The sequence below is a fragment of the Dermacentor andersoni genome, chromosome 8 (assembly GCF_023375885.2).
Source record: "Dermacentor andersoni chromosome 8, qqDerAnde1_hic_scaffold, whole genome shotgun sequence".
NCBI lineage: Eukaryota > Metazoa > Arthropoda > Arachnida > Ixodida > Ixodidae > Dermacentor > Dermacentor andersoni.
The window spans coordinates 21,042,080-21,096,871 of NC_092821.1; the positions used below are offsets into that span (position 1 = coordinate 21,042,080).

Sequence of the window (54,792 nt, forward strand, 5' to 3'; positions counted from 1 at the left end):
CCTCACGCAAAAGAGGCCCACATAGAAGGTCCGTGCGGCGTGCTACGAAGCTACGAGTGGCGCACTTGTGTTGAAAATGAGACGCGGAAGACCGAGTGGGCGACGACGGCGATAAAAATTCGATTGGTTCCGGCAACTCTGCCGCTCCTTGGATAGGTTCGGAGTTAGAAAAGTTCTGGGATGCTGCGACATGCTTCCGAGCGCACTTTTTTCTGGACGAGAACCATGCACGTAGTAGAAATCTTTAGTTTATGGCGACGCAAGCGGTTTGCGTACGCAAGAACTAGGGGCGACGGTACCACGCATGCGCAGACCGCTACGTCTACTTGCGTCCTAGGGTTGTTTGGGCGGCCGAAAACATCGCTGCCCCTAAGAGGTCACGTTACCCACAAGACCCTCGCGGTGTACGAGAACTTACGAGGAGCGAGACCAGCTGAGACAAGCCGTCCATCCCGTCAAACAGACGGAGAACATGGCAGAGCCGCCGAGGACGTGCGCCCGTGTGCCTTTCACGGTAAAGAAGCTGGTCGCAGAGTACACTGGCACGCTGTCGCCGCAACGGCGGCATGTGAAAATTTGCAGGAGGCTCTAAATAAACAAAGCACAGGTCGCAAAGGATTATGCTGCACGAGACGCCTAATTAAAGTTTACCAAACGTATGTTTGGATTGCTTTGGCCGGCCTCAGTCGTAACGCACGCGCGTAGATAGTCTTATGAATCTTTTGCCTAGTGTCGACAGAGATCGTTTGTATATATATTACCTGCTTTTAATAAACATATCTAATGTACTTTACTTCATATGCTTGATTTCACATTTTAAAAAAATGATAACGCAGCAACGATCAGACGGTGATGGCGCTGGGAGCGCATGCGACCTCAATGCGGCTTGCGTTTGGGGCCGCTAACATATAGCGTGTTTCTGGTTGCGCACTCAAACGCAAACGCACCCAAGCGCTGGGGCCCCAACACCTTGCGTCCCCTAAACTAACACTCTAGTCTATGCGTTTGTGCTGCGATTGCAGTTGTTTGTCCAGCAAGCCTTCATTGCAATTGCCAAGGAATGTGGATTACGGTCATGCCGGGATATGCCTAATAAGTGCTGCGTGCCCAATTGCTGGAGCAATTACAAATCGGGGCCGAAAAATCATGCGTTCATGTTTACGCAAGATCAATGACAGAATATTGGGTGCCAATGCTAAGGCAAAGGAGATAAAAGGGGGATTTCTGCGGAATAAGGCAGCCGTTTTGTAAATAGTTTCATGAATGCTTTTATCTCCATTGCTAAACTCATCTGAAGTGTTGTAAATATGTGGACTGCCGTACTGTATGTAATAATGCCTCGAAAGCGAAATTATTCGTTTAGAGCCTAATGTAGACTGGAATAAATACATGTATCCCGAGTGTGAAGAAGGGCACACCAGTGAAGTTCTCATGGGATATGTGTTATATAGTGCAGTGCTAACATTTTGTTGAAGAACTTTTGTGGTCGCATGAATGACAAACTCTTTGACGCCGACGATAAATCAAGGCAAAAAAGCTACTCTGAAGAAAAGGGCAGCATTGTGACTTCTCAATATAAGCCATGCTCCCTGTCATCATTTACCTGAAATTCGTTCTCACGCCTAAGGTTGAAGCATTTCATATTTTATGGACGGGCTTTTTAATAATGCAGCTCGTAAATAGATTTGCGTAAATAAAATAATCCTAGAAGAACCGCTGTTCTCTGCGGGCCTTCTGCTCAACTATGCCTAAAAAACTAACTGAGCTCTGGTTAACGTTGCCCATAAGGGCGCGATCCCTTCATTCAACCCGTATCCCCGAGAACGCCGCCGGCCCCTTCTCCGTGACGTCACTCGCCGAGCGCTCAGGCTTTCTCTCGTCAAGGTGGTGTTGATTGTACGCTCGCCGTTCACCTTTTCGCCGCCGCCACTCCCTTTCTCCCATGATTTACACGGGCCTGTCCATCTACTGGAGCTGGCAACCGATGAATTGTCGTCGCCGTAGATCATTTGACACAATATTGTAAGGTAGGTTGAAAACGGACACTTGCAAAATAGACGCTTCTCTGTAATAGCGGGTCAGAAGAAGAACGTGCAGCTTACGCGCTTCGTCGTCTTTCATGGCCCCGACCATTGCGTGCGCCGTCCCGCGGTGCGGAAGCCCCACATCCTTGTGTCAATTGCCGCCAATGCGAAAAGCCACCGTCTCGGTGGCGTCAAAAAGTTCTTTCAGCGACTACAAGAAATGGAGCTCCTCAGGTGTATCTCGGCGTTCACGTACGCGCATAGTAGGGTTTCATGCGCGCTATGTGAACAACTTCATTACGAGGACGACGACAGAAGCGAACCAGGGTCAGAACTGAAGGGGACGACTTCGTAGGTCACGTCATTGAGGCGGCGTGTAACCTTGTAAAGACCAAAATACCGGCGGAGCAACTTTTCCGAGAATCCATAGCGAGGGATGGGCGTCCAGACCCATACGCAGGCGCCGGTATTGTAATGGACGTGGCGTCGACCCTGGTTGTATCGAAGGGTGTCGGTATGCTGTTGGCTCCGGGTACGATGCCGAGCAAGCTGGCGTGCTTCTTCGGCTCTTTGTACGAACTCTTCCACGTGTTCGCTGGTCGGGCTATTATCAGCCAGACGTAGCATGGTGTCAGGTGTTGAAGTGACGTGGCGCCCGTATACAAGTTCGAACGGCGTAAACTGTTTAGTCTCCTGTACAGCAGTGTTATACGCAAAGGTCACATAGGGTAAAATCTCGTCCGAAATCTTGTGCTCTACGTCGACGTACATGGAGACCATATCAGCCAGCGTTCTGTTCAGACGTTCTGTCAATCCATTTGTTTTAGGGTGATACGCAGTGCTCTTGCGGTGAAAGCTATGCGTCAGCTGGAGAACGTTCTGCATAAGTTCGGCTGTAAACGCTGTACCGTGGTCGGCGATGAGAAGAGGCGGTGAGCCATGTCGTAGGACGGTGTGACATACAAAGAACTTGGCCACTTCGTACGAGTTTGCTTGCGGAATAGCTTCGGTTTCAGCGTACCGGGTTAAGTAGTCGGTTGCGACGACTATCCATCTGTTGCGCGAAGAGGTCACTGGGAATGGCCCAAGTAGATCTATTCCTACTAGTTGGAACGGTGCTTGAGGAGGGTCCACAGGGTGGAGAAAGCCAGCCAGTTTAACTGGTGGTTTCTTGCGGCGCTGACAATCGCGGCAGCTTTTCACGTACCGTTGCACAGAAGAAAGAAGCCGGGGCCAGTAATGCTTCTGTCGCATCCTTGCTAATGTCTTAGCGAATCCCAGGTGTCCCGCGCATGGCTCATCATGGCAGGCTTGCAAAATGTCTTGGCACAGCGGCGACGGCACGACAAGGAGGTACGTATCTGGACCGCTTCCGCAGTTTTTCCTGTAAAGGACGTTGTTGTGCAAATAGTACGATGATAAGCCGCGCACGAGCGAGCGGGTTAAAACACTTTCAACTCCTTGAAGGTGCTCGATCAGCGGCAGCAGCTCAGGGCCAGCGCACTGGTGCTTAGCCATCTTTATGGCGTCGATAACGCCGACAAATGGCAAATCATAGTCAGGGTCTGATGTCGTCTAGGGAGTGATGCGCGTGACAAACAGTCAGCATCGCAGCGCTTCCTTCCAGATCGGTAGACAACTATAATGTGGTACTCTTGCAAGCGCAGGCTCCAACGGGCTAGTCTGTCTAAAGAATCCTTGAGGTTGGCAAGGCAGCACAGGGCGGGGTGATCGCTGACAGCCTTAAAGGGTATACCGTAGAAGTACGGTCAGAATTTACTTATTGCCAACACAACCGCTAAGCATTCTTTTTCAGTGGTTGAGTAGTTTTCAGCCTTGGTGATACTGCAGCTTGAATAAGCAATGGTGCGTTCCGCACCAGCCTTTTACTGCACAAGAACTGCGCCGAGACCCGCATTGCTGCGTCAGTATGAATTTCAGTGCCAGTGTCATTGTGGAAATGAGCAAGTATTGGGGACGCTTGTAAACGCTTGCGCAATTCATTGAAGGACTGCTGCTGCGCGTCCGCCCAAATGAAAGGCACATCGCCGCGTGTAAGCCGTGTCAGAGGCTCAGCGATTCAAGAGAATCCCTCGATAAAGCGCCTATAATATGCGCAGAAACCAAGAAAGCCTTGGACAGCCTTCATGTCTGTGGGTGGTGAAAACTCGGCGACGGCAGCTAACTTGTGGGGGTCTGGTCGGACGCCTTTAGAAGCAATGACATGGCTAAGAAATTTTAGCTCTTGGAACCCGAAGTAGCATTTTTCAGGCTTGATGGTGAGGCTGGCAGTACGAATCGCAGCGAGGACACTCTCGAGTCATCCGACATGTTCGTCAAACGTGCGCGAGAACACCACGACGTTGTCCAAGTATACGAGGCAGGTTTGCCATTTGAGTTCAGCAAGCACAGTATCCATCATCCGCTGAAAGGTGGCAGGTGCGGAACAGAGACCTAAGGGGAGAACTTTGAACTCATAAAGCCCGTGAGGTGTCACAAACGCCGTTTTTGCACGATCCTGTTCATCAACTTTGATTTGCCAATACCCTGATTTAAGATCTAATGAAGAAAAAAAACTTGGCATGTTGTAGACGATCCAATGCGTGTCGATGCGTGGCAATGGATAAACATCTCGCTTGGTGACACGGTTGAACTTTCTGTAATCAACACAGAACTGTGGTGTGTTGTCTTTCTTTCTGACTAAAACTACAGCGGAGGCCCACGGGTCTGTGGGCTGCATGACGTCGTCTTGGAGAGTCTCTTTCACCTGATGCTTGATCGCTTCCCTTTCCACTGGAGACTCTGTAAGGATGCTGACGAAGTGGACGTGCGGACTAGTCCGTAATACTGCGGTGCTTCGTGATGGACGTGCGCCGTACTTTGGATGACGTTGAAAAACAGTCCGCAAATTCATTCACGAGACTCAGTAGGTGGTCTTTCTCATGGTCTGGCAGAGCAGCGTTAACGTGAATCTGTCCTTTTAGGCTGGGTAACTCAGATTGCTGAGGCGATGCGATTTCCAATGTGGCAATGTCAGTGACATCAATGATTTCGCGAAGAAAGGCGATTGTTCTTCCTCGCGGTACATGCCGATGCTCGTTGCTAAAGTGTTTTAGCAAAACGACTGAATATTTGCTTCGCATCTGAAGAAGCCCTCTGGCTACGCAAATGTGGCGCTCAAGCAGCAGGGGGATGTTTGCCCCAGCAATTCCTTCGGCGTCGTGCTCCATGTCGCATCGGACAAGGGTAAACACGCTGCTCCTGGGTGGCAACGTGACGTGATTGTCAGCTACGCGAAGCGAGAGTTCACGGTGGTTGTCATTGCTGTTCGCTATGGCATGCATGGTAAGGAAGCTGACTATAGACTCTTGCAGGTCGATGGTAGCACCGTTCGCCTGAAGGAAATCCATGCCGAGTATAAGGTCCTTTGAACATTCAGGAAGAAGGACGAAGTCGCCGATTTACGTGAAGCCCTGAAGCCTTTGCCTTTCTGGTGGCAAAGAATACGCAGTCATTAGTGGGCAATTGTAAGATTTTCTCGCTACATCCAGCGCCATCAAAGAAATCGTACCAATTGAGCTGGAACGCGGGGTACAAGCGCACCTCAACGGAGCGGTGTGGTCGAAACATCAGCTGCCGCAGTAGCACGTCAGGAATTTCATGATGGGAGAGTGCATCGCCACAGTGCCGTGTCACCCTCGCTGTCGCTGTTGCAAGCCTGTGTTATACGCGCTTTCCTTGTCCATGCAAACTGACGTTCACGTTCTGACTGCGCCTCGGTATGGCCCCATGAAAATCCGGCAAGCGTTTCAACGTGGTCGCCTGGCCGCGAGATGTTCATAACTCGAAGAACGCTCAACAGCCTTCAATTGCACATTGGGCCACCCAAATATGTGAAGTTGGCTCATGCCTAAACTTCAAGTTGTCCCGCCCCCCAAATTTAAATAGGTCCTCGCCCAATTTTCAAGTTGGTCCAACACACCATTTCAATTTTGCCTACCCTCAAGTTTCAAGTTGGCCCACCCCCAAATTTAATTTGGCCCATGTCTAACTTTGAAGTTGGGCTACCCCCAAAATTTAAGCTCGCCCACCCACAAACTTCGTTGGCCAACTTGCAAATTTCAAGTTGGCCTATCCCCAATTTGGAACTGGCCGCACCCAAATTTCGGTTGGCCCACCTCCAAACTTAAAGTGAGCTAGATCCCAAATTTTAAGTTCACCGACCCCCAAATTTCAGTTGGCCCATACATATAACCTTCCCCATGCATTTTCTGAGGAGCCCTTAATTGTGTCTATGTGTATACTCTATTTTATTTTGTTGTTTCAAATTGTTACTTATCGCTTAAAAGTTCCCAATCACATACATTTACACTATCATAACGATTAAATGTCTTAAATTTATAAATTACGCATTTTCTGAAGATTCAAGATATTACACTTTTTCGCGTGACAGGGCTGCGGAGCTCGCCAAAATTGCTTACAAATTAAAGTTTGTGCAATTTACCTCCTCTGAACGTTTTTTTCAAACATCGTCATTCGTGCGAGCGATGTGCTTTTAATTATACTTTCTGATGTTGGTTGATCTGTGTTCAAAACTGTCACATTCGCAGCTTTCGATGTGGCCACCCAGGGCGTCTCATCTGGGCAAGGAGTCCAGGAACAGGGACGCTCCATCTTTGGGATGCCCGCACGCAATTTCAGCCTCTACACCATCCTGATTGTCACCTTCGTGGCGGCCCTCATTTACATCTACGTACTGTTTCGATCGGACCAGGCTCGGCCACTGATAGCCAAGAAACTCGGCAGGTTTGCCAACGACACTATTTCCGGTGTCGAATGACGGAAGCATTGTTACTGAAATGGATGAAGTGATTTGTTGCACTTGTCTGATCTCGCCTGCCTTGTCCTAATTTGACCTAATTTCAGTATTACGTTTACTGAGTGCTCACGCAACGAGATTTCATTGTAAAACATTTTACCACTGTCTTTAATTGTATAGGAATGTAAGACCATATACATATTTAAAAATAATTTTAAAAAGTTTTTGATTTATTTGCTTTTATTTCTGTGCGTCTTTTTCTTGTTCATGCTTAATGTGTATCATAGTGTTTTTGATACTTTTTCTAGGTTGGCACCATAGCTTATGTTCGCGTATATTGCTTACAGATTTTAGATTTTTTGTAATTGATGTGGCTTTTTATTTGAATACATCTGCCTGTTTATTTTTCTGCTTCTGCCAGCTATTCGCGTGTAGTTCGGGTTTGATGCACATACTCAAACAGAAGCCACTTTTTAATTGTTCTTATTTTTCATATATTTGTTTGTATGTCCACTTGTTCTAATATATTGGTTCTACTTTAATTTGACCAGTATGCTATTATCGTGAGCTTGGTTTATTTTGCTGCCACATAGTCATTCCTCTCACCACCTAGTCTTGACTGGAGGTACCAATACAGTTTTTTACTATGTGAGCTTCTTTTGTATTTCGTATCAATAAAATCTTGTAACTGCATTGAAACAATAAACTTGTAACCTTGTGACTATATTTGTGTTTGCATCACTAGCGATACTTTTCTTGATTTTCTATCGTGAACGCAGCATTTTCGTTCGCTATAATTTGCTCTGAAACACGTGGTATTATTTTGAGGTGGAGGAATTAATTTGTGTCGGCAAGCATATTTCCACTTTTAGCAGCTGCAGAAGTTTGGTGTCTAAACGAGTGAAGATATCTTTTAGCAGTAGCTCACAGAGATTGCATAGATCAAGAACACCAAGCTGAACACTCTGAAGAACGCCTGCATAAAAACGAAGTGTGCATAGTGGGGACCAGCGGAACTTGTTGCCAGCTAATATTTTGGCAGCTCTTAGACGGCAGTTAGGTATGGTGTCACGGCCGGGTCTAGAGTGAAATAACAATGATGGCTAATGGCGTTTTATTGTGCTATGACAGCGGAATGCCAAGCGCACCGAGTGAAATAACGCCGTGTTAAATACCCCCGCGTAGCCCTCAAGTGACACTCAGAAAAGATGGATAGGCGGATGAATAGGAATGCGATAAGCTGACATAAGGAAAAGTGTCGAGTACTTTTGATACGACTGCAGTTAATGTCTCAAGACTGCATTTGGTGCGTCCATCAGTCCGTCATTTCCATCATGCCGATGACGACGGCTGTAGCAGTCATCATTGTGAAGTCGCCATCAGGCCTTCTCCTCACCAATAACTTCATCTCTTCGGGAAGAAAAAGCACCTACGTAATGCGAGTGGATGTCACTACGTAAGTCTTTGTTGTTGCTGTGATACCCAGTGGTCCATGTTGGCGTCAAAGCCTTTCATTGAAGAGCGACACAAACCCAGTGGCCTCAGTTGCGAATACCCAGTTGCACTACCCATTGGATCATCGATGGCCTTCAGATGTCCAGCAGATATCCAAAACGGGACGTTCGAATGTCCCTAAGACACGTCTAAGAAGCCTGTGGATCATTCTTGGTAGTCCATGTGATCGTGCCATGCACGAGAATTGGCTTTCATAGAAACGTCCCACGAACGTCATGATGGGAGATATTCGGATGTCCAAGAGAAATTTAAATATGGATTATTTTTATCGCATACTCCCGAGTACGTCCTAGGGACATTTTTGTCAGGATGTAGTACGCCCCTAGGACATGTTGTGTTACCAATCGTCCAAAGTATGTTTGTGGGACATTTGGTTGTGGATTTAGGATATCCACAGGGTGTCCATATTCATCATGAATTAGCATAATTGGGACGGTTCTCAGAATAAGCCCTGGTAGCGCACGAAGCCTGCGGCATTTTACATATCATTAACAAAGTAAGCTTGGCCTGGTTTTGTGTTTGCTTGTGGGGCAATGACGTAAAGGAACGGCAGAGCTCTCGAAGATCCGCCCCAGCGGTCCAATAAGGCGAGAAAACTTTTTGCCATGTAAAAGGTGACGTACCAGGAGACAGGCCAGGAATACAGCCCACCGCATCTCAAGGTACGTTAAAAGAAGGCTGCAGTACAGCAAAGCATATTGCACACAATTCCTTGCTACGATAAGCTAACACATTAAATACAACTTGATAAAATGCATTAATTCAAAACATATAAACATGCAAGCTATACTTTTTGTGCTAAAAGGAACGAAGCTACGGAACTAAGTTCTGCAGGCTGCTGAATCATTTGACAATTCCATTAAAAATACAGCATTTATTTCAATAAAACAGTTGCAGAAAGACCACAAGTTCAACTCTCAAATGCACTCAGCAGTTTTTAGTAAAGCCTATCAATGCAAACAAATAAAACTCAATAGTTGCCTTATACAAAGTCAGCGATTAGGAGTTATTTATGATGCCCCATAGTTAGTAAAACTGCACATCAATTAAACGGTTTACAAATTCACTTTGGGTAGCAAGAAAATTTAAGAATTCGCAGTGGGGCCACTATGGAAGTTATCAGGAGGCTTGCTGGGGGCTCACTTCCATGGTCGCAGACACATCAATGCAAGATTTGCTAGACAGTTCAGATATGTTGGCCACTTTAATTTGCCAGAGCCTTTCCCTAGGTCATATTCAGTAGTTACACACACCAACAATAGTTATGCTACAGATGTCAGGACTGCATGATGCATTAACGAAATTACTTCAGTGGCCATATATAGACACAAACAGCTGCTCTATGATCATTCATTTATAAAGCAAATGCACAATGCATCCATACCAAGTTCTGGTAAAGATCACCAGACCAAACATTGACCGTGTAGTGGCGAGACCATTGTAGTTGAACTAATTATTTGCAGATGCATGTCGGGCAGTAAAAGAACTTTAGAAACCATCTGCAAGGGTGGGGGGTACACAGGAAGTCAGTTGGAGGGTTACTACGGGCTGGCTCACTTCAACGGTCGCAGGCACATGAATGCAATATTTGCTGGAAAGTTCACAGCCGTCTTAGCCATGAAGGAAACTACTCCAGACATTCTACGGGCCTGCTTCAGTGGTGGCACAAAAAAAATTTTAAGCATTTGGTAGATACACTGGGCATTATTAAAATTGCTAAAGGATCATTTAAGGAGTTGCAAACACGAACATTATTCGAGAGTTCACAGATACAAAAGCAGTTACAAGACACTTGCTTCGGCACAAAACCAAACTAATCTCACAGGCACAAGAAGTTACAAAATACCTGCTGTACTTGATTTGTCACAAAGACAAATTCACCTAAGTGTTCACAGGCTCGAAGGCCTCTAAGCAAGTGAACAGATGTTCAATACGACCTTACCGTGGTCGCAGCCAAATATTGCTGAAGCTGTCGCGGGCAACTTGGCGACTGCTCAAAGGCTTGCAGCATGCTCGCTTCAGCAGTCATAGACAGAAAAATGCACTATATGAGTTCACCCGTACCAAAAGCTAACAGAGCATGTGTGTGGACTTGCTTCAGCAGCCATACACAAGCACAAGTTCATCCTAAAAATTCACGGGTGCCAGACAGCCTCGATGGAAGTTACCAGTAGCAGAGCATGGCTGTTCTTCCATGGCAGCAGATAGAAATACTTCTGAAAAGATCACACGTATCTTGGCGACTAAACATTTCACTAAGGCTCACTGCAGGCTGGCTCAGCGGTCGCAGACAACTACATTGCAGTTCACATGTACTAAGAAATTTAGTGGGGCATTTCTTGTTGACTTGCGCGAACAGTCAAAGAGACGAAAATTAACCCAGAGTTCGCAGGTACATCGGCCCATAAGGAAGTTACCACACGCTGGGTGCAGCCTTTCATTCATGGTTGCAGACGCAGAACAGAAGAGATCACGGGTATGCTACCCAATTTAGTAGTCATCCTGCAGGATTGGTTCCAGTGGTCGCAGACACGAAAACGCACTGTTAAGATCAGAGCTACTAAGAAAGTTAGCAGATTTCCGTGGGCTTGTTTCTGTGCTGATCATCAACGAAGAATGACGTCGACCCAAAGTCACCCCACGCTGATGGCAGGAACAGAGCATGGCTGTAAAGTATGCAATAAAAACGTGTTAGAAATAGGTACGAAAATTGCTATCCACCATGTGCATGTTAACAGCCTGCATTTTTAACAGCAATCTGCAGGCTCTAACAGCAACTTTGCTTCCTTGTGGCTTAATACAAAAGTCGCTAACAGTTGTCAGAAAAAAAATTGTAATGATTTCAACGCTGTACAAAGAAAACCGGAATTCTCCTAGTTTCTACATCAGCATAGCTATGTCAAGCGAGCTGATGACAGTAGATAATGTCGCAGTTTCGTCCGAAAAGCGAAACAGTGATTGCGACAGCAAATTGCCAGATAGCTATAATTAAGCAGCTGTACGTGTTATCCCGAGCGCAAATTACAGTAAACCTTTGCTTCCTTGTCAAATTCGTGCGCAAAGCGACACATGCACACATTTCACTGACGGTAAACACGCTGTAAGAACGCTGGCGTGGTGAAGCGGGGCAGCAGGGACAAGAGATCGCTTCTTGCTTCTTCCAGCTGCAATGCGTTTCCAGAGCCAAGTTTACGCGACCATCGACACTAAGGTGCGCGGAAACAGCCCCCACGGAGAAACTGCCCACCGCGCGCACGTCCGCGTCAGCAGAACTTCGTCAGGAGTATGCCTACAATTTCTATCGCAATACTAAAAAAATTAGGCGAATGTCGACTATATAATTCCAGTAAAAATACAATGGCAATATGAGAATGCAACAGTCTCGTAATCTTGTCCAGCGCGTCGCGCACACATGTCAGCACATACGCTGGCTCAAATGATGAGAAATGCTAGAAGAAAACTGAAGCAGCATGGTTGGTCAACCACCCTGTGTGCGAGATGCTGCCATTGAAATACAAATACCTACAATATAGTTCCGTTACTCGGAACTTCAGCGGTTGTACGATTACTCTTGCAAACGCCGTTACGCAAAGAAAACTCTAACGGTAGACGAAGCTTAAGCGACATGGTAAATCACCTGACAGAAATTTAATTAACAGTCAAAAGAGACAAACGTTTTTCATTACTACAAAAATTACTCTATTGGGTGTTACTTGTCAAAACCACGATCTGATTATGAAGCACGCCATAGTGGGGGACTCCGGAATAATTTGGACCACCTGGGGTTCGTGTGCACCTGAATCTAAGTACACGGATGTTTTCGCAGAAGCAACAAACACGCACACTGGACAGATTACTGTATTGGCCATTATTGCTACGGTAGCTGAGCAACCAAAGGACGAGTGCTGTCTCGCTGGTAGGGCATTGGTTGAAGACTAGAGGGGGATGAAGAAATAAGCGGCATGGTAATGTGCAGCACGCAAAAACGGCAAAGAGTACCTCCGGTTAACGATGTTTTTCTTCACTTGTGAACAACCTTGAGAGCTTTGTATGAGAATGTGCAATAAGGGACAGCAAACACGCCGAGGGCTTGTCCCGACGAATGTCTACGCATACAGCGGATTGCGGAAAAACGTGCACCGGCGTCGCATACAAAAAAAAGTCAAGTGCGACAAATTCACACACGAGGTAGTGAGAACACGTGTTCGTACCATTATTCATGCGATGTAAGTAAACGGTTTTAATCCAGGTGGCGTTCCCACAGTCCAGGCACGTGCAACACGACAGAAGGTAATCTCAAGGGCAGCTACAGTGACGTCAAAGCACTGGGCACGAAGACGTGAATCCGCGGTGCTTCCCTTGCTCACTCTCAAAGCTGGAAAAAAACCTGTCGATTAATATTGTTTTTTTTTTCGGCTGTCTTCTTGGTGGACGTTTTCGAGAACGGGATCGTGGGTTTAATCTCATCTGCGACGGCTGCAATCCGATGGGGACGGAATGCGACAACGCTCGTGTACTGTACTTTGCATGCGCGTTAAAGAATCCGACGTGTTCAAAGTTGATATGGAATCCTCCACGGCGTCACTCATAACCCACTGTGTTTATTGGAATAGTTGAACACCGCAAAACTCTTTTATGCCGCAAGCAACATCATACTTGAACAAACTGCCTCATGAAATATTAAAGACAGAAGACGTACATGATGATGATGATGATGATGAAGCGTCAATCAATGGCACAAACCCACTATGGGGGATAGGCCACGAATCGGGTGGTAATATGATTGCCTCCCTCTCTCTAGCAACTTACGGCACCTAGGAATTCCCTCCTTCTATTTCGGAGTTCGAGGTCCCCATTCTATTTTAAATAAAATATACGTTCTCTGTTATTGCGTAATGCGCTTATGCAAATGCAAAGCACTTAACATTCCTTTACATTTAGTTCGATTTTACTGCTTGAGTGTTGGCATTCCATAATTCATGATTATGTACCAGCATGTGCATAGAATTTTTGGCGGTTATTCTTGTGAACATTATAACCGACTTCAGCTTGGCCGAAAGGTAGGTTGCAGTAAGAAAAAACGGACAAAGATATAAATAAATACATAAATCTGAATTTTAGAGTGATGTGGGCGCTTTCGACCGATGCCTTCGTAACGTTCATCTGTTTCAGAAAATTTTTCTAGTGTCATGACGCTGCAGCAAGATGGGAATACTGCGCAATCATCATTGGATGATATGGGCATAAAATGAAAAGAACAACAAGAAGAAGAAGGCAGCCGCCTCGGCGATGGAGCACAGCGAAGAAGAAAGTGAGTCGAAGCTTCATCAAGCCACCGACGACCAGTGCATCGTCCAATCCTCGGACGTGTCAGACGATCCCGAAACGCCATGGAAGTACCGTCGTCACGGCAGCGACAGAATGGCACCACAACGCACCATGCGCCTGATTCCGGTGCTGGATGACGGCAGGCTGTCAGCTTCGGGCAGCCACAGTGCGCAGTTCTCATTGGACGAGGAAAGCCTGGTGGGAACTGTGAGCGCTCCAGCGGAAGGTGCGTGCGCATGTTTCCCTTATCACAGCTTGTGGTACCAGTGAAGGCAAGCGGGTCGAACAGTTTTTGACGAGTTGGATGCTAGGCAGTCAGGCAGGTTATGAGAGTGGCACGTGATAAAAATTTACTCTGCGTTCCGTAATGTGCTTACAAACCTTTAAAGATGAATAAGTACCTCTGATTCTCTCGTTTTCATGGTCGGTGATCGGACATTCACCGCCGATACAAGGGTGCCGATGCAAAGCGCGCTCTAGAGCAACCGAGCTGGGAGGCCCGAGACCATCATTGTTCAGTGGCATGCATATTGTAAAAAAAAAAAAAAAAAAAAAAAAAAAAAAGCTCGACTGATGAACGCAGCTCGTGCAATGTTAGGGCGCCAAGTGAAACTGTTATACAAGTTGGTAAATATGTAAGTTTGGGTACATTCAAGCAAATTTAAGTGTGGGGATGAGGACGGCAAATGTGCTGCTAAAAAATAGGCACGAATTGGGCCTGTACGCGCTCGGTGACTCCAGGACATGATTGCACGTTCCGCTTACAATATTGAGTCGGGAACAATAGTTTACCGCTTTATAAGAGTGCAAGAAACACGATATTGGGCATATTATTGCCAAAGCACGGAAGGCATGTTCTTTCACATATCTCACTTATAGAGCGAAGCCTAAGATTTTGTGTACGTACAAATCGAGGTCTATTTTTTGATCAGCTTACTCGGGAGTTTGACGGAATAACGTCTGGCGAGGAGGATACACTGTCAAGCACGAAGAAAGAAAACAGTTTGCAAAATAGCGGGAGAATAATAGCAAAGATAAATTGACTAACGTCGACGTTTGGAGGCCCATACAGCTCCGTTGTAAACAACAAAGATGAAGGTACGCAGTCCTTCTTTATATACCAGAAAGATGGCTCTATGACAAAGGTTCTCTCGGCGATTCTGTCAACTTTACAAAACGAGAGAAACAGCACCAATCCGATGTGGAACAAGCAAACGCGGCATCACAAGCGCTGGCCGAGTATCACGAGAACAGGCCACTTCATCTATTGCGATGCAGCAGGTATCAGTTCCAGAGATAAATTCATACCTAAGCGCTTAGGTATTCCTACTTACTCCATACTTAGTCCATACATCCAGTCAACATCACATGTGATTAACAGGACACGGAACAAGTTACCAGAGACATACCCACGATCTTTGCACCATCTTACCGGTATATAAGCGAAGGCTGTCTATTGATTTTCATATTGCGAAGAATATGGGTAGGAGTCTTGGCGTGAACATTTGCTTTTATGCGAAGCATATTACTAGAGCTCAACCCAGCTCCTCAGGCGCGGCGGTGTCGCCTTCAATACCACGTGACACCGTGACGTCACGACAGAGGAGAAACGGGGCTCCAACTCGCGCCGTCGCTCGCGGCGTCGCGGCAACTCTTGCAAGATGGGCTGGGTGGGAATCGAACCAGGGTCTCCGGAGTGTGAGACGGAGACGCTACCTCTGAGCCACGAGTACGATGCTTCGAAGCGGTACAAAAGCGCCTCTTGTGAATGCGGTGTTGCCTTAGAAACGAGCTGTTTCTAAGGCTCAGGCGTGCGTCGCTTGCTCAGGCGCACATTTCGTTGCCGCGCCGAACGCTGCGTTGCTCGACGCTCACCGCGTCCAATGCGGGGCGCGTAGTCGCTGCGCCGTAGCCCATTGTTACACCCCTTGGCGGGTCGACGGGAACGCTGTCGCGTTCCACTCTTGAAGGCGAAGCAGAGTAACGCATGAGTTGTTTCTTCTACTAGCCGAACCAAATATAGCCAAGCAACAGCAGTTCACCAGTCTAAACAGTGGTTCAACAACTAAAATAAAGGCTAGTATGCTTCGCATCCTGGGCTTAACCTTAGCTAAGCCACAGCCATTTTTTTTTCTTTCTTTGAAGGTTTTATGGCGTCAAGGAAACTAAGGCAATGGTGCCTTAGTCGGCACCATTGCCTGGTTAGTTAGTTCTATCTTCTTGCTCATTTTGTCGAGTGTTTGTTTCCTCTTGCTCCAGTATGAATTTCATCATGTGCAAAGGAATGAGGCATCTTTAAGATGGTATCAAATATGCACGTGTATTTTCTGCTTATAACTCACTACCACAGCTTTGAAAACGAAAGACAGCGTTCACAGAAAAATGGAGGCGTGAAGTGATCAACAGCGGGTAATCAAGAGGTAACTTATTAGAGCCAACGTTTTGACGAGGGGTAGGACGAGAACCTATTTCCTTGGCAGCGTTCATACAAGGTGTTGCTTTTTATGCAGAACACTTTATTTTTGAAAGAAACTTACTTCTAGGGCCCTGCCGCTTTTGCTCATATAAGCTAGTGGGCTAGGTGTACATTCACAGGAAGAAAAAAATCAGCGATAATTTTCTGAATCACCTAAAACGTGCTGATTGCTTTTTTTTATGACTCATCTTGAAATACACGTTGTATTTCCGAAATGTAAGCTTAAGTGTTTTAAGCGCGCGCATGCTTAGCAGAAACAGTAAAATTAGTACCCCTTCCGAGATATCCGTTCGTAAGCTATGCTAAATACCCCTGAGCGATCCATTTGAGATCGTTTCCAAATGTTAGAGGGACGCTTTTCGGTAATCGTTAAAATGAAATTCATATGTATTTCAGCACATTTTAAGGTTTCATATCTCGAAAGTAGTGCTATATTGTCAAGATTTGTGCTTCCCAGAGATGACTTCACTACTACTCGGCTTCAAAATTGAGCTACATTGCACCTAAATTGGTAATTTAAGCAAGTGTTACATGCTTGTAAAACGTTAAGGCGAAAGCTTATGGGAAGGTATGGGAACGTTAAGCGTATGGGAACGCCGGCATGATGAGCGGCGTCGGAGCCAGCTGTGAAAGCAGACGACGACGAACGCGCGAGCAGTGGCACCAGCGCGTACTACCACGTGGCATGTGAAATCAGGCACGCGCTAGGCACAGCCTTACCGCTGCCGACGGGCGACGGCGTTCGAAGCGCGTTTTCTATGCCGATCCCGGACAACAGACCCTGACTGGTAGCGCCGCGGCGGATCGACATCGCTTTCGGTGCACGCGGCAGGCCGCACCTTTCTTTTATATCCAGCGGCCGTGCCCTTAGTGAGCCAGAACCTTGGTGCAGGCGTGCCTTTAGGGAAGCGGGCTCGTCTAGCACCCGGGAGGCCCGGGCTCGGTTCCCACCCAGACAGAAATGTGTCAAATTTTCTTTTCAAAGCCACTAATTTACTTTGGTTACAGAGACGCCCCTGAGGAATGTGACCTCAATCCGAGCATTTGTTGACGTGATTTGCGGTGCGGGCCCTTTGTCGTCACTACGCAGTTTGGACAACGTCAATGCCATAGGCACCGCCAATATAGATACCTGAGGCTTTCGCCTTAAAAAAAATTGGTCCGCTATCTACGCTGTGATGATGGTTGGACGGTGAAGCTGTCAACGACACATACAACGATTACCCATTGCTCACTGGCTTGAAATGATTCGCATGGTGACATTCACATGCACTTCACCTAATTATTACCCTAAGGTGTTTCAACGGCCTGCGACCTTGCTTGCGCCGCTACTTGCTCACACGTACCTTGCTCAGCACGCACGTACAAAGACTGGACCAGAGACAAGAGAAATTCACTTAACCACACTTTCGCCGCGCCTCTTAGGCACACTGTTCTTTAGCAGTCCTCACTGTACGTCGCCTTCCAATAGAACTGTCACAACATAAATAATTTACAAGGCGGGTTGTTTTTTTCCGTACGAAAGTTTAGTAACGTCACTTCCTGCTCCGTATACTACAGGCTTATGCAACCATAATCTTTACGGGGAAATTCCTGCTGAAAACGCTATGCGCGAAGGGGAGCTTTCTGGTCATTTTGTTTTCTCTCCCCCTCAAGGCTGGCGACGCCGCTGCCGTGGTTGAGCTCGCCGCGCTTGCTTGCCGCTGATTGGTTGAGTTCTTGCCATGGACGCAACAAATGCATCGGGTGACAGAGTCATGCAGCCTTGCTCTAAAAAAGTTAGCAAATTTCTTGTAATCGGCTTCTATCTCTCAGAAATTCCATCACACACTTCATAATCTGCGAAATATTGACGAACCTTTTCTTGTTGCTAGTGTCCTCCTAGCCACGTAGTCTGTCTGCCAAAATGACAGCCGTCCATTTATCTATAAAGATTGTTTCTCTTAAAAGGAAGTACCTGATGTATTTCGCTTGGTCTCGTGGGCGAGGAGCACAAGCAACTGCGAAATGCGAGGGAAGGGGAAGTGCTCGCTAAGAGGAAGTGGTAGGCTTTGTCAACGAGTGTAGAGGTTTGCGCGAGTCGGTATATCGTGACTTTATATACGTAGCGCGTGATCAAAAATTACAAAAATAGATACGCAAGAACGCACATGTCCCAGTCTCTCTCTTCTTATTCTTATGATTTGTGCAGTGTGTTCTAAGGAGCATCAGTGCCCCCACAAATAAAGATGTAGAACGCTGTGCGGTGATTCCGCAGCGATGCCTTATCTGATGCTATTCCTTTTCCAGGTTATTAAACTTCATCACTGGTAATAACGACGCTCCGCCTGTGTTATCAATGTCAACGGTATGTGATAAGAGTGCCATAGAACCGAGCTTATGGCACTGCTACAAAATCGTGGTCCTAGGGCGCTGTAACGTAAAGCTGTTTCAAACTTTTCTATTACAATTCTGCAATCAGCCCTCCACTAGTGGTAAACAATTTTCGAGCCACCACCTACTGCGCGTGCCTGTCACGCAATGGCACGAAAACCACGTAAACACCCCATCTTATATCAAACGTGAACACTGATTATGCATGATTAGACCGAACGAAAAAAATAATTCCTGATTTCACGCCTTTTTTGCGATTAGCGACAAAGGCGTAGTTTGAGCACTTGTTATTGGTCAAACGTTCTCGGGCTGCGCCCACTTCGCCTGTCTGTCACTCGACGCCACAAAACCGGGGAAACTCACTGCGTCGAAGTGATGTGTACGCGTTCAAAGCACGTCATTATGCTGAACAAAACAGAAATATTTTCTGAGTAGCAGGAGAGCATGCCCCGTTCCGAAAAGAATAGAAGGTGGCTGTCCACCGATCACTGTGGCACTAACTACTCCAAGCTTACGCGAAGCATGCATTTATTTGCGTATAGCAAAAAAAAAAAAAAATTGCCCAGCAGTATCAGGTTATCGAGGCCTTTCGGCAGGTATACATCACATTGCCAACTCCTCTTCTCTTAGGATCCGTTTTAGCACCGTTTTCGAACTTCCGCTGCACGTTGCAGCAATTTTCGGCCAACCTGCGCAAGTAAGCGGAAGCGGAACAATCGCACACACCGGGACCACCCTCCTCATCCGGTTATCTAGAGAGAGAAGAGAGAAGTGGTTCTTGTGGGGAAGGAGGAAAGACTAGCGCTATCTTCTGCAACCCATGCGGCAGCACGGCTCAGCGCCAGCAGGGTGGGGGAGTTGGTATTAAAAGAAAGAGAGGTTAGGAGGCAGAAAGGTAGAGGGTTGTCCCAGCAGCATCAGAGCAGCCCGGCCGGGAGGGCCCAGTGGGTTCGACCGGAGGAGTAGGCTGGAGGTAGACCGCATAGGAGGTGGCCCAGCAGAAGCGAAGTAGTGGCGGATCAGGAAGCCCGAGGTGGCGGGATGGCTGTTAGGCCATCCGTCCTTGTAGAAATTTCCTATAGTCTCGCCGAGAGCCCCGACGAGTCGAGGTACTCGACGACACTTAGGAAGGCTGGTAGCTGATTACGACAGGGGAAGAGGATATCTTCCTGTCGTGAACATGGGAGCCCCTGGCGGTGGAACTTTTGCAGAAGTCGGCCGCGGTGCTACAGGTCAGCAGGGCAGGCCAGCACGAGGTGCTCCACATTCTCTGGTTCACCACAAGAGGCACAGGCTGTGGAAGTGGCTTTCGCAAGGCGGCGACGGCGGGCTGCCGTCCAATAGCAGCCAATTCGCAGTCGGAGCATCAGCGAGGCATCCCTTCATAGGAGGCCATGAGGTGGAAGAGGCCGTGGAGGCCGGCCCAGGGATACCCGTTTGCCTGGGTGCAGGTGATGATGTGCCGGCGCAGCCTGTGTCTCGAGAAGTCTGCGGCCGTTACAGCAGGGCTGAGGGGGACGCTTGAGTGGTGGGCACTTTTTGCAGGAGTGTTCGCCTCTTCATTGCGCGGGATCCCCACGTGTGCCAGTAGCCAATGCCGGGATAGTGAGCATCCTGCGTCCTGAAGGGCCGTCAGTCTTGAAGAGAGCAGCGCAACCCCAAGGCTAGCCCTGTCAGGGTTCTGCAGGCAGAGCAGCGCCGCCTTGCAGTCGCAGAAGATGGCTGCCGGGGTCGCTGGTAGCTTCTCTGCAAGTAGGTCCACAGCAAGGTGGAGTCCTGCTAGCTCTGCTGTGGTAGAGCTTGCTTGACCCGGGAGACGGCACAGCTTGCTCTGTTGTAGGGCCGGTGCAACGCAGGCTGCTGCGGATGAGCCCGTTTCCGGTATCCCGGATCTGTCGACGAAGTTGTGAAGGTGGTCCCCAAGTCTCTCTTGGAGGAGAGAGGCTGCCGTCTGCTGTAGGGCGCATGCTGGGGAACGGTTCTTCGAGACACCTGGCAGCTCCGTCGAGGTAGAGATTGGTGGGCGATGCTGTACAGCGTTTGTAGGAGTGTCCCCTATGACTTCCTTATAGAGGCCACACAGCCGTCCCATGTGTGATGCTGGCTGGGAGCGTAGGCAGGTCAGGAGTGCTTGACCATCTGTGGCATGGTGTAGGCGATCAATGTGTCGTAGCCTCTGTTGCAGGACGAGTAATGACAGGGGCCAGGCACCTGCCTCAGCGAAAGTGGCGGCCACTTGTGAGGTTCGGGGAACGCCAAGACAGAGCCGCATTGCTGACCCGTGCTGTAGCTCCAGTTTCCACAGGCGGGGGGGGGGGGCAGCCCCACAAAAGCGAGGGCATACAGTAGCCGTGAAGTGGCTGCAGCTTCAAATAGCCGCAGGGCCCACCTGGTGGTACAGCCCTGTCCACGGGCAAGGAGCTGTGAGATCGCCTTGCGGAACCGAAGCGTCTGGGCGCACAGGGCCTTGGTAGCTGGCAGCCAGGTCAGCCGATTGTCAATGCGCAGCCCCAGGTAGGTGACTGCCTTGCTCCATGGGATCTGGACGCCCTTCAAGGGCAGCCGGGCAGCTGAGCGGTGGGCTGATGCTCTGGGATGCAGTAGCAAGGCCTCGGTCTTCCTGCCCGAGATGGTAAGGCCGATGCTACACAAGTAGGGAGCCGCAGTGTCCAGGGCTCTCTGTAGGGCCGCACGCGCCTTGCAGATGTGCTGCGGTGGTCCCCGCACCCATAGGACGATGTCGTCCGCGTAGATTGAGGGCTGCACGGGGAAGTGAGGGTCGATCGGCCGGGCAGCAGGCAACCGTACCATGGCCAGGTTGAAAAGGAAGGGGCTCAGCACTGACCCCTGTGACACACCTTCAGCGACTGGACGAGGGGTGCTCTTCGATTGACCCACACGTACCCTGAGGGTGCGATTGTGCAGGAACGACGAGAGGAACCCCCGCAGGTTGCCACAGATGCCGAGGAGGTCCAGGCCCTGCTGGACAACTGCGTGAGGGAGGTTGTCAAAGGCACCCTGTACGTCGATCAGCATAGAGCACCACGAGGTCCTGGTGGCCTTGGCGTCCTCCAGGGTGGACACCATGTCAGCGATGGAGTCTGCAATATACCACCACCGCCGGAAGCCCGTCTGTTGGTCTGCCAGGAAGCCGCGAGCACGGGCCACCCATTCCAGTCGTGCCAGAGCCATGGCCTCCATCACCTTGCAGGCAGCGGAGGTGAGGGTGACCGGTCGATAGGATGACAGTTCCTTAGCCGGTTTTCTGGTCTTGAGGATGGGCGCCACATTGGCTGTGCGCCATGCCTCTGGCACCTGCCCTGACTTCCAGATCTCATTGAAGCACTCGAGCAGGCGCTGTTGCTCGCTGGCGGCCAGGTTGCGGAGCATTTGTGGCGTTACGCTGCTGCTCTTGGTGCGCTGCAGCGTTTCCCTCGCCTCAGAGCCGCCTTGAGCTCGTGCAGGGCAAGTGGCTCTTGGCAGAGGGCAGTGACCTGTTGGACGTCCAAGCAGGGTGGATGCTGTGTATACAGGTGGGCAGCTGGGCAGGGGGGTGTCCGACTGGCAGGATGGCTGCACTCTGTGGCACGGGAGGGGCGAACCGGTCCGCAAGAAGTTCCGCGAGGGCCTCTTCGCTGATTCCTAGCGAGATGGCCACAGCGAGGACGGGTTGACGGCTCGTCCTCTTGCCGGTGAGTGACTTGAGTTGTCGCCAGGCTAGGGGGCCCTTTGAACGATCCTTGACGCTGGAGCACAGGCTCACCCCGCTCTGGTTCCACCTGCGTCGGGCCTGTCTTCTACAGCAGGCGTCCACTCTTCTGTATTCAGTCGAGTGTTCTGCCTTCCCTGTGCGAATTGCTCTGCGCTCCGTGCGGCGCCAGGGTGCACGGAGATTGAGTAGGCGGAGATCCGGGGCAGGGGTGTTCGGTGGCGCAGAGCACTGAACGGTAGCCGCCTGGGCGCACTCCGCGATGGCATCTAGAAAGTCAAAGCGATCGGCCATCTCATTGCAGTGCTTCCTAAACAGAGACCAGTCTATGACGTGGAAAGTTCTGGTCTTTGGCTTCCCATCCGGTTATCTACATTCACTGTGCTGGCTCTGCCCCATCGAAGCTCTCTCCACTTGAGCGTGCTACTTGCCTCTTCTCAGCCAGTTAGATAAGAAAAACTGCTCAATGTAGGCAATGCTATTCGCTTTGAAAGCAAAAGAAAATGACGTCCTACAAACGGGAAGCGCGTTTGATTGAGCTTTTGAAACAGCGCTGCAGGTTACCACCCGATGCTTGCGTCGGTGGTTACGTAAAGTTGACGCCAAGAGATTGGAATAAATACAAATTCGAATAGTTTTACGTTATAGGGTCCCTGATGTATAAGCAGTGGAGCCAAACAATGCGCGCGTTCCTTGTCCACACAAGGTCTCGCCTGCCTTCTCACTGCACCTCGGTAAAGCCCGATGAAAACTCGCCAAGCGTTTTAGCGTGCTCGTTTGGCTGCAAGGTCTTCATAGCACGAAGGACGCTCAGCAGCGTTTTTGGGGCCACCGGGCCCCCCCAAAATATCAAGCTAGCCCAGACCCAAATTTAACATGGTCCACCCCCAAATTTCATGTTGCCCAACTGCACATTTAAGTTGTGCCGACCGCAAATTTCAAGTAGGCGCACACCGAAATTGAAGTTGGCCCACCCCAAATTTCAGTTGGCCCACCTCCAAATTTCACGTTGACCCACCCGTCAATTTCAGTTGCCCCACGTCTACTATAATCTTCCCCGTGCATTTTCTAAGGAGTGCTATGTACGTCTCTGGGCATTCTCTTATTGTTTTGTTTTTTTCTTTTGCTTTAAATTGTTCTTTATCATTTAAAGGCTTCCAATCATCTACATTTACACTATCATAGGGATTAAATTGCGAATTGCGCGTCCTTGTGCAGATACAAGGCATTACAGTTTTTCGCGTGACATGGCTTAGGGAGCTCGCGAAAGAATGCTAATGCTCAAAAACATTGGCTGTAGGGAGTTTTGAACCTAGGACCCCCCGCTCGGTTGTCAAGTATCTTACACGCTGGGCTAAACCCACGGCTCCTAGGTAGCAGGCCTGTGCACCCTTCTTTTACATCATGATACTTGGACCGAAATTTCCATTGCCACACATTACAAAAATGCCTATTAACGTTAGTTAGAACTTCTACCAACATTATATTTACTTTAGTGACAGTCTATATACATTTACGTTCTAGTAACATTTGTTCATACACTGTCAAAATACTTCTTTCTTACTTTTCCATAAAGAATGTTTTCAATACACCGTTAACGGTCTTTCATCTTACTTTTGTATAAAGACCATCTTAAGTACACCGTTAAAATACTTCCTTCTTACTTTTGTATAAAGAACATTTAAATACACCGTTAAAAGACTTCCTTCTTACTTTTGTATAAATAATGTGTTGAGTACACTGTTAAAAGACTTCAATCTTAATTTTGCATAAATAATGTATTAAATGCACCGTCAAAAGACTTCCTTCTTACTTTTGTACAAATAATGTTTTAAGTACACCATTAAAAGACTTCCTTCTTACTTTTATATAAGGAATATTTTAAGTACACCATTAAAAGACTTCCTTCTTACGTTTGTGTAAAGAACATTTTAAATACATTGTTAATAGACTTCCGTATTACTTTTGTATAAAGACTCTTTTACATACACCGTTAAAGACGTCCGTGTTACTTTCGTATAAATAATATTTTAAATACACCGTTAAAAGTCTTCTTCTTTCTTTATATAAAGACTCTTTTAAGTACACCATTAAAACACTTCCTTCTTACTTTTTATAGATAATGTTTTAATTACACCGTTAAAAGACTTCCTTCTTACTTTTGTATAAAGAACATTTTAAATACGCCGTTAAAGGACTTCCTCCTTACATTTGTATAAATAATGTTTTAAATACACCGTTAAAAGACTTCCTTACTTTTTCAAAATGTTTTAAATACACCGTTGAAAGACTTCCTTCTTATGTTTGTATAAATATTGTTTTAAATACACCATTAAAAGACTTCCTTAGTTTTTCAAAATGTTTTGAATACACCGTTGAATCTTATTTTTCTATAAATAATGTTTAAATACACCGTTAAAATAGTTCCTTCTTATAAATCAATCAATCTGTCAATCAGTCAATCAATATTTATTTTTGACGAAATCAAATACAAGGTGGGTGTAAGTATACATTCGGAGGTCCCGAAGTAACAATTGTCGGGGGGGGGGGGGACCTCCTAACAAGACATGAAAAGGGGATAGTAGGATCGTGGCAAACATTGAGTCATGTCATAGAATATACAATTTCTACATCATCATCGGAAATAAACGGTAGGAGAGAAAAGAAAATCTATTAAAAATATCACAAGTATATTCATACAGTTAAAAAGAAGAAAAATAATTGAAGAAATCTTAAAAATAGCTTGCAACAATTCAAACGAGAATAAATGGCATGTAAAGCTAACAACGAGGAGATGTATCAATTATAGGCAAAATTCAGTAACTCGGTAATTGAACAGTACATTGCGTAATGGTAAAGCGAACATAATCTAATTAATTCTAGGTTCGTTAAATTATACTACGCGTCAGATAAAGTGTTCATGAAATGCTCCTTCGTTCTACGCTTGAATGATAATAATGGAGATGTCTTCCTATAAGATGGCATTGAATCCCAAACAGAAATGCCTGTAAACGCGATGGTAAATTTCCCATAATTAGTTCTTGCTTTTGGAAGGAGAAGATTGAGTTGTGCTGAAAATCTTGTGTTGTTATAATTGATGAGGCTAGAGTGAGTAAAACCTGGAATATTAAACTCGGTATTTATAAGGCGAAACATAAGTAGTGACGGCTTATGATTGAATAACATGCGCAAAGGTAAAACCTTTAGGGAACGGAATATGGGAGCAGAGGGAGATGTATGCGATTGGAATGCAATCAATCGTAATGCCTGCTTTTGCAAAACTTCTAGCTGATGAAGATGTGTGGCATATGTATTACCCCAAGATGAGAGGCAGTATGAGAGATGACTGTGTGTATACGCCTAATATAAAGACATGAGAATGGTTTGCTGAAAAAAAGAGCGAGTTTTTATGATGATGTAAATACCAAATGAGATTTTTTGAATAAGTGATTGAATATGGCACTGGAACTTTAGGCTCTCATCTAGCACTACACCAATAAATTTAGTAGACGCGGATCTTGCAAATACATTATTATTTAGAAACACTACAATGGAGTCAATGTGCGAAGATTTTGAAGAATGGAATACCATAAATGTTGTTTTAGGTGGGTTAATGGTTAGCTTGTTTTTTACACACCATGAATGAACATTCGCTAGGTCAGCGTTAAGTTTATCCTGCAATGCGAATAAATTTTTATCAGATGCCAAAATAGTGGTGTCATCAGCATAAAGAAGGCAGTGCGCATGTGTTAATTTTTCTGGCAAGTCAGTAATGAATATGAGAAATAAAAGTGGCCCAAGTATTGATCCCTGAGGGACGCCTGTATTTACAGTTTTTGATGAGGAGAAGACATCATTAAATTCGACTATATATTGTCGGTCAGTTAGGTAGTTGCGAATTATTTGTAAAGGCTGCTATTTGTAAAGGCTATTTGTAAAGGCTGTTTGTAAAGTATGCCGTTAAAAGACTTCCTTCTTACTTTTGTGTAAAGAATATTTTAAGTACAACATTAACGTGTCTTCTTCCAGCTTTTGTCTAAATAACAATTTTAGTACTCCGTCAAAGGGCTCGTTACTCTTGCGTAAATAATTCTTTATTATACATCATCAAAATACTTTTATTTTCTGAAGGACATGTGTCCTCAGTGCGTCGACAGCTCCTACTCTTTGCCAAAACATATTTAGAATGAGAAATAACCTGAGAGTTTTTGATAAATTTTTCTAACGCTCATTAATATGGATATATACGGACTGGCAGCAGTGGCATTGCATGAGCCACATCTTTAAAAAGTTCATCGTTTACGCAGATACCCTGACCGGACACTTTTCACCCACCCCCCTTTGTCTCAAACGGCGGTCTTCGTGGTGACACATCGACGTACAGCCCTCCCGGACGCTGAATCATCGCCACGTGGTGAAGCTACGACTGCATGGATTCATCGTGGCCTGCTGACATCATCAACAAGACTACCACTGGAGGTCGCTGCCAGGAGCACCTTCCCTTTTAAATAAGCACGCACCGACGCCCACGCTTCACTGGCAGCAGTGGCATTGCATGAGCCACATCTTTAAAAAGTTCATCGTTTACGCAGGTATTCTTACCAACTCTTATTTTCTTTTCTTTTTCCATACTACAGCCACTGCTGCCACCAACTGTGTTCTCCTCCTGCTTGTGTTCGAGTTTGTAGTTTATTTTTATACGATGCCAACTAATGCTGAACTCTAAAAAAATCGAGGATCTAGAGGCTAAAATTAACAGTTTAGCTAGACACCTCTGATAAGGTGTTCGGCAGATTCTTGCGAAATATGAAAGATTCCGGCATTGATGTTGCGGAATTAAAGAAGCAAGTTGAGTACCTTCAATCAAGTGCACAACACTTGAATCAACTTGTCGAGGACTTACGTGGCCAAAATACCTCATTTGTAAATGAGAATAAAGAACTAAAATCTCAAAACTCTTCACTCACTCGCAAGGTAGAAGAACTTGAGCAATATTCACGCCTCAGCAATGTTGAGATCAAGGGCGTTCCCTGTTCCCAAGGAGAGGACTGCGTCGCAATCATGGAAATGCTAGGGGAGAAGGCTGGATGTTCCATGTCACCTCATGACCTCGACATTGTTCATCGCGTGCCCACACGGTCTACTGACAAAAAAAAAATGATCGCACGTTTCTGCTCTCGAACTAAAAAATCTGACTTCATCAGTAAAGCACGTAAGGCCAAGCTTTGTGTCAGTGATCTAGGCTTCTCTAGCATTTCTAACGCACCTATCTTCGTAAACGATCATCTGACCCCATGTAACAAGGCCCTGTATTCCAAAGCCCTAACACTGAAGAAAGAAAAGAAGTGGAGGTTTCTTTTGTTTCTTTGGACTGACAATTAACTGTCAAATCAAGGCTTGTTATGATTGGGGGTTCAATCCCATCTCTCGTGATCCGTTGTCAAGATTGGAGTCGGGCATGAATTAGAAGGTAGCTGGCCCATGCCGTCGTCCAACTTATCCACGCTGAAGACGTTGATGAAGGGAAGGACTGCTTCTCATCGAGAACGAGAAATATGGGTTTATTTACAGTATTTATATCAGTCTAACATGACTGTTTGAGAAAGTACACCAGTCTAACATGATTGCTTGAGAGAGAGTGTCCTGAGCAGCCGCACAACAGCGGTTTTTAAACACTCGGTCCTCTCCCTCTCCCGATGACGGAAAACGGCCGTCCAAGCACCATAGGCGAGTTGACCAGGCACCGTAGGGGAGACGACCCGGCACCGTAGGCGCATTTATTCCCCGAACTGCAGCGCGCCCGTCGGCCGCCCATTGTCTGGCGTCTTGGTCGGCGCATGGGAAGGGGTGTCAGTAGACGTTCCCGCGGCTCAGTAACAATAGTTGGTCCGGCGAGCCCGTTTAGTTACAATGGCGACTTCGTCAAACTCGGCTCCAGCGACGGAGAGTCGAGGACGCACGTATTGTTCACACACAGATGACTTAGTCACGCCGTGGCTAGAGGTGTGCGGTGACGCTCCCGGAATGTTGCCTCCACAGTCGCAACTGGTTGGCAAAACTTGCACTGCAGCTGGCCGTTCTTAACGGGCTAGAAAGACTACTAACAGCAGAGTTCTGCGCATCCGTGATCATTCCGACTTGACTAGAATATACTAATACCATAGCAACCAGTGTTCATTGTCTCACCGCTTATCATGGCCTCCTTCCTGGAACCTAATCAAGTTAACTCTTTCATAAGTGGATTTCATTCCGTCATTCATTTCAATGCTAGAAGTCTTCGCAAACACTTTGAGGAGATTGATCATTACCTTTTGTCATCTTCTAGCTCATTCTCATTAATTTCCTTGACTGAAACTTGGTTGTCAGACGAAAAATCTTTATTGCTTCCTTAATTACAATTCAGAATATTGTAACAGATTAACTAGCAGTTATGGTGGTGCGGCAATATATATCTCTCCTGATCTTACTTATCGCAGACGACATGATGTGCACTTACCCATCACTAATTGCGAATCTGTCTGCATTGAAATAGTAAATTGTTCTCCCTCTGATGATAACAGAGATTTCATATTTGGATGCATTTATCGTTCGCCTTCATCATCAGTCGACGACTTTTTTTATAAGCTTCATCATACTTTACATACCCTTTCACTAGAAAATAAAAATGTCATTATAATGGGTGATATCAACATTAACCTACTCAATGACACATCACCAACAGTTATTTCTTACACCAGTCTACTACAAAGCTACGGATATGAATGCTTAATTGATGTTCCTACACGACAGGTTCCTAGTGGCACAGGGACGCTAATTGTTCATGTCCTATCTAACTTAATATCTCCACCAGAGGCAAAAAGTTCTTGGTATGGCCATAACAGGTCATTACCCATTTCTTCTACGTTTTAAACATAACTCGAGTCCTTGCCCTCTTCCACACTTCAAATATGTTCTGGACAAAGAGAGCTTCATAACTGCCATTGCTAATATAGACTGGTCTGAAATGAAAACTTTTAATGATCCTCAGAAAGCATTTTCTAAATTTCTTACTGTAATTATATCACTTATTCATAAATTCACTTGTAAAAGGAAATGCAAAAAAACCATTGCATTCTCTCACAATCCATGGACGTCTAAAAAGTCATTAGCAGTTTTGCGTAAACGCGATAACCTGTACAAAAAAACTAAAAACCAGCCTTTTAATACCGAAATAATTGCCCGATATAAAAGGTTACGTAACTCTATAAACAACCAGTTAAAAATGGCAGAACGATTACATCTTGAACGAAAAATTTTACAAGCCGGCAATAACAGCAAATTGAAATGGAACATCGTCAACTCCTTTCTAAACAGGAATTCTAAACCTCTATCAAAAATTATATAAATAACTCAGAGTATAACTCCCCTAACCAAATAGTCGACGCCTTCAGCTCAACTTAATCGTCTCCCTCACACATTTTTTTTCTTTGCCCCACAACGCCAGAAGAAATACATAACGTTATATGTCACCTAAAACCCGACAGTGCTGGAAGAGATGAAGTTCTACCTGCTACCATTAAAATGATTGCCCACCTAATTTCTGATATCATGTCTCATATTACTTATTCGATATTCAAGATTGGTGTGTTTCCTAACGAGCTTAAGCGCAGTAAAGTCATTCCAGTTCTAAAAAAAGGTGACAGTACATTAATACATAACAACCGCCCTATTTGTATTTTACCCTTTTTCGGCAAAGTTCTCGAGAAATTAATTGCAATGCGTCTAACCAAATATCTCACTAAATTTAATATTCTCTCTTCATGCCAATTTGGCTTTCGTAATGGATACTCCAGAGATTTGGCACTCATACATCTAACTGACCAATTAAAAAAAATATTTGACGATGGTCTATTTGCAGGTTCAGTTTTCATTGATCTAACAAAGGCATTCGACTGCTTAAACCATATCATCCTTTTTGCTAAGCTTCAGGCTATCAGTGTTCGGGGTCCTGCGCTCTTAATATTAAAAGGTTACTTATCAAACATGGTTCAGATAGTGTCTGTGTCTAATGTCTACTCCAGAGAACAAACCACTAACATTGGCGTCCCTCAAGGGTCCATTTTAGGACCACTACTGTTTTGATTTATATCAATGACCTACCTAACTGTTTACCCTCTACTAAGTGCATTCTGTACGCTGATGATACTACCATATTGTCCTCTGATAAACACATGTCACTTCTTATTAACAAGCTAAATACTGATCTACAAAGTGTTTTAAGTTGGTGTAATGCCAACCTATTATCTATTAATGCCACCAAGACTAAATTTGTTGTATTTTCCTCACATCAACAACATTCGCATTCTCCCCTTCTTTAACTTTCGGCTCACACTCTATCTCTCCCAGTCCATGCTCATATTTTCTTGGGATTGCTCTTGACTGCAGCTTGAAATATAAAGATCACATTTCTCACATCAAAAAGAAAATAGCATACGGTATTCGCGTTCTATTTAAAACTCGTCCCTACTTTACACATAATACATTAATCTCGCTATACCATTCATTCATTCACTCCCATATTAACTACGGCATACTATGCAGGGTAAAACTTATAACACTCACTTGGCATCCCTCCAGGTAATCCAGAACCAATCCATACGAATAATTACAAGCAGTTCACTCTTTGCTAATGGAAAATCACATGAAAACAACATCATAACCATTTCAGAACTCACCAAATATAATCTATGAATTTTATTCTACAGATATATGACTAAGGAACTACCATCAATCTGCTTCTCACCTTGTGACCTAATAGCTCATAGTCACACTAGATTTGCACTCAATAATAATTTTCTTCCACCTAAAGTGCGAACTAACTATGGTAAACAGACTGCGGAATTTTCTGTAATATCGCTTTGGAATACTCTACCACCTATCACCAAAAGTGCAAAAAATTTATACCTTTTTAAAAGATAACTAAAATCATTCATAATAAATACTTACTGAAACTCTCCTTTTTTTTTAAATTTTATTCCGTTTCTTTATATTGTCCTGCTGTTAGCAAGTGTTCTTATTACCCATATGCTATAAACATGTTTTGATATTACTCTTAGCTCTCATCTGTACTACTGTTGCTTTAAACATTGTATAACATCATAAGTGTCTCTAGCAGGAGGTCCCGCTACAGTCTTTGACTATGGGACCTCCTTATGTATACTACGCAAATGTAATTATCTGTATTTTTACTAATAAATAAATTATGAAATTAAATTTAAAAATTTATATATTACATACTCGGGAATCACGCTCTTTATTTTGAATCACAGTTCCAATCCAAATCGCTGGTGGATTGTTGACGAAGTTCCACTAGAATGTTTAAAGAAATATGTTCGTAAACACTTAGAACTAATCTCTTTAAAGGTTCTACTGGAGTACGTGAACGTGCGGTGACGTCAGCACACTTCGAGAAAATTTGCTTGCGCTACGCCACCTGACCGGTGTGATAGCGGAGTACTGTGCAGGCCGCGCACCAGCTACACTCCTTTATCCCGGCCTTGGGGCTGGTTACTTAAGAGGAAGCTTTAGCTTGGGCCCAACTCCGACGCGGCCTATTCAAATACATGTAAAAACGCAAAAACGTTTTTCTGAGATAACCCCTGGACCGATTTTAATGAAATTTGTTGCTTTTGAGAGAGAAAGTTAAATTCTAGTGACTGTTGGAAGCGGAATTTTGATTTAGGGCTTGAATTTTGTTAAAGAGATTTACAAAGTTTCAGAAGTTTGAAAAAAAATAGAAGCAAGAAGTTTACAAACTAATAGCTCTGCATCAAGAACAGATATCGCGGTTCTTTAAACGGCATCCATTAGATCATTCAAAGCGGACAAATTTCATATGTCATTTTACATCTTACGTGAGTTTGTTACGTTGTTTACGAGGGTTCTGCAAAAGTTGTAATTACATATTAATAAATTTTTTGAGATTCATGTATAAGATGTGCAATTTGTCCGCTTTAGATGTGCTATTAGATACAATTCACAGAATTGCGATATCACCTATTCTTGCGGAGTTACAGAGTTGTAAACTTGATAGTATCGTTTTCTGAAAATTTGCGATTTTCGCCAATTTTTAATAAAAAATTGACAACCTAAATCGAAAATGCGAAACCAACAGTCACTAGATTTTAAGTTTTTCTTTTAAATGCAACAAACCTCGTCAAATTTGGTGCTGTGGTTGCCGAGAAAAACGAATTCTCTTTTTACATGTATTTAGATAGGAGCACCCGAGCTAAAGCTTCCTCTTAAGGCTGATTTACGCTTGAGCCGTGACACCACCCGCTTGCCGCACGCGTATGGTCGTGCGGAAAAAACGGCACATTTCGCACACTGGTTCACAAATCTTGGTATACACTGGGCTCGCACATCCAGTGTAAACCGAAATGTGTGTACCAGTCTGCGAAATGTGCAAATTTTCACCCGCCCACATGCTTGCGGGCAGACGGGTGGTGTGGCGTGGGGCTAGAGCGTAAATCGGCCAATACCACGCACTGCTATTGCAAGGCCACCAATTAGCTTTGCAACGAGATAATCAGGTCAGTGCACTCCGCGATATAAATAGTATGCGCTAAGCTGGAACATATATGCAGAGTAGCGTCACGATATTTGTTAAAAAGAAGAAAAAGAGCCGAAACTCAGCTTAACACGGCGCTGGAAGGTTGCTGCTAAAATATCCAAAAGACTGCAATATACAGCAGCTGCTGAGTGAGAGCGAGTGTTGACCCGATATATCACACAGGTCGAATACAAAGAAAAGCTGGACTCTTTGCAAGCAACACCTTTCTTGTGAAAAAAAAAACGAATGGAATTATCGTAATTGTAAAAAAATGTAGCTTTGTTCGCGTCTCAATTCGCACGCTTTCATCCCTGCCTCCTAGCGACGGCTTCTGCACGTGAAAGGAAACCAGCGGGACGTTGTATCAAAGCGAAGGCAAATTAACTATATCAATTGATCTGTTTTTAGGCGATGGTTGCTTGCTGTGTGAGAAAACAGATCGAAAAGGGATAAGTATGCACTGTTAATGTTCAGTGCATTCGCTCTACAACACGGCGATAAAATTCTTAGCTCCGACAAGGTTGTACGGTTCCCTTACACGACATCGGTAATAATGGCATTACGGGTGCCAAGAGCTAGGATATCAAAGGTCATGCTTTTGCCGTGCTTCGGGCGTCTGAAAACCGGTAGCGTCATAGCCGCCACCTTTTGGAGATCTATTGAACTATAAAAGCACTATTACAATAGATTTCAGCGTTATTTAGTGCTGGGCGCCATGAAGCAAATTTTTGTCTTTGAAAGCGGCAAGTACTAAGGGATATTTTTGCGCAAAATAGAATAACAACGTAATTTGCCCTATATGGTCCTATTTTTCTATTTTTATTACATTTGGAGAAACAAGTCGCTTTTCAGAACAATAATTTTCTCGAAAGATACCATTATACAGCCCCTTAATGCACAAAAAAATTAAACCGGCTGTCATGTTAGGTTCGTTTTGAACCTCGGCCATCCCCTTCTGGGAACTGGACTCCTCCCTCTGAGCGCAGTTCCTAGAAGTGGATGCGCACACAAAGGCCCGCCGCACCTATCACCGAAAGGCGATGAATGTCTAGGTCTCAGTCAACCTTCGCAAGGTGGGGGGGGGGGGGGGGGAGGGGAGGGAGGGCATGGTTTGGCGTAAAGAGGAGCCTTAGTTTGGCTGTGGTCAAAGTGAAGCGGGTGGAAGGAAAGAATGTTACATGCCCCTCTCTCCCATGCGCACAAATTTGACAGCGGTCCGAGTCGAGGAAAGGAAGGAGGCCATCGCCATCGCGGTCCGTTCCTTTGCGACGCGGATGTGGTACAGTCGGAGCAACCTAGGTGTTTGGTCGTGTATTGTAGCAGCAATATATATATATATATATATTTGCTGCTATTTATGCCTATGCTGTGTTATGGCTTGGCTGACTCATCGATGCAAGCATGCCAGCAACGTGCTTGCGAAGACCGCGGTGCTTTCTTCGTTCCGTGATGTGAACATTTCTGCAACTTCTCTGCGAGATGCGATGCAGTGTCGTGTGAAGTGATTTAATATTGGCACCGTCCGTGCTTGGAAGTACACACTGCACAAGTAGCGAACAGCTGTTCCTCGAGACAGCTCTGCGCGCCGAAGTTTTGTCTGTCTCCAAATTATAATAAACGGTATGTTTTTTTCCAACATTTTCATAAACATGTTATTTTGATGTTATCTTGATTTAAGTTTCCTATGCCGCATTTTGGCAGGTTATTATAATAGCGCGAGCTGCAATGATGTTAAATGTTTCAAGAACGATTTTATAACATTTTTGAGCTACGCTGCGTCATGCGGTTCGCTTGAAGTTGCTATAAACACGAAACGTACAAACAATACGTTTTAACAGCGTGTCGCGATGACTTAATGTGTGGTAAATATTGTCTGATCATGAACTCATTCTTTGCTCTTTCCTACTCTAGCTGTACAGAATGAGAGGTAGTGAAATGTTGAGCGCATATAGTTTCACGCTTGACAATGACATAGGTTGCACTGGTTAGACAAGTGCGAATGTGAAAGAAAATCATTCGCACTTGTCTAATCAGTGCAACCTGTCATTGTGAACAGGTATTTTTTGACACTGATATTTTGTTTTCGAATAAAAATGAACGAACACATGAACATCTGGAAGCGTTCCATATAATAAGGCCTGCTTTAAATGCATCAGTCAGCCATTTGTTGCTATCACTCATAAAAAATTTGTATTCTTGAATACTGCTTCAAGCTCTGTAATCTGTTTATATAAAAATTGACGACTTGTTGTGCACATACTCGGTGGCGCTAGTTGGCGCTTTTATGTTCTGTGTATGTCCAAAAATAAACAGTTGTGAGTAAGCGCTCGTGTGTACAGCTTCTCTGCGTCCTTGTCTATTATACGCTGTAAATATTTCATTATGAATAAACAATGTAATTGACTTTTTGAGTGAGTAAATTATTTGCACAGAAAATTGGTTAAGAAAGCATTTTGGGAAACCGAAATATTTCAGGCCACAACTTTGGGGGCTACAGGGATAGCTTTTGACGGTTTCTTCTTTTGCGGAAACGCCCTTGCACACTTTCCTAATTTTAATAACACGTAGTAAACGCAATGCAGCAAACGATATGCATCGCAAAATGTGCCCCATCCTTGCCATTTTCTCTGCAAGTATACAGGGATGACCCCTATAATTTTAGCTTTCAAGTGAACTTGCATGTTTGCCTTGCTAAAAAGCTGTTCTATATATGTGATATGCTAACCTGAACATGATCTTAACCCTCCCCATCTTGTTTTTGTGCAGGGTTCACTCTTCAAGCATTCTCGGAGGAATCAGCTCTGAATGAAAAAAAAAATACATTATCATCGATGCTTGCTAGAGATTATGCGACAGCTGCCATGCTGTAATCAACTAAGTAATTTTTTATATATTAATATTAAACATTTCTCTATTTCCTTTCTCATAAATTATTGTAAATATTATTGTGTGCATAAAGCTCTTTTAGTGCAAACTTGCATCTCTTTTCCATGTACATGTACCTTTTAGGCTACATATTGCCTTCTACCAACGTGTTCACACGTACTAACAAATGTTTACACTATGCTTCTAGGTAGTATCACCTATTAGTTCTGCGGAAACCCGCAAGGTTGAGAGAAGTAATTAATAAAGGGAAAATCAGGCATCCACCCGTTCGTAGCAATTGCTACAAAGAAAACCCATACGGTTTCCTTGAAAGAAAAGCATCGGAGTTGAAGAAAAATTCGTCCTGGTCCGGGACTCAAAACCGGGACCACCACCTTTCCGGGGCAGCCGCTCTACTATCTGAGCTAACCAGGCGGCTAGCAGATGGCAGGGCGAAGTCGAATTTGTCGACAACACCTTGCGGGTTTCCGCAGAACTACTAGGTCAATCACTTGCCTTTGCTTCGTGTTGTCGACAAATTCGACTTCGCCCTGCCATCGGCTAGCCGCCTGGTTCCCCGTATATTACTAGGGTGTATAAAGACAAATGCTAATAGGTGACTGGTATGAAGTTGGCAGAACGTTTATATTATTCACTTGGAAGAATGTTAATATGGTGCATAAAGAAGGACTGTTAATAGGGGAATGGTAGGAAGTTGGCAGAACGTTTACAAACATTTTTTAATTGGAAGAATGTTAATAGGTGGTTGGTAGAAAGTTCGCAGAAGATATATGAACATTCTTCCCTTGAAAGAATGTTACTAGGCTGTATAAAGGCAAATCTTGATATGAAGTTGGTAGGAAGTTTAAAGACATGCCATGACCACATTTCCATTAGGAGTTGGTGGCCAATTGTTTCTAGGGTGTTACTAGAGCGTTGTTAGGATGTATAAAGACAGTTGGTAGGACTTCAATTGACTGTTGCTAGGTTCTAGTAACAATAGTCTAATGACGGTCTGAGGAATGTTGCTAGAAATATTTGTAAGGGTAAGCACTGCGTGATGAAACCGGTGACGTCAAAATCACCGCGACTTACTCAGGATCGTCCCTATCGCAGTCGGGCAAGGTCGCACGGCGTCAGTGATAAAAGTACACCGGCCTTGTGGCATCCAGGAAGCACTGGCCGAGCGTCTCAATGCACTCCTTTGCCTGGGAGGAGCTCGTACCTCCAAGCATCGCTCAGTGGCGGTCAATCGGACATTAGTGCTTTCGCATTCACAACTCGAACGAAATCTGTAGGTGTTTCGAACTTTTTTATTGAATAATATATTAATGCTTTCATTCCTTCATTCTATGAAACCTAATTACACACCTTCAGAAAATGTCCCCGTACATCCCCCCCTACCCCCCCCCCCCCATAAGAACACTTTATATTGCACTGGTCTAGTTCCGCATTACATTTTCTAGGGAGAGTAGCCTTGCGTTTCCTTTATTACGGCCTCTGTAGCTGGGTACCCGCACTTTGATTTTGTGCAAGCCAGTTTTGTAGAGAATCGACAAATTTGGTATGTCCGCAGCAGCGAAGCAAAGGCTGCTGCCCACAGTAGTCGACGTTTAAGGCGCCAACGGCAGTCGGCTAATGTGGGCCGATAGTCTCAACGCCTTCAAGCCCTTTGTACATAAGTGTGCATGCAAGGATAGTGCATCAACAGCGCAATCACGAAATAAAATAATGGTTAATACATGCTGCACACATTTTGAGACACTCCCACTTGGACCTGCGCAGCAAATTTGCATAACGCGTGCAATGTGTGTCAGTAAAGAGAGTTGGAAAGCGGGGTGTTTGCTCTCGGTGCCAGTTGGACATGATTTGGGCAGTTTCACTTCTTCTATGGTTTATGACCAAGTTTTACGTGCGGCTAATGCATATTTAAAGCGTCTGAATGAGGAATTTCCAAGTATGCTGGTATTAAATGATTGGGGCTCTTGTATTTTACGTAGCTGTCGAGTGTCCTCGCTTAAGTTCAGTATTATATCCATATTCTGTAAACTTCGCAAAACACTAAAGGATTCACAACTCGTAATCGGTTGTGCGGCAGTACGGTTTTTATTCATTTAAAGGACAAAAAAGACGGGTTGAAACGAAATTTTTAATGGAGTGATCAATTGGCTCCGGAAGTGGTTGATGGAAGATGTGTCCGATGCATCGTGGACTGGCCCACGTGATCAGAAGTATTCAAAGACTTTGCTAAGACACAACACAAAGAACATCACCGAAAAAAGAATGTTTGAAGGAAATTGAGAGAACGTCTTCGTCATGCAGGTGAATGGCCACGGCCCCGTAAGCCATCGGCGTACTACCTCTGCATGCAGCGCTGCACCATCCTGGCCACTATGTGTCTAGTGATTCTGGCCTTCGGCGCGGTCATTACGGGCGTCTCGAAGAAGAAGAGCCACCACGCCCTGTTCTATATCGAGGTGCGGCACACGACGGAACGTACCGAGGCGACGGTGGCACCCGATCACACGGTGGTCAAAGGAGGCGACGGCCGCAGGGCGCTCAACTACGACACGACCGAGCGCAACGACACCGTGCCGGGCGGCATGCCTCTATTGCGAAACGGGACGAGGCTCGACGTGGACGAGGAAAGCGAGTAGATCCGTCGGCTGCCATTAAAGCCTTCAAAACTACTCAGTCGATACGCAATATCTCTGCTCGAAAATCTGTCCGAAGGTTTTTGAATAAATTGCGCATTTATTAGGAGAAGTGTCTCCGTTGATGTTCGACGTAATAATAAAGTGCGAAAGCTCAAGGCGCTTTCCTTCCTACATCGTCGTGGCTAATGTCTAGACCACAGCCGGCTAGTAAGGACATGGGAAAACACCAAAAGAAAGATAGTTCTTGTTTTGATATCGCTGTGGTACAGTATAGCCTTTTCAACAAGCCTATAAAGATTATTCAGACAGGATGCTTATTCAGACAGTAAGGCATAGTATAAGTCTTGAGGTAAACAAAATTTTTATAGTCTGACATCCAGGACGTACGGCTTATAACTGCCAAAAGTGCCGATGCATTCCATTCTATCAATACACGCGCACCTAATAAAAGGAAATATTAGCAGATGAGCCTTTGAATACATGCATAGAAATAAATATTAAATGCTGCACAGTAATCAATCTGGCTGGTAAGGAATCTTTTACAGGCGTCTTTGTAGTGTCTCTGTGACTACCAAAGCGACGCTGTCGTACGGCGAAGAAATGTTTTCAAAAATGCAGCAAGACTAATATAACACAACCATTTTGTCGTTCAATACTGTAATGGGTAATCGTAGTCCTTCATTGCTGAAGCAATTGTCATATGTGCCCAAGGAGTGCCTGCAGTGCGTTGCCGTAAGATGGCGCTATTCCGGGCACGAAGATAGATAGATAGATAGAATAAACTTTATTGTCCAACGAATAGGGGGATCTACCAACACCACCTAGATTTTACAAGGCCTCCGCATCAGCTCCTCGTCCAGCACCTGCGTCACTGCTAAGAGATGGCCGAGCTACCGTGACGGCTACCGCCGCAGCATATTGACATGGCACCTCCTAGGAGCAGGCTGACTAACCAGCGGAACGTAGTAGCAGTTCCCGTTCAAAGATGTTATTGCCGGCTACTGCGGCATCTTTGACTTGGCTCTTATATGGCTATTCTCTCGTGGCTTCGGCTAGTAGGCATCAAAGCTATTTTTCTTTGTTTTCGCCACACTTATATTACCTATGTTATACTTTTAAAAAATTACCAAGGAAACCTTGTACTACGTCTTGCATATTTGCTGCGAATTCATGCTGCAACAGTGTTTTATGTTGAAATTTATTTGCTCTTCAATGCTCACGTTGGACTATATCCTGCGTTTGTTGGGTACATTGAGACAAGCAGTAAGCACATGGTACGCACATAACTGACGTGACTGTGGACACATTTTTGCGGATGAGCCGGAGACCGGAACAAGCTGTTTCATCTGCGAAGGCTTCATTTACACGACTGAACGTGTGTACCCTCAGTTCGGAAATGCCTGGCAGCTTCTGCACCCCAAACTGCAGATCGAACTATGGCGGTGGTCCGAGCAGCGCGAGTGTCCGCGTCTATGAGTTTCCTGCGGACGAGACACAAAGGGCAGCGTGGACAAAGGCTATATCTCGTGAAAATTTCGTGCCGAGGAAGCGCACAGTGGTAAGCATCGCTTTTTGTTCTGCTTTTCAGAATGCTTGTGCTAAATTTACGTGCTTCGTGCGACATTTGTTCTGTAACTTACTTGGTAGAGCAGATCCTTTTTACTATTACGTTGCTTGCCGAGTTTTGGTTCTCAGTTATTTAGCTTGCCGAATTGTGTGTGCCTGTCTTCTAAGCATAACTGACCCCCGTTTCACTTTGTTTTTAGGTGTGTGAAAAACACTCTGAGAAGAGTGACTTCGTCACGGTTGCATCGTACACGGACTTGAAGACTGGAAAAGTTATTGAAGCACCGCTGGAGCGTGCTCGCCTTAAGCCAACTGCTGTGCCCAGTCTTTTACCGGCTGCCCTAAATATACGTCTCAACCAAAGCGAACGCGGGAAGCTCCTGCAGAAAAGAAAGCTCAACTCGAAGCAGCATCGGTGCGAAAAGCGATAGAGCTTTCTGCTGCTGCGCAAGAAGAAGAAGATCGCAGGAACAAAATTTGCAGTTTTGACGAACTTTGTTGTGCCCTTCCGACGGTAAAGACTTCAAACTTCTGGACTGTGATCACTAGACAGTCAAGGGTTTTGCTTCTTGTCCTCTCCCTCGACTGTGCTCCCGCAGTGCACTCGTCAGTGGGGGTGTTAGAGGATATGTCTGTTCAGGTGTTCCTCGGAGGGTCCCGTCTTCACAAACTTGGAGATGTCTGCGTGCAATCAGAATTAAAGGATTTAAGGGAGCTTGACCGAGTGCTGCAATCTGTGGAAAAGCTGCAAAGTTGTTGTGCTGATAACAGCGAAAAAGAAAAGGAACACCAGCTACTTTCAACTGTGCTGATGCTCCTGGATGAAGTGAACAATGAATATGAGCTCCAAGAACATCATGGATGGAACTTAGAGGTACTGAAATTTGTGAGATGCCAAGTCGAGCTTGTGTTGAGAAATACACCACGATATCCAACAAATGTGCTTGTGTTTTTAGGTCTGCTGTATACCATTTCTCCACATGCGTACAAGTTCATCAGAAGTTCTCTTAAAGTCAAGCTGCCACACCCAGACACAATTCGACGATTATGTTCGTCATACCACTTGAATCCAGCTCTCGAGCAGTAAGATTTTAGTTTTTTGAACTATGCTAAAACTGGCTTGCAAGCAATGGCCGAGCATGAGCGCGCTGTAACATTAATGATGGATGAGATCCATCTTCAAACCTATTTTGAATACAAAGCAGGCTTCGTTACAGGTGCCGCAGCCAATAGTTCCAATCCAACTAAAACAGCGTATGTGTTCATGTTGCAGAGCCTTTTGTCGAGCAACAAGGATGTGGTTCGCATTTTACCAGTGGCACAGATCGATGCAAAAGCACTGCATAAATTTTTGCTAAAGCTCATCCTTGACCTTGAGTCACTTGGTTTAAAGGTACTAGCAGTTGTTTCAGACAACAATGCTATAAACCGAAAACCCATGCCATTTTTTGCTAGCCTGTACACCTTCTTAAGTCAATCAGGAACAACTGGCTAGACCAGAGAAACAGTGGAAAGTGCATGCATTACCCTGATCCGAGCATCAATGACACAAAGCCACCTATTCTTACTGCATCATTTAAATCTTTGTCTTATTTACATGACGCTGAGCAGAATAACCTTTTAAAGCTGGCACCAACGCTTTCACTAAAAGCACTAAACCCATCAACTATAGAGCGTCAGAACGTTAAGCTGGCTCTCAGAATATTTAACGAATCGACAGTTGCTGCATTGCAATGCTCCACAGTGCAACATGCCAAAGTAACGGCAGATTTCATTAAGACCATTTTGACATGGTGGCGAATAGCAAATGTGAAGACACCGAGAAAGGGTCAACGCTTACACGATGAAATGCAGTATCCCATTGTGTCAACATATCCACAGCTGGAATTTTTGAGAAAAATAACAGAGTGGCTAGACTACTGGGCTAGCCTCAAGCACGATGCCGGCCACCTGACGAAAGAAACGCAGTTGGCTTTTGGCCACACGAGCCACGCTCTGCACGAGATCTCTCTATACTGCCTGGAAGAGCTAGGATTTCAGTATGTGCTCCTTGGAAAATTTCAAACAGATTGCTTTGAAGACAGGTGTGGGATGCACCTCCAGCTATCTGGTGCCCAATACCACATCTCGATCAGGCAGATATATGAATCTGAGAACAAGCTTAGGCTTCAAAAAGTACTGGACTTGCCTGACCTGGACGTTATTGCACAGCCAATCCCTACCATAAGTGTTGATTCACTTCGTGGACAGTTCATTGCAGTGACCGATGCTGATGTCGCTAAAAAATCGTCAATGAGTCCCGCTGTTACATATGTTGCTGGGTATTGTGCACATGTGACAATGAAAAAGCTCATGTGCTTGTCCTGGAAAGAAAACCTTATACTGGAGGATACCAGTTTGGACAACGAAGACACACTGCTCATTGCAGGTATGACACGAGGAGGACTGAAGTTTCCGTGTGCTGTTGTAGTGAACAGAAATAGTTCTTGATAAATTGAGGATTGAGGAGTTGGCGTCAAAATTTCTTGCTCTTCCGAATCAGAAAGAGGCCCTTGTAGCTCTTGTGTCAACCGTTCCGCATGATTCTGGAGGCCTTGATGACCTTGGTGCCTGTAATTCTGGCCACTCGCCAGAAAAAGTCATGCACCGTATTTTGAGTGCAGCTGCCAACAGGCTGTTGAATAATTAGTGCAAAACCAAAAATGACAAAACTGTTTTAAATAGGAAGCGTAAATTGCAAACTCTGAAGAGCTGAAGATTGATGTCCGTATGGTTTACTGGCAACTGTCTTTCAGTAGTGATAGTTTCTTGTACATATAATTACATGATTATGATAGCTCTGTATTAAGCCATTTTATATTTTGTTCACGCTCTTTTTATACTAAGCCACTGCTGCATATAGCACTGTATTGGATGAAAACCTGTGTTCCAAAATGTATCGCTTTTGTATGATGGACATGTATATGTAAATATCTATGCTGGTTGCTGTTTGACACACTGTGGTGGTCAACAAATTGTACTTTTTTATTCTGTGCTTGAGGTGTATATCTCACCATGTCACAGAACTAGTTGACGGCTGCCTTGTGTGTTTGTGTGAAGCGCTGAAATAAACTCTTCATTACCTGTATTCATTGCATATTTTCTTGACGTCTTTCAGGTTTGTTTTGAGATATCTGTGCAGCATGTAGCACCTATAGATCAGCACATGAGGGAAGCTAACAGTCACCACAACCGAGGAAAGTGTAGGGGGTAAAGAAGTGGTGGTAAACAATACGAAGTGAATATGTTAATCATTTTGTGGCTGCAAGGTAAATGACTAGTTATAATAAAAAAAGAAACGACATGCCGCAGGTTGGATCTGAGGCCACGACCTCTGAGTGGATTTGTTATGAATTAGTTGCTGTAAGGCTAACAAATGGGCTTTTTGCTTGCAAAGCTGAGTTAAAAAAATAATTTTAGGGAGAAAAAGAACAAGCACGAATACTAAGTTCGCCGTGCAGTAAATGACAAAGGCTTGCGGCTTCTCATGCCTGAATTAGCCTAAAAACCACGTGACGTACTTCCGAGGGGTATATCTGTTAATAGGGACACTTTAAATACAAGTAAGCCGGCACAAAACACGCGGTATCATTGAAAACAGGTCCTCTGATGGCAGGCGAGAGAAACCGTGTCGGGTGAAGCTGACTTCCAGGCCGATCCCTTGTGCGTGGCGTAACGGACGCGTGCGGAGGCCTTGAGCTAATCTAGTTGGTGTTGGATCTACCCACACCCCGACACACCGGTCAAGGGGCTGATGCCACCGCCTCAGATGCAGGCTGGGAGGTCTTAGGTCCCAGAGCCTCTTCAGGCAGTTGGACAAGCCGGAGCTGGAGCTCCGAGTGCGAGCTGCGCAGCAGGGTCTCCCAGGTGTCTCTACTACCAGTATTGTGCATCTCCCAGGGCAAGTACGGGCCTTCCAGTATGTGGTCCAGGGTCCCTCTCACCCCACAAAGATTACACCTATCGCTCCTGGCCTCGGGGGACACGTGGTTCGACATAACTGGGTGCGGACACACATAAGTTTGCAGTCGCCTGTACGCGACTGCTTGTCGTTTAATTTCAAGTGTGGTAGGGATACCAGTCGACGAGCCAATATATAACCTTGCGTGATCTCCCCATATTTCAGCATGCGCTCTCCGCTCCCTCGGTCATCGAGGCGGCTCGGCGGTAGAGATCTCGAGCCAGCTCGTGGGCCGTCTCGTTGCCGGAGACGGATTCGTGCGCCGGAGTCCAAACTATTTGAATTTTTCTTTTTAACTTTTTCTGACCCAGGATTCTGGTAACTAAGGGCGAGGCCCTTCCCTTGCTAAATATTGTGTGGCACTTTTGCTGTCACTGATCACAAATTTTGCGTCCGTTCCAGCGCAAGCTAACGCGATCGCAATTTCCTCGTCAACTTCTGTGCTCCGCTCGCGCAGAGTGGCAGCTATCACGGGATTACCCCGGTCTCTGACGGCTGTTGCCACCGTAAAACCGCCGCCACCTCCCGCCGCGTCTACATAGGCCATCTCTTGTTCAAAAATTTCGCCGAATCTAATTTGTAATGCTTGGCCTCATTTTTGCCTCCTGTCTTGTGTTATGTTCCGGGTGCATGTTTTTTGGCAGGGGGGGATGAGATTTTTTTCTGACTTCACTATCTACCTGCACTTTTTGTGTGGGACGTCTATCCGGATTCATTCAAACTTTGGCCAATGTGGCTCTTCCTGTCCTCGTGGTGCTAAGACTCTCAATCTGAGAGGTTCGAACCGTTTCCGCCAGTTCTGCGCCTGAGTTGTGCACCCCGAGAGCCATCAGACTCTCTGTGGATGTGTGCATGGGCAGTCCCAGCGCTCTTTTTACGCAGTTTCTCATTATAGAATTAATCGTTTCTCTTTCCACCGCTTTCAAATCGAGATATGGCGTTGCGTAGCTCACCCGGCTGAAGATGCACGCCTGTATTCGTTTAATCAAAATTTTGTCCTTTACCTCTCCGCCTTTGCTGGCCACCCACCTATAGGCTCAGGGTCTGCATCGCGTGATCCTGCGCCCTCTTGACGGTCTCGCCATTATGGCCGTGTGACTGGAGAATTAGGCCCAAGATTCTGATTTGCTCGAATATTGGTCCCTCCTTACCCACCACTTTATTTTGGTCTCCGATGGTGCCTTGCACCTTAAGTGCTTCGGATTGTATATAAACAATTCAGATTTCTGCGGCGAGCACGCTATGCTATCTCTCTCTTGGCCGCGTAATGGACTATGGTGTCAGTGGCGGCCTAGAGCAGGCTTTCGAGGGCCGAATCACTTCTCCGGTTGGCCCAGAGGGTGATATGATCCGCATATATACTAAATTTTAATTCCTCGAGCTTTGCCAATTGCTCGGGGAACTGCCACGTTGAAGAGTAGGGGAGATAGCACTGATTCCTGGGGCGTGCCCTTACTCCCTAGCTTAATTGTGGGGGATTACAGCGTCTGGAACTTCATGCAAGCAGTTCTGGCCATCAGCAAGTCCCTGATGTACCGATATGTCCTGGTACCTGCATTAGTCTTGTTCAGCCCTTGTAGGACTGCCTCATGCTTTATGTTGTCGAAAGCCTTCGTGAGGTCCAGCCCTAGAATTGCTTTTGCATCTTGAGACCTAGAGTCTATTATAACATGCTTGATTTGGAGCATGACGTCCTGCGTACACAACGAGGTCGGAACCCAAACCATCTCATACGGCCACAGATCGCCTTGCTCCATGAAGCACATCTGTCTTGTCTGGACGACGTGCTCCATCGATTTGCCCACGCATGAAGTTAAGGGAATTGGCCGTAAGTTAGCCAATTGTGGAGGCTTCCCGGGTTTAGGTATTAAAATAGTGCTTGCCTTCCACTGTTGTGGTAGCTCGCCTTTATCCCAACATTCCTTCATGTACTCCGTCAGATACCTAATGGAGTCATCGTCTAAGTTCCTGAGCATTTTGTTCGTTACCCCGTCAGGGCCCGGAGGCGACTTCATCTTAAGTCTTACAATCTCTGCCCTCACTTCCGCTTCTTTGATGGGGCGTCCAACGCCTCGTTAGGCGCTCCACCATAGTCGGGAAGTGGAGTTCGCTACGTTTCCCCCCTGTACGTCTCAATTAATTTGTTCATGAAATAATCATTGTTCGCTTCGAACGCGTGCCTCGCTTTTACCAATCTTATGCCGGATTGAGTCTTTGAGCCTTCGGGGTCCAAAAAGTGCCGGAGGATGCTCCACGTCTTGGAGAGGTTCATTCTCCCCTCCATTTTGTCACACTTGTTGCCCCAATATTGTTGGCATAATTTGAAAGTATAATCTTCGATTTCACTATTATGCCTCGTAATCCTCCTTCTGAGGTTGTGGTTCCATTTCTATTTTTTGAGACGACGTTCCGTGATTTGCTTAGCTTTCCACATATGCAGAAGATGGCTGTCCGCAATCTCCGGGGCGTTATCCCCTTCGTGCGTTTTTGTCGTCTCTCTAACGTCCGATTTAAGCGCCGTCGCCCACTCCTCGATGTTTCTGATGGGCCCCCGTTCCTCTGGCAATCAAATGTGGCAGTTCCACTGCCAGGTTTGATTTTCATTTGTGGGCGTGGCCGTTTTGCAGTTGCGTGACGATCCGCTCCATATTCTGTAGCCACCCATTCATGGCGACGATCTCATTCTTAGCCTTTGGCATTCCTCGGCCTGTTTCTGAACTGCCCCAATGACAGCTTGAAGTTGGATGTTGATATGGTTCATAAATTCATTCATCTTGCCGTCTCACCTTTCCAAATTTCCCACCTTTTTCTCTATAGCCTGAAAAGGGTCGGTGTCTTGAATTTTGCGTTTCATCGGTGGCGGGAGGGACGCCTCAGATCCTCTCCTTGCAGCTGTTGACGTGCCGCTGAGGGGGTCTTTTGTCCGGAGTTGTTCCTTTAAGTTTTGGATTTCGGACCGCTGCGATTCGACTACCCCCGTTGATTTTTCTACCATTTTCTTTAATTCCTCAATTTCCTCGTCCCGTTTATCATGAAGGGAACGAAGGAATTAGAGAGATCAGGATGCCTTTCAATACGCACTTACAAAGTGAGATACACGGAAGAAGAACCATGTGCTTGCAGTGGTAAAGCTCGGGAAACGATGAAGCATGTTTTATTGGAATGTGAATAGGTACCTCTAGCCTCCTTGAAGCCCTTGGGTTCAGCGAGAGCAGGGAGAAGTAAACATGTGCGCCGTAAAGGTTAGTCAGAGGCGATTCGAAGATGGGCGGAAGAAAAGTAGGCAAACGGCAAACAACAGAGGCGCACAAAGACAAAGTTCCCAATAGGGGTTCAAAGTTTGTAAACAGGGATAAGGTGCCTCAGAAAGGCTGGCCAACGTTTCGATAGGAGGACCTATCTTCGTCAAAGGCAGCCTCGTCATCCTCGGCATGTCAGTTTTAAAGGGTTAGTGCAGTGACGTCCCGTGCGGGCGTTGTCGCTCGCGGCTGGTTTTAAAGGGAGAGACTTCAGAGGAAACGAGCGCTGTCGTCCGACGTCTGAGCTTCGTTGCCAAGACGGGAGGACAAGAGCCGAAGAGAGGGAGCGTGGGGAGAATAGAAAAGAAAGAAAGGCGGAGAGAGAAAAAAAAAGGACAAATAAAGGAGGGGGAAGCCAGGGTGACACCAAGACAGGAAAAAGAAAGAGAGAGAGAAAGAACAAGAAACAGGAAAAAAAATTTTTTTAAAGGAAAGACGGAACCCTGGGAGCGCGTACTGGATGCGGGAGGTTAGGAAGCATTTAGGGGTACTGTTGGCGGCATGTTCTTATGGCATGACAAAAGACGGTCAGGTGGTCAGTGCGCGAGTAAGAAAATAAAAATAAGAAAAAAAACCATGGGTTGAAACAGTGACTTGAGTAGCATAGCAGCCATACGTCGAGTAATTTTGAAGTAGTTAAGATGGCGACGAGGAGTCTGCGGTGCAATGTATAGGGTGACTGAAAGGCAGCGGCATTGCCTTTCAAGGGGCATTGCAACAGTCGCTCAGCGTAGGTGTCGTTACGGCGGCATCCAGAAATGTCGATGCCGTGGGTTGAGGCGCCGAAAAGAAATATTGACTTCGGAATGTGTTGGTGAGGGGGTTTCAAAAAAATATATAGAGAAAAAAGAAGCGAAAAGAGAGGGGGGACCGAAACCGGAATAACAAACAGGAGGGTGACGTGCGCAGAAGCGGGCAGGGGCTAGTGTACATGGGAGAATGGGTTCGTACAGTTGATATAGGCGTAAGAACCTGAAAGAGTATATTAAATCGAGTAGTAGGCAGGAAAAGATTTTTCCAAATGGAAGAGTGGGTGACGTTAAGAATTAAGGTTAGCTGGTGGTATAATGTGTTTTGTGTCTTGGTCGATGATATTAGAATTTCAGATTTAAGTTACCGCTTTTAAAGATTCTAAGTTGCCGCGTGCCAAATTAATTCCCGTTGAGTGTAGGCAATTAAACTTGTGTGTGAGGTATGATTCCGTATACTTCCTTTTGCGAGCGGAACGGCAATTTGTTTGTAGTATATAGATCCTTGCTTTGTCAAATATATGACCATGTTCATTAAAGTGGCTGGCTACTGCTTTGGGCAAATTGTGTTTTGTGTCCACGCGGTGACCGTTGAGTCTTGTATGAATTTGTTGTCCAGTCTCACCTATGTATTGTTTGCTACAAGCGGCGCATTCTAGACAGTAGACTACGTTGCTTGATGTGCAGGTGAGAGCCGAAGTTACTATGTGTGCGTAATTCGACGCTGCACTTTTTACTGTAGTAGTAGATTGAATAAGTTTGCATGTAGAGCACCTGGGGCGGCCACAGGGATTGGTTCCCAACTTCCTCTTTGTCTTTAGTTTGGCGTATACAAGAACATCTTTAAAATTAGTGGAACCCGCCGTGGTTGCTCAGTGGCTATGGTGTTGGGCTGCTGAGCACGAGGTCGCGGGATCGAATCCCGGCCACGGCGGCCGCATTTCGATGGGGGCGAAATGCGAAAACACCCGTGTACTTAGATTTAGGTGCACGTTAAAGAACCCCAGGTGGTCGAAATTTCCGGAGTCCTCCACTACGGCGTGCCTCATAACCAGAAAGTGGTTTTGGCACGTAAAACCCCATAATTTATTTTTTTTTAAAATTAGTGGTGCGTCTGTAGGTTACTCTGGGAGGGTCGGGAAAAATCTTATTCAGTTTCTGGTTGCTGGCGAGAATTGGGTAGTATTTACTGAGGATGTCATTCAGTTTGGGAGTGCGTTGGAGAATCTAGTAGTAAGAAGAGGCGTTGTTGTTTCTAGAAACAGATTTCCTAACGCGCTGCACTGCCAAGCCCCACACATGCCTACGATACATAGACGACATACTCATAATGGTCAAGACAGTCTAGATAAATATGTAGCATTTCTAAACTCTTTTCACCGAACAATAAAATTCACATCAGAATCCTCGACTGAGCGCATAAACTTTCTGGACACAACAATATACATTGACAATGGGGAGCTAAAGACAACGCTGTATAGGAAACCTTTCGACAAACCACAGTACCTAGAATATACCAGCCACCATCCCACACATTGCAAACAAGGCATCATTAAAGGCCAAGCCACACGACTACGTCGCATTTGCGTTGAAAACCAAGACTACATAGATAGACTAGATCACCTTAAAGAAACCCTACCAAACAGGAACCACCCAGACAGTGACCATCAAACACCCTACACCGCTGCAACCAAACTTGATCGAGGCGAGCTCCTGAAGCCCCGCCCGAGGATCACAAGAACAACAACACCTCTTCCTACTACTAAATTCTCAAACGCACTCCCAAACGCGAATAACATCCTCAGTAAATACTACCGAATTCTCACCAGCAACCAGAAACTTAATAAGATTTTTCCCGACCCACCCAGAGTAACCTACAGACGCAACACTAATTTTAAAGATGTTCTTGTACACGCCAAACTAAAGACAAAGAGGAAGTTGGGAACCAATCTCTGGGGCCACCCCAGGTGCTCTACATGCAAACATGTTCAATCTACTACTACAGTAAAAAGTACAGCGTCGAATTATGCACACAGGATAACTTCGGCTCTCACCTGCACATCAAGCAACGTAGTCTACGGTCTAGAATGCGCCACTTGTAGCAAACAATACATAGGTGAGACTGGACAACAAATTCCTACAAGACTCAACGGTCACCGCGCGGACACAAAACACAATTTACCCAAAGCAGTAGCCAGCAACTTTAATGAACATGGTCATAGATTTGACAAAGCAAGGCTCTATATACTACAAACAAATTTCCGTTCCGCTCGCGAAAGGAAGTATACGGAATCATACCTCATACACAAGTTTAATTGCCTACACCCGACGGGAATTAATTTGGCACGTGCAACTTAGAATCTTTAAAAGCGGTAACCTAAATCTGAAATTCTCATATCATCAACCAAGACACAAAACATATTACGCCACCAGCTAACCTTAATTCTTAACCTCACCTACTCTTCCGTATGGAAAAAATTTTTCCTACCTGCTACTCGATTTAATATACTCTTTCAGGTTTTTACGCCTATATCAACTGTACGAACCCATTCTCCCATGTACACTAGCCCCTGCCCGCTTCTGCGCACGTCACCCTCCTGTTTGTTATTCAGGTTTCGGTCCCCCCTCTCTTGTCCCTTCTTTTTTCTTCATATATTTTTTGAAACCGCCTCACCAACACATTCCGAAGTCAATATTTCTTTTCGGCGCCTCAACCCAGGGTATCGGCATTTCTGGATGCCGCCGTAACGACACCTACGCTGAGCGACTGGAACAATGCCCCTTGAAAGACCATGCCGCTGCCTTTCAGTCACCCCATACATTGCACCGCAGACTCCTCGTCGCCATCTTAACTACTTCAATATTACTCGACGTATTGCTGCTATGCTACTCAAGTCACTGCTTCAACCCATGGTTTTCTTTATTTTTATTTTGTGTTACTCGCGCACTGACCACCTGACCGTCTTTTGTAATGCCATAAGAACATGCCGCCGACGGTACCCCTAAATGCTTCCTAACCTCCCGCATCCCGTACGCGCTTCCAGGTCTTTCGTGAAAAAAAATTTTTTTCCTGTTTCTTGTTCTTTCTCTCTCTCTTTCTTTTTTCTGTCTTGGTGTCACCCTGGCTTCCCCCTCTTTTATTTGTCCTTTTTTTCTCTCTCCGCCTTTCTTTCTTTTCTATTCTCCCCACGCTCCCACTCTTCGGCTCTTGTCCTCCCGTCTTGGCAACGAAGCTCACAGACGTCGGACGACAGCGCTCGTTTCCTCTGAAGTCTCTCCCTTTAAAACCAGCCGCGAGCGACAACGCCCGCACGGGACGTCACTCCACTAACCCTTTAAAACTGACATGCCGAGGATGACGAGGCCGCCTTTGACGAAGATAGGTCCTCCTATCGAAACATTGGCCAGCCTTTCTGAGGCACCTTATCCCTGTTTACAAACTTTATACCACAGCGTGCTATTCCATCTGTCAACCCCTTTCTTGATTTTGGACAAAAGGGTTCAGAAAGTTTGGTACAATAGCTTGGTGGCGCAACGCACCACCTAGTTCAGAAGGGGACGATCATAGCATCCACCCATTCATCCATTCTGGAATGCCCGTTTTTAACGTGTTACCATCTTCCTTCGTTTATTTATTTATTTATTTATTTATTTATTTATTGCTTCCGCGGCCAAAGCGACCGCTGTCGACGGCCCACTGGAAGTCATGGTTCCACGATCCAATCAACACGGCTGCCGGAAGCAGGATGGATGGATGGATAAAATTTTATTGGATCTATTTAAATGTGGTTGGGCCCCTAGACGTCCGGGAGCCCCCTGGCCGACATCTCTGGGCAAGCATGGTCCACCAGCCAGAGCTGGTCATCCGAGCAAGTGATCCGAAGAGCGGCCTCCCACGAGGCAAAGGAAGGGTTGGGAATAGAGTCACTGGAAAAAATTTCAGAGTACCGCAAAGGTCCGGATTTGACTGGCAACACTGAGCGGCCACCGCCATATACCTTCCAAGCCGACTGCGTCGCGTGGAGGCCGCCGTGTTGGAAGAGCTTGATATTCAGTGACACATCGGGTTGAGTGTTTAATGAAGTACAAATACTTTGTGCCCGGAGATAATGGTTGCTAAGAACGAAAAGAAAACGTTATTTTGTGCGAAGTAATGCAGCCGGCGGTTGTTTTGCACTCCGATCGTGTTTACTGCTGGAACTGTGCTATGATTGTGGGCAGCAGCTTAGCGCTGCTATCGGGAGCTTATGCACGCGTTTTTTTTCCCTTCCGCGGAGCGAGCTACGTAGGAAACATTTCGTCACTTCGAGCCGGAATGAGGCAAGCTTGTGCTTTTGGGCATGGGCATCGTGGACCGCCGTCGGCTTCCATTGAATGTTTCCAAGCAGGACGAAACTAACACCTGACAGTGTCATCGGCACGTACGTTCATTGTATAATTTCACAAGCTAAATCGGATACATTTATTTAGTTTGTAATCGGATACCGCGCGTTCTCGACTCTGCCCGGCGACTTCGTCCGCCGTATACGCACGACACACTGCGACTGCCGTGTGCGCACCGGTGTTTGGCCGTTATCATAAGACGATCTGTGCGCAGCAGGCGTAAAAACCAACTTCGATTACCATTTTGCGCACTAAATCTTGTGGAAGGCCAATATGAGCCATTTGCGTTATTACAGCAACGTATATGTACTTCTGTACACTGATAATGCGCGAGTTTGCTACATTGCAATTTATGAACGCGGCTGTCTAGTGCGTCCATGAGCGGCTACTCTTAACTTATTTATGACTGTTTTCTTAGACTGCCAAGATATGCTGCCTGTGTAAAAAAAAAGCAGGAACGCCGGCTGGTGACGCAGCACTTTTTTTTTCTAAATTACATAGGCGATGTATAAAATTCTTGTGCTTTCAGAGCGGTTTATGTAACATGCATAGTGACAGAGTGAAACTAAAGCTACTAGGTGTTCTGTTGTTTTGTATTTCTTGTTATGCATCAAGCACAACAGTATTTGGGCATGTACCGTAGCATTTCAACATAAAACATAATATGTATGCTGACTTGAGTTATTGCATGTGCTCGGCTTACAAACTCAAAATTTGAAGCATGTGTTGTGAATACCACCTGGCCATTGGGCTCAAGCTCGAAATGCGTATGTATAAATGAGCAAAGGATAAGTGGAAAAAAGGAAGTATCATGGGCCTCGTATTGACCAGGTTTTTATTGACTGCGATCGTCACGATCTGCGAAAAAGAAGTGCGATATGGGTCGAGTGACTCGAGGCGAGAGCGCGCGGAGAAATCATGCGAGTACCTGGTGCACGTGAGGACGTGGAATTCTCGCGCGACAAGTGTGCCTTCGCGTGCCACGAGCACGGAATAACCACGTGTGTTGAGCAACAAACGCGTACACGTGTACCCGCGTCAAGCGTGCAATACGCGAACGATCCCTACAATGAACTCCTATTTTCGTAGCATCGCTAACACCGCGTGCACTTCGCTTAAGTATCTTCTAAAACAGTGCCGAAAAGCACAAGCAAGGTATACTTATACCTCGCACACGCGGGTGTTTGTTGTAGGCTTGAAATTCTCCCGGCCGGTTCTGTGTCACCACGCAGAACGACGCTCTCGGTCATTTTTCCCGGCCGGAATCTAGAAAAAAAAGTCTTTCCAGACTCAGTTCGGTTGCTGCATCCGAAGGCGCAGCAGCCAGGCACGATTTCCTTGCAACCAAATGCGAGCGCGACAATCGGAACACAAAAAAACGTAGGAAACCTGCGCTGCCTGCGCTCTAACTCAGCCGGCCCGCCCGGCGCTTGGAAGGTGTATGGCGCCCCAGAGGTCACGTGGCACGGTTGGGCCAATGAACGCGCCGGCGGCGCGGGGAAAACGAATGCGGTACTCTGAAATTTTTTCGAGTGACTCTAGTTGGGAATAGGCTGTACCGCCATGGGCGTGGGGCAGCTCCACAAACAGTGGAAAAGATCTGCCCGGGGCGCTCGGCAGGTGGTACATTGTGGGTTATGGAGACCAGGGCAAAATAAATGTGCCAGATAGGGCGAAATAAATGCTTTGGTCTGGATCTGGCGCCAGATTGAACTTTGATGGGTGGTAAGGGAATGGTGAGGGGGAGGTAAATCTCGCCTACCATGCCTGTAATACGTGGTATACTGGTGGTAGATGCAGATCCCCTCTCCTAGTTTTTCCATGGAGTTGGGTGAGTGGTCGTCCAGGGTCCGGAGGGATTGGGTTGGATTGGCGGCAACTTAATTTATGCCTGCAGTTGGGCGCCCGCGCGCCCCGACGAGGGCCTACGTCATCTACGAAGTCGCCGTTACTCGGCGCGGGTCTGCGCTTGCCGTTGCCGGCTCGCTGGGTCCGTGCCTTTCGAGCGCCTCGAAGACCTGCTGGACGACCCAGAGCTGTTCGTCTCGGTCGTAGCTCTTCGCGGCTGCCTCGAGCCCGGAGGTTTTTCCGGAGGGAAGAACCTCGGACATGCGCATTAACGCGCTTGTTCCCGGGGACACACTCATGCCCAAGTACCCACGTGATAGTCTGGTGGGGAAGCGAAGGAATGTTTTGCAAAATGTGTGTGACCGTCTTAGGTGCTACGCTTTGAAGGAAATAAAGGTATGCACTTTGGGAATCGGTGCAGATTTCTGTAATGGTAGAATCGGCAGCCGCATGTGCCACTGCTAGGGCTAATGCGACCCCCTCAGCCACATCGGTGCTCGCTGTTTTAATTGAGGCAGAGATGTTAATGCCGCCGTCCTCCGTCATGGTAGCGGCCGTGACCGTTCCTTTGAGCGGACCGACCGCGGCGT

The 54,792-nt window shown here is 46.0% G+C and overlaps 1 protein-coding gene and 1 pseudogene across 1 annotated transcript; both read left to right on the top strand.

Moving 5' to 3' along the window:
• Positions 1-13,407: 13,407 nt before the first annotated feature.
• LOC126526621 (uncharacterized) lies at positions 13,408-38,442 on the top strand. Its single transcript, XM_050174490.2, has 2 exons — positions 13,408-13,912; positions 38,023-38,442. The coding sequence occupies exons 1-2, from the start codon at positions 13,648-13,650 to the stop codon at positions 38,355-38,357; spliced, it is 600 nt and encodes a 199-aa protein (XP_050030447.1). The 5' UTR covers positions 13,408-13,647; the 3' UTR covers positions 38,358-38,442.
• A 2,109-nt stretch (positions 38,443-40,551) lies between these two features.
• On the top strand, positions 40,552-43,044 carry LOC140212939 (uncharacterized; annotated as a pseudogene).
• The last annotated feature ends 11,748 nt before the right edge of the window (positions 43,045-54,792 follow it).

Excerpts from the sequence above, each read along its gene's own strand:
- LOC126526621 (XM_050174490.2), top strand. The coding sequence starts at position 13,648 with ATGGAGCACAGCGAAGAAGAAAGTGAGTCGAAGCTTCATCAAGCCACC. Across the intron at positions 13,913-38,022 it reads TGTGAGCGCTCCAGCGGAAG|GTGAATGGCCACGGCCCCGT; the intron begins GTGCGTGCGCAT and ends TTCGTCATGCAG.